The following is a 72,089-nucleotide window of genomic DNA, read 5'->3' on the forward strand; positions in this document are numbered from 1 at the left end:
TAAGAAAGAAAAGAAAGAAAGAAAATTAAAAAAAAAAAGAAGGAAAATTTTTTTAAAAAAAAATTATGAGCCAACTCAACCCGTGTTTTTTTTTTTTTTGGGACTCCGACATGACTAACTGGGCACTAATCAATTTTTTAGAATTTTAGAACATGCAATATGTATATTTTCTCATAGATAAAGACAGATAAAGAAATCATGTGTCAAGTGGATTTAATTAATTTATTATTCAGTTGTAACTAGCAGTCAAAATCATTTTCTCAAGCATATCTTAGCAGTCAAAATCATTAACGCACAACTAAAAAATATATACGCACAGCCCCAGCTTATGCCTTTAGTTCAATTAGTATTAAATCGCCAATTACTTTTATAAATCCCTCAAATTTTAAAAAAAATATATATATCTAAATTAAGTGAGTACTTATTTTGTATTTTAAAAAAATCACAAATATTTTCTTTTTTAAATATATCTAAATTAAGTGAATCTAAAAAATAAACAAATTTGCATTAAATATTTAAAAAAGTTGAAAAAATTAATTATTAAAAAATTAAGAGAGAGAGAGAAGAGTGAGAGACAGACAAACAGACACAGAGAGAGAAAGAAAGAGAGAAGAGTGATAAGTGAGAGAGAGATAAAGAGAGAAAGAGATATAGAGAGAGAGACAGACAGAGAGACAGAGAGAGAATGAGATAGAGAGAAACATATAGAAAAATAGAGAGAAACAAGCGATGAGAGAGATATATAGAAAGAGAACGAAAAGAGATGAACGAGAGAGAGAACAAAAAAATAGAGACATAGAGAGAAGACAAATGAGAGAGATAAAGAGAAGAAAGATGAACGAAAGAAACACAGACAGATAGACAAACAGACAGAGAAAGAAGAGTGATGAGTGAAAGAGAGAAAAATATGAGTGGTGGTAGTTGAATGGCATTTGCAGTAGTGGTAAATATGGTAGAGAAGATGGGTGGTGAGAGAGAGAGATGAGTGAGAGACGAATAGAGAAAAAAGATAGAGAGATAGAGAAAGAGACAGAGTGATGAGCGAGAAAGAGACAAAGTGGTCGCTAAAAGTGCATTTTTTGTAGTGGATCGATAAATCGAAAGGGAGCTCAATAAATAAAGAAGACAGATAATTCAAAACTCTTTTCAAAACTTAATTCAAATCGATTTTTTAAATATTTTAAATATTTAAATATTTTAAAATATTTTAATTTTGTGAGAGACAGATAAAGAAGAGAGATAGAGAGAGACAGAGACAGAGATAGAGTGATGAGCGAGAGAGAGAGATAGACAAAGTGGTTGCTAAAAGTGTATTTTCTTATAGTGGATCGATAAATCGAGAAGGAGCTCGATAAATAGAGAAGATGGGAGTAAGAGAGTGAGCAAGACGAACATAGTAAGAGAGAAATAGACAAGTAGACAGAGAGAGATAGAGAAGAGTGATGAGTGAGAGAGAGATAGACAGAAAAAGAGATAGAGAGAGAAAGACAGAGAGAGAGATGAAAAGATAGAAAAAGAGAGAGAAACAAAAGATGAGCGAGAGATAGACAAAAAGAGAGAGACATAGAGCGAATATTTGCTGCTAATTTTTTTCGAGTCAATGAAAAATAGATCAGGCTTGTTAAATTAATATTTTTTAATTTTATTTATTGTTTATACTTTTTACTTTATTAGAGTTTTATGACTCAGTTTGTGAAAAAAAAAATTACAAAATTTGGAAATATTTAGAAAGTATAAATTTAAAAATAAGTCTTACAAATCAGATTTATTTACTCATAAGTCATGAGTGAATTTTTTTTACGCACTTAGCCCTCGTTTTGATAATGAAATTTTTTTAAAACTTTTTAAATATATGTTTTGTGTCTGTAAAATGATTATTTCATTAGTACTGGTAATAATATTGAAAAATTTATTAAAATGATAAAAAATTGGGATATTTTGTCTTTTATTTGTGAATTTTGATTTATTCTTAATTTATTAGTGTTATTGAAATATGATGATGTAAAAAGTATAAATAGTTTAATTGTACTTTTTAAAAATAATAAATTTATTATTAAAAATTAAATTCATCAGACTGACCTGTAACTATGCCTTTAAATTTTTGCAATGTAAAACTATCGACAAACAGCCAATAACAAGTTGCCCATTATAGCATACCTTTCGCGTGAGGGCCCAATTATTAAAAGATGTGTTCAACCCATCAAATGAAAGCCGACAACTTCTTCCATCTAAAAATAATAGTCTATTTTCAGAATTTAATTTCTTTTTATAATACAATTATTACATTTTAAAAATATTAATTTTTCAAAATTACCTTTTGATAGTATATTTTTGTAGAAATATCAATTGTCATAATTGTACTTTTTGTATTATTAATGGATTTAAAAAAAGGACAAAATAAGAAATTCATATTATTTTAATAATTAATTTTTTTTTAAAATTAATATTTTGAGATAATAAAAAATAAAATAAGATATTAATAATTTTGGATGGTGGGTGTACAACCTAAAAATAAAAATAAAAATAAAAATAAAAATAACTATTTTGTTTAGTCAAATTTTCAAGTGGAGACTAATGGTATTGTTATTAATAAAATAAAATAACTATTTTGTTAATTTTTTTATTTTTATTTGGCTACCAAAAAATGTAGTAGCTAAAGGTAGGTCTTTGGCGACTAAAAAGAATTTTGTCGCCGAAAGTTAACATTTGCCGACCAAACATTTGGTCGGCAAAAAATTAAAAATTAATTTTTTTATTTTCATTCGGCTACCAAAAAATGTAGTAGCTAAAGGTAGGTCTTTGGCGACTAAAAGGAATTTTGTTGCCGAAAGTTAACATTTGCCGACCAAAATTTTGGTCGGCAAAAGATTAAAAATTAATTTTTTTATTTTCATTCGGCTACCAAATAATTTAGTAGCTAAAGGTACCTCTACGGCTACTAAATTTTTATTTAGTTGCCAATTGTCATATGTTTAGCTACTAAAAATTGTTTTAGTCGCCAATTGTAATATCTTTAGCTACTAAATTTTTTTTAGTAGCCAATAATCAACATTCCCCTACTAAAAAAAATTAGTAGCTAAAAAGTTGACTTTTGCCGACTAATATTATTTTTGGTAGCCAATTCCGTGACTTTTGGCGACTAAATTAGTTTTGGTAGCTAAAAGTGGTCGGCAAAAATGCTTTTTCTTGTAGTGTACATACCTTCATATAATCAAATCATTGCATAACCAAGTGTGAAAGATTCAACACAGGTATTTCAAACATAATTAGAAAAGTTTATATAACACATTTTACCCATATATACAATGAGAATTACTATAATATTGTACCTTCATGTCACTAGCAACCTTGGTTGTGGTTGCAGTATTAGTATTAATTTGGTGGTGAAGTGTATATTCTTGCATTCACCAAGGAGTCTTGACCCCACGCGACCTAGCTGTCCCTTTGAAAAAAGCCAGAGACTTCTTGTGACCAACTGTTGTATTATTGTTGCGAATTGGGGTGTCACCTGCGGTAGCCTTCTAGTAGCCATCACCAGTTGTTCTCTTTGGTTGTCTATTGTTAGAAGACTTCTTATCCCTTCGAGTTAAGAAATACCACTCTTCTCTTTTTAAACCATACATCTCTATAATTAATTCAAAAAAAAAAAGAAAAAAAAAGAAAGACATTAATCATTTTGGAAAAGTTAATGGAGAAGACATTATTCACTTTGTTTAAATCATCATTATAAACAAAAATAATGCATCAACTACAAATGGCCCTGTTAGCAGTCAGGATCACAAATTACTTGAAAAGTCTGTTTTAAATTGTCAAGTTGTAAATAGTTAGTTACCAGGATCTGATTATAGGTTATTATTAGTAAAATAAATAAAAATTTGCAATTTTAAAAGCTATTCCTAAAGGGCCTAATGAATTCCTAATAGGCATTAGGGGATTTTTTTAATTGATTCTTTTATCACAGTGGATGATTTTACATCATTGAATGGCCCCATTCGAGAACAATTGGATGATGACAAAATTATCAAAGATTGGCATTCCTTATTTCTATTCAACAACGTATGAATAGTTCCTTGATTTTGGTTTGTAAATGCTCCTAACAAATATGTCATCCCCAAGTTTTGTCCCTGGTAAGTATCTAATATGTGTGAAGAGGGGAAAGCCCTCGATAGCTTTCCTCCATAAGCATCAAGTAAACAACAATACCCATAAACAGGAAATCAATCTTTACTATGAAACATAAGTTTTCAAAGCGAACCAAACAAATCCACAGTAATAGATAAATAAACAAAAACAAGAACTGAGTAAATATATTAACCAATCAAGTTATTGAAATCCTAAATTAACTCATGGCCAGTATTCACGAAAAGAAAAAGGAAAAAAAAAAAGAAAACTCTTGAAATAAAAAAAAGAAAAAAAAAAGAAAGAAAAGGCGCACAAGAAATATGTAACGCCCCACTCCCGGGTCGTTAAACACACTAAAATAGCCTAAAAAAAAAATTACAAGTTTTGCTCCCAAAAATAATAACTACAAAATTGTCTCCAAATGGTATAATATCCTCCAAATATTCTATAGCACAATTATTTCCAAAATAAACAATGTTACATCTATCTCCAAATTTAATAATTACAGTGGTGGGTCCCAAATCTTTATATTAATAAATCTTTTTAATCTCAATTTTGAGCTCCACTAAAATCTGCTCCTCACCTGAAAAATAAATTAATTCGGGAAGTATACAATACGACAGGAATACAGGGCTTGGATACAGAACAAATTAACAGGCATCCAACAATTTATGACATTAAATCAACAATACGATAATAAAGCAATTTACCAAAGTGCAAAACAAATCAACTATAATTTATCTAGGACCAAATACCCGGTCCTACTCAGTACATGATCAGTGAATAAATTCATTTATTCACCCACCTCACCCAAGCTCCACGATTATCCGGGCATATTGGTGTAAACAATTAATAAGATTCGCTCGATCCATGTACGGAGTATTTCCATGTCATTCAATCAGACAAATCACTATTTAACACAGAAATATTTGTAGAGAATTTTACCAAATGATCAGAATATCAACGATTCAACAACGAACGATTTTACGAAATCAAGTGGATTACAAATTGAGGATGATTAAAAATATAGAACTCTTTGCAAAGAGATTTAAATAGAGCATATTGTATATAACCCGAATTTACCTCAAAATGATTAATTCCATCACCATAAATCTGAAATTGCTCCATGGATCTCCAAAAATAATTCTGATCTCTTGTAAAATTATTAACTCTCATATCTAAACTTAATATTTCTACTCTACACAATTTATGAGAGGGGAGAGTTGAATGATGGAAGGATTGTGAAGAGCTCCTCTCACTCTATTGATTTATAGAGGAATAAAGGAGAGAAAGAAAAGATTAAAAAATGAAAAGTAAATGGAATGATGAAGTGATGGAATGGTGGGTTTGGTATGCCATGTCAAAGAACTGTGGGTTGCCCACGATTTTGTCTTTTTTTTTTTTTCACGTGATGGGGAATTGTGGGGAAAATTAATTTATTATTATATCTGAATAAATAACAATATGATAGATATAAAAGGGATGAGATAAATACAAATAAATAATTTAAAATTAGATTCTTATCTAAAAATCTCACCCTTAAATTATCATAATAAACCAGCAATACCACTCACTAAATATTAATACTTCAAAAATACGGGGTGTCACAATCTATCCCCCTTAAATTAATTTCGTCCTCAAAATTTCAATCCGTAATGCTCCAAATTTAATCTCAACTAAAACTCCAAATAACACGGTTCCGCTACACACTCTGATATAAAAATGATTTTTTTTTTCACCTTAAATATCAACCCCTTTTTTTTTTTCATAATACTCACCACCCAACAGATCCCATGTAAGACCTTATCCCTACGCTCTGATACCATTTTGTAACGCCCCACTCCCGGGTCGTTAAACACACTAAAATAGCCTAAAAAAAAATTACAAGTTTTGCTCCCAAAAATAATAACTACAAAATTCTCTCCAAATTGTGTAATATCCTCCAAATATTCTATAGCACAATTATCTCCAAAATAAACAATGTTACATCTATCTCCAAATTTAATAATTACAGTGGTGGGTCCCAAATCTTTATATTAATAAATCTTTTTAATCTCAATTTTGAGCTCCACTAAAATCTGCTCCTCACCTGAAAAATAAATTAATTCGGGAAGTATACAATACGACAGGAATACAGGGCTCGAATACAGAATAAATTAACAGGCATCCAACAATTTATGACATTAAATCAACGATACGATAATAAAGCAATTTACCAAATTGCACAACAAATCAACTATAATTTATCTAGGACCAAATACCCGGTCCTACTCAGTACATGATCAGTGAATAAATTCATTTATTCACCCACCTCACCCAAGCTCCACGCTTATCCGGGCATATTGGTGTAAACAATTAATAAGATTCACTCGATCCATGTACGGAGTATTTCCATGTCATTCAGTCAGACAAATCACTATTTAACACAGAAATATTTGTAGAGAATTTTACCAAATGATCAGAATATCAACGATTCAACAACGAACGATTTTACGAAATCCATTAATAACCACATTAATCAAGTGGATTACAAATTGAGGATGATTAAAAATATAGAACTCTTTGCAAAGAGATTTAAATAAAGCATATTGTATATAACCCGAATTTACCTCAAAATGATTAATTCCATCACCATAAATCTGAAATTGCTCCATGCATCTCCAAAAATAATTCTGATCTCTTGTAAAATTATTAACTCTCATATCTAAACTTAATATTTCTACTCTACACAATTTATGAGAGGGGAGAGTTGAATGAAGGAAGGATTGTGAAGAGCTCCTCTCACTCTGCTGATTTATAGAGGAATAAAGGAGAGAAAGAAAAGATTAAAAAATGAAAAGTAAATGGAATGATGAAGTGATGGAATGGTGGGTTTGGTATGCCATGTCAAAGAACTGTGGGTTGCCTACGGTTTGGTTTTGTCTTTTCTTTTTTTTTTTTTTTTCTTTTTTTCACGTGATGGGGAATTGTGGGGAAAATTAATTTATTATTATATCTGAATAAATAACAATATGATAGATATAAAAGGGATGAGATAAATACAAATAAATAATTTAAAATTAGATTCTTATCTAAAAATCTCACTCTTAAATTATCATAATAAACCAGCAATACCACTCACTAAATATTAATACTTCAAAAATACGGGGTGTCACAATCTATCCCCCGTAAATTAATTTCGTCCTCGAAATTTCAATCCGTAATGCTCCAAATTTAATCTCAACTAAAACTCCAAATAACACGGTTCCGCTACACACTCTGATATAAAAATGATTTTTTTTTTTTCACCTTAAATATCAACCCCCTTTTTTTTTTCATAATACTCACCACCGAACAGATCCCATGTAAGACCTTATCCCTACGCTCTGATACCATTTTGTAACGCCCCACTCCCGGGTCGTTAAACACACTAAAATAGCCTAAAAAAAAATTACAAGTTTTGCTCCCAAAAATAATAACTACAAAATTCTCTCCAAATGGTATAATATCCTCCAAATATTCTATAGCAAAATTATCTCCAAATAAACAATGTTACATCTATCTCCAAATTTAATAATTATAGTGGTGGGTCCCAAATCTTTATATTAATAAATCTTTTTAATCTCAATTTTGAGCTCCACTAAAATCTGCTCCTCACCTGAAAAATAAATTAATTCGGGAAGTATACAATACGACAGGAATACAGGGCTCGGATACAGAATAAATTAACAGGCATCCAACAATTTATGACATTAAATCAACGATACGATAATAAAGCAATTTACCAAATTGCACAACAAATCAACTATAATTTATCTAGGACCAAATACCCGGTCCTACTCAGTACATGATCAGTGAATAAATTCATTTATTCACCCACCTCACCCAAGCTCCACGCTTATCCGGGCATATTGGTGTAAACAATTAATAAGATTCACTCGATCCATGTACGGAGTATTTCCATGTCATCCAGTCAGACAAATCACTATTTAACACAGAAATATTTGTAGAGAATTTTACCGAATGATCAGAATATCAACGATTCAACAACGAACGATTTTACGAAATCTATTAATAACCACATTAATCAAGTGGATTACAAATTGAGGATGATTAAAAATATAGAACTCTTTGCAAAGAGATTTAAATAAAGCATATTGTATATAACCCGAATTTACCTCAAAATGATTAATTCCATCACCATAAATCTGAAATTGCTCCATGCATCTCCAAAAATAATTCTGATCTCTTGTAAAATTATTAACTCTCATATCTAAACTTAATACTTCTACTCTACACAATTTATGAGAGGGGAGAGCTGAATGAAGGAAGGATTGTGAAGAGCTCCTCTCACTCTGCTGATTTATAGAGGAATAAAGGAGAGAAAGAAAAGATTAAAAAATAAAAAGTAAATGGAATGATGAAGTGATGGAATGGTGGGTTTGGTATGCCATGTCAAAGAACTGTGGGTTGCCCACGGTTTGGTTTTGTCTTTTCTTTTCTTTTTTCTTTTTTTTTCACGTGATGGGGAATTGTGGGGAAAATTAATTTATTATTATATCTGAATAAATAACAATATGATAGATATAAAAGGGATGAGATAAATACAAATAAATAATTTAAAATTAGATTCTTATCTAAAAATCTCACCCTTAAATTATCATAATAAACCAGCAATACCACTCACTAAATATTAATACTTCAAAAATACGGGGTGTCACAATCTATCCCCCGTAAATTAATTTCGTCCTCGAAATTTCAATCCGTAATGCTCCAAATTTAATCTCAACTAAAACTCCAAATAACACGGTTCCGCTACACACTCTGATAAAAAAATGATTTTTTTTTTTCACCTTAAATATCAACCCCCCCCTTTTTTTTTTATCATAATACTCACCACCCAACAGATCCCATGTAAGACCTTATCCCTACGCTCTGATACCATTTTGTAACGCCCCACTCTCGGGTCGTTAAACACACTAAAATAGCCTTAAAAAAAATTACAAGTTTTGCTCCCAAAAATAATAACTACAAAATTGTCTCCAAATGGTATAATATCCTCCAAATATTCTATAGCACAATTATCTCCAAAATAAACAATGTTACATCTATCTCCAAATTTAATAATTATAGTGGTGGGTCCCAAATCTTTATATTAATAAATCTTTTTAATCTCAATTTTGAGCTCCACTAAAATCTGCTCCGCACCTAAAAAATAAATTAATTCGGGAAGTATACAATACGACAGGAATACAGGGCACGGATACAGAATAAATTAACAGGCATCCAACAATTTATGACATTAAATCAACGATACGATAATAAAGCAATTTACCAAATTGCACAACAAATCAACTATAATTTATCTAGGACCAAATACCCGGTCCTACTCAGTACATGATCAGTAAATAAATTCATTTATTCACCCACCTCACCCAACCTCCACGCTTATCCGGGCATATTGGTGTAAACAATTAATAAGATTCACTCGATCCATGTACGGAGTATTTCCATGTCATTCAGTCAGACAAATCACTATTTAACACATAAATATTTGTTGAGATTTTTACCAAATGATCAGAATATCAACGATTCAACAACGAACGATTTTACAAAATCTATTAATAACCACATTAATCAAGTGGATTACAAATTGAGGATGATTAAAAATATAGAACTCTTTGCAAAGAGATTTAAATAGAGCATATTGTATACAACCCGAATTTACCTCAAAATGATTAATTCCATCACCATAAATGTGAAATTGCTCCATGGATCTCCAAAAATAATTCTGATCTCTTGTAAAATTATTAACTCTCATATCTAAACTTAATATTTCTACTCTACACAATTTATGAGAGGGGAGAGCTGAATGAAGAAAGGATTGTGAAGAGCTCCTCTCACTTTGCTGATTTATAGAGGAATAAAGGAGAGAAAGAAAAGATTAAAAAATCAAAAGTAAATGGAATGATGAAGTGATGGAATGGTGGGTTTGGTATGCCATGTCAAAGAACTGTGGGTTGCCCACGGTTTTGTCTTTTCTTTTTCTTTTTTTTTTCTTTTTCCACGTGATGGGGAATTGTGGGGAAAATTAATTTATTATTATATCTGAATGAATAACAATATGATAGATATAAAAGGGATGAGATAAATACAAATAAATAATTTAAAATTAGATTCTTATCTAAAAATCTCACTCTTAAATTATCATAATAAACCAGCAATACGACTCACTAAATATTAATACTTCAAAAATACGGGGTGTCACAAAATATGACAACATTTGAATTGAACCCTGCACTAGAATTTTCTATTTTAAACTATGTATACACACACATATAAGCAAGATACAAATATATCAACAAATATACATATAGATACATTCATGCATTCATTTCAAAAGACTAATTATTAAGAGTTCTTGTTCATGAATTGAAAGTCATTATCCCAATTCAGAGAACAACAAGAAGAAGAACACAAGAGAGAGAGAGAGAGAGAGTCATTATCACAATCCCAATTCATGAATTCATAAATTGGACCATTTCCATCACTCAACCTTGCTACTCTATCTTTGTCTCCATCTCCATTATGTGTGTATAGAGACAGAGAGAGAACAACCCACTTCTCCTCCGTCATTTCTTGAACCAGTAAGTGTATAGATATTTAAAAAGAAATGAAAGGTGTAGCCAAAAGATAAAAAGTAAATTTAGAACAGTGAGGTCAAGCCTCTACATTCAAAAAAAAAATACAAAACAAAAAAACCCTAAATCTAGAACAAAAATCACAACCAATTTACTCGTTTCCTAGAAATGAAACTCCTACAGCATCCAAAAAAGAAAAAAAAAAGGCCTTAGAGCTATAGTGAAATGGGAAAATAGAGGAAAGGAGAGAGAGAGAGAGAGAGAGAGAGATACCTAAATCAAAATCAATGGGCTTGAGATGGTGAGCAATGGTGAGTGACAGTGGCGATGAGACAGTGTACCGACGGAGAGCGATGGGCAATCCAACCAGAGTGAGAACAAATAGTGACGAATACAGAGAAGGAGAAGGAGGTGTTCCGGTTGCCGGCGAACGCGAGGACAGGCGGTGAAAGAGGGAGGGGAGAGGAGCATCGGAGACGGAGATGGAGACAGAGAGAGAGAAAGAGTGAGAGGCCCTAAAAATAAAGAGAGAGAGAGAGAGAGAGAGATGTTGGTTTTTGTTTAGGGTTTGGTTTGGAAACAAAATATATATATCATTTTACACAATTCGCGACTAAACATTTTGGTCACCAATTATTTTTTTAAATTCCTCCAATATTTGAAATGTCTCCCTCCAAATATTTTAGTTCTTTGGGGACTAAAAATTTTTTTAGTTGCTGTAAACAAATTTTTGGCAACAAAAAATTGGTTGCCAAAGATAAAAGTAATTTTTTTTTTTTTCATTTGGTGACTAAATAATTTTAGTAGCCAAAAGTAACTATATAGCGACTAAATTTTTTTTAGTCGCTGAAAATAAGTTTTTGGCTACCAAACTTTTGATCACCAAAGATAAAAAGTAAATTTCTTTTTTTTTTTTTTTTCATTTGGCGACTGAATAATTTTAGTAGCCAAAAGTAACTATACAGTGACTAAAATATTTTTTATTCGTTGAAAATAAGTTTTTGGCTACCAAACTTTTGGTCACCAAAGATAAAATGTAAATTTTTGTTTTTCATTCGGCGACTACATAATTGTAATAGCCAAAAGTAACTATGCAGCGATGAAATTTTTTTTAGTCACCAATTGTGGCATATTTAGCGACTAAAAAATCGCCAATTGTGGCATTTTTTGCAACTACATTTTTTTTTAGTCGCCAATAATCAATATACCCCGACTAAAAAAAATTAGTAGCTAACTCTTGTACTTTTGATGACTAATATAATTTTTGGTCTCCAATTCTACAACTTTTGGCGACTAAATTTTTTTTACTCGCCAAATTTGGTCGCCAAAAGTGTAGTTTCCTGTAGTGACATGTTCACGAAAATTCGATTTCTTCACATTATTCACAAACTCAATACATAACCTACGCTCGTCTCCAATACGTTCATCACATTTTCGAGCCTTAAGCCCAAATTAAAGGGATACTTTCAACAATTAATTTGATACGCCCACATGTACACAAACATCTAACAAGAAAATGAAAACAACAAACACCTAACAACTACCTACTCAACATATAAGACAACCCGGCCTTCCTGAACCATAATCATTACAACACATGATATACACAGATACACTAAGACAATAATGATAAACAAAACTCTACTCTACCTGCCTTAAGTATGGTAAGCCAAGGATACACATTTCCATAACGAAATGCCAATTTTCCAGATACGATACCTCTGCCAAGTTCTCCAAACGCTAGTTGGAAGGTATTGTTACACCTCATTCTAAGCGTAGCCAATTGTAACTGTAGACGTCCCCGAACGTCCCGGGAAAATCCCGTTTTGTTCATTGGGCTGACTACAGTTCGGACTCAAATGTCACGGTTCTGAATCTAATCTCGCAAAGTTCAATCCAAGAGCAATAAATCACCAAAGAGTCCAAATCCGAAAAATCATTTTGAAAAACAGATTTTTTTAGAAAGAAGTGCCAAACATGGACTGCTTTGCCAAATACAGAATCGCCACCTAAATATTTTATTTTGGAAAATTTAGGAAACCCTGACTCGTGCCTAAGGCCACGTGTCCGTCATCACCAAAGTTGCCTCAGCTCGGGAACTTGGGTACAATTGGGGAAGGTCATGCAATGAGCACCCCCGCTCGTCCGATCAAAGATCGGCCACTACTAAACATGATATTGAGTTTTTGAAAACACATGCGTTCTTATTCCGGTTTATTAGCCTAAGATTACTATGTGATGCACACAGCATACAAGTATAGACTAGATCGCCTGAGTTGGAACAAAACATTTCATGTTTGTTTATTTAAAAATGGTTTGATGGTGCTACTCGAAAGTAGGCTAAAACACGAATTTCAATGAATCGTTCTAATTCAAGTAATCCAACATTCACCCACAGACATTCAGGCAGTTATATCAGATAAGCAAATAGCCTCATGGCAAGCATGCTATCATGGCAACACTCATACTCATGCAAGATGGTAAAGCATAAACACTCACCGAGTACTCCGAGCCAAAACAGAAACTAGTTAGTAATTAATGCATAATCCTAGTTCATGTTAAGATGGCTAATGCAACACATGCGAAATGCAACTAAGATAGGCTCGGCTATTCTAAGATGGCATATGAGATGCTACAGATAACACGTATTCAACTCGGAATTGAAATACAATGTAGTTAGTATGATGCGCCGACCTCGGTGTATGCAAGACAGATGAATGAATGCAAACATGCGAGGCACAAGGATACTAATTGAAACGTGACCTAAAACTAATCATCGTAAGCTGGTAAATAAAAGGGAGAAAGACGTGGGGTTGGAAGACATGCATCACACACATGCACACTTATGACAACAGTTGGCCCTCTCGACGGAGGGTCCGAATAAATAATACAGCATCAACTAGCTAATCTAAGCTAATCTAATTACGCTAGTTATTACACAACCAAAATGAATAATAAATTACAGCTAATTATTACACAACTCTAATTAATTAACAAACTAACTAAGTAAGCAATTAAACTAGCATGCAAACTACATGAATGTGGACTGCCTCAGCTCTACCTTGAATGATAAAGGATGCATGCATACTCGAGTCACCTTGTCGGGAAATCCATCGCGATGCCCTGGGTTGCCTTTGTTTGCAATTGACCTCAGAACACTGCACAAGGCTCTAGCAGGCTGAAACTCCACCCTGGGAATTTGTGGAAAGGCTGCCAACCAGCTATTGGCCTTGGAGACCACCTGCCGACCACCTTTTGTGGGAGAAACCAAAAGGGGATGTCGGCCTGCCAGAAAAGCTGGTCGGCCGACTAGTTTCTGCCTCTGGTTCCTGGTTTTCTGCAACAAAGAACAAGAGAGAGGCATGGCAAGGTATTTTCAACATATGTGTGCACGACCACTCTCCCCATCATTGTACAGGCTCAAGGGAGTGTAGATCTCGATCCTCATACCACCAATCACGCATCTCGATGCATGATGGTCGAGGAACCGAATTGCACAACTTAATATAGAATGAATGCACATATGAACACATAAATGCCTAAACTCCATCATGTATAATCAAGAGTGTCGGCGACCGGGAATCGAGGTACGTTTCATCACTTCAAGTATGAAACGTCCCTCATTTCTCGTGTTTGGGCTAACTCCTATCCCAAACACAATGCAACAAACAAGGCATGCACCAATGCAACTCTAGCAAGCAATCCTAATGCAATGCCACTTAGCCATGCGAACATGCAAAGGATGAACATGCAAACATGCAACTAGCATACACAATGCTATAGGCTAACAATAGCATACTCAATGCACATAACACTTAGCATACACAATGCACATAGAAACTAACGTACACAATGAGATGAACAAGGCATGCACAATGCAATGATCAATCATGCGACAACATGGCATACTCAATGCTATGAACTACAATGGCATACTCGATGCAAAATGGACTTAAACCAAAATGGATGGGCCTCAACCACACCCAAATCAGTGGCCGAAGATGATGAAAATAAGGCCCCAACACAAAGCATGCATGCACAATGCATTGGCTAATACAAGAGGCCCAAGAGCACAACTCTCAAGAGTGCTCAAAGAGTGACAAATGTGCAAGTGTAAAGACACTAAGTGCACTGAAATTAAGTAAGAAGTGATGCCAAATCATTCGAACAAAGCAAGTAGAGCACGCAAGGGTCCTAAGGCATGAGAGCTATCAAAGAGAACTACACATGAGACATGCAATGCATGGCAAATATGCATGAACTAAGTATGGACAGAGATGAAATAGGTCTTAACAAAGACCAAAATGTGCTAAGATGAGGGCCCAAAGTCCTAGGCATGCGAGCATACACACTAAGGCATGAACTAGGCAACAATGCATAAATAGGTCTTAACAAGCATGCATGCACAATGCATTGGCTAATACAAGAGGCCCAAGAGCACAACTCTCAAGAGTGCTCAAAGAGTGACAAATGTGCAAGTGTAATGACACTAAGTGCACTGAAATTAAGTAAGAAGTGATGCCAAATCATTCGAACAAAGCAAGTAGAGCACGCAAGGGTCCTAAGGCATGAGAGCTATCAAAGAGAACTACACATAAGGCATGCAATGCATGGCAAATATGCATGAACTAAGTATGGACAGAGTTGAAATAGGTCTTAACAAAGACCAAAATGTGCTAAGATGAGGGCCCAAAGTCCTAGGCATGCGAGCATACACACTAAGGCATGAACTAGGCAACAATGCATAACCATCAAAGGCATTCAAGGCATGAATGAAGTGAGAACATGGCAAGTCTATATGTTCTGAAATGTGATGTTAAGTGATGTCAAATCAAGTACACAATACAAATAAAGCATGCAATGGTGCTCAAAGCTTGAGGCAAGCAAGAGCATTTACACTACAAGTACACAAAACATGAAGCATGTGATTAAGGCAACCAAAAACAGTCCTAGTACATGTTAATATGAGACTAAAACATGCATGGATGGAAGCCAAAATGTGCTAGCATGAGGAGGCATGAGGCATAATGCATACAAGGCAAATAAGGTGGATTACATTACACCTATTAGGACCAAGCATGGGATGGCTCAACCAACAAACATCAGAATGGCAAAATAACCCCAAATAAGCACTGAAATGATGGCTCGCAAGCAAAGGCATGAATGCATACACAATGGCTCATGTTAAGGCATAAATGGGGAACCCTCCAATGCATTGATTGAGTGACAAATGCAAGTGCACGACCATGAACATGGACTGAAATAGCATAACTAATGATGCCAAATCATTGAAATGAACCAAGTAATGCATGCTAGTGGACCTGATGCACAAAGCAAACAAGCTAGGTTGAACCAAAGCTATACAAAGCAAGTCATGGATGACCAAGACGACCAAAATCAGACCTTAAACATGGGAAAACATGAACAAAGTCTTCTTGAAGTCAAGCCAAAAGCATGCTAAAAAGACATGTGCCAACATGATGCATGTTAGGCTATCTCATGGGATTGCATGGCAAGTGTATGGAGCATGCAAAGGCCAACTAAACCAAACCAAAACAGAGTCATGACATGGTAAAAAACCACTAAAACATGCTGAAATGGGAAGAAAACAAGCTAGAATGACATGTCAAGGCATGAAGCATATAAAGCTAGTTTAAGGGATTTACACTACAAGCATACATGGCAAGCATCTTTCGACCAAGAGGCCTAAAAAAAAGCTAAGGCAGCCCAAAATATGAACAAAACCAGGTTGGAGCATGGCCAAAATATGCTAGAATAGAGGGCCAAAACAACATGTATTGTGAGTTAGTGAACATGAGTTACGCTACAAGCATATGAAGCATGTGAAGGACTACCAAACCAAGCAAAACAAGAGTCATGGCATGCCAAATGATGGCCAGAAACCCACTGAAACAAGACCAATACATGCAAGAATGACATGCTCCTTTGATAAGTCATGAAAGGGATTACTCTACACATGCAATAAGCAAGCAAGAGGGGACCAAACCAGCCATGGTTAGAGCCTAGGCAGGTCCTAGAAGTCACTAAAAAGTGCTTGAATTAGGCCTCCAAATGGTATAAATATATGCTCCTTTAGTAGGCCAAAAATGCTAGTAAACAAGACAACAAGAGAGAGGGTCACCCCTCTCTGATTTAGACCCTCAAAGCCACATTTTCACCACTGAAAATCCACTGGATTTCAGTGGTAGGAAGGCCAAGCAAAGAATAGCTCGAATGCCTTATGGCATGGCACACAACAAGGCTAAATAGAGTATGCAAGATGGTAGATGACCCCCAACACCAAAAGAGCATTAAACAAACATGAAAATCACTTAAATATGAACCTTTTTCAGTTGACAGCAAAGCTCAAATAAGCATGCAAATGAGGCTAAGAGAAGGACCAAAATAATGCTTAAAAGAGGGAAAAGTGATTACCCTTGAAGCTCAGCAAAACCAGCAAACTTTGGGACCAAAAACCAGCTCTTTAACCTCTGAAAACAACCTCCAAGAACCTCAAATCAATGGTGGAAGTGTAGGGCTATAAGGTGTAGTGTAAAAGGGTCAAGAACAATGCACCTTATGAGCCAAAATGTAGAGATATAGAGAGAGATATGTCTTTTGCCTTAGACAAAAATCTGAACCTCAACAAAGGAGAGGAAGGGCTTCTCTTATAGAACTTGCAAGGGTTCAAGCTTCTTAGAGAAGCTAAACATGGTTGCAATCCCTCCAGACACGTATATGGAGGATACAGTCTGTGCTCTCCAGCTGGCACAGCTGGCATCCATTCAGTCAGACAAACACAGGAGGAAATGGGCCGACTAGAAAAAGTGGTCGGCCGACCAGGTCAGGTGGTCTTCTAGATAAAAACTGGTCGGTGGCTCCATTTGGTGGTCTTCACTTTGAAAGCAAGCTAGTGGTGTGGTGGGAGACCAGCAAATGTGGCCCAAAGACCAAGAAAACCAGCTTCCCGACAAGAAAATCGGCTGGCGGGGAGAAAGTGGTCTCCAAGGAGAAAAGGTGGTCTCCTACCCTTGTACCACCTCCCAAACAAGGAAAACAAGGTTCATGCCAAAAATGAACCAACACGGATGCAAAACGAGAGTTCGGGGGGTAAAGCGCGCGGTCGGGTGACCCGAAAACTGGCTGTTGAGCACAAAAAGTGGTGTATGACCACAAAAGTGGTCTCCCTGACCACAGTGTCCCTCTAGATAGAGGAAACAAGGTGTGTTCCAAAAATTGTGCCAAACAGAGAATGTTAAGCGGTCCCGAATCGAGGCACACGGCCGACGGCTCCGAAAATCGAAAAACTAGTCTCCAAACGAGAACAGTGGCCTACGACCACGAAAAGTAGTCTACGACCACTGAGAGATGGTCTACAAGACCTCTCCCTCCTTTCGGGAAGAGAAAACAAGACTTATTCCGCAGACCGAGTCAAAGTACAAAGAGTCCCAAGGTCCGGAGGTGAGGCTCTTAGCCAAGAACTCCAAAACCTCGAAACGAGCACAACATGCACAATCACCGAGCGCTCAATCGATGACATCTGAGTCTTAAGGTCGGTCAAAAATGGGGTGTCTACAGTAACGCTCCAAATTTCTAGCCCAAATGATACTGCAATAATCATGGCTCTTTCAAGGAAAACCGAATATAAATCTCCAAACTTACATTACATGATACAATAGTTCTTCATGCAACAATACATTAATCGAACAAGTAAATAAACAAATAAATACCCCCAAGGGTTTACAAGTTTCCAAGGCTTGAGCCTGGTTACACAAAACGGTTATTCAAACCCACACACATACAGCCCTTGGCTTACATACAGAGTCACAGCAAAATGAGAGTCTCGTACTCTCAACACACATTTCCTCGCCTTTAGTTAGGCAGCATCACGATATCTTTTCCTGCAAAAGAATCCCATAGAATGAGCATAAAGCCCAGTAGGAAATCCTTAACAAAGTATATACATTTTATACAAGTCACAAGAGATGAAATGCACATGCCATGCTATGCCCTTTTGAAATAAATTCACATCTTCATCTTTGAAAACCATCATGCTCAATGATGTAATGCAATTTCAATTTCTCAAAACTTAACAATTCATTTCAAAAGCGGTAAATACGACTCTGGTAATCCCTAGGTCGGTGTCTGTAAGTAGACTATACAAGTAGTACCAATTTGTCATTTTTACCGGTATTAACCGGAAGGCTTGACACCTATTCGCGTGGGTTTTTGGTCTTTCACCCTAGATTCTCATGCCAACTTATTCAATATCATCTACACCACCTATCAAGACTTACCAACGTATTTACCCCAAAACCATTCCATGAAAACTTGTTTCTCAATATTCTTTTCTCAATTCAAGTTTTCAAATCAACTTTCAAAGTTTAATGTAATCAAATGAATTGATATGCCAATAGCACAAGATAAATATAAATATTGTTATTCCAATTCATCATCTAAGGAATAACACAATTCCCTCTTCTCAAGTATCCTCAACAATTAGTCATTTCAAGACTATTTCAACGTTTTGAACAATAATTTCCAAAATAAATAATAATTCTCATATACCCTAAAATTCATCATTTATATAAACATAAATAAGAAATTTTCCAAACATCCATTTACTTTGACACACAAAATAAATATAACAATATCATTCATGGATTTTCAGTCTCTAAAAAAAATTTCCAAATTCTAGGTTTTCTCACCAAAACTACACAACTCAAATCTTTTGAAAGAAAACTTTCCAAAATCATCTTTTCTTCAATCAACGAAGATCAAAACCCATAAGATCATTTTAAAAGAACAAGAGACAAACCCACTTTCAAAATCGCTTAATTTCTTGAATCAACAATCAATTTTCAAAGCTATCGAAAGATGATTTTGAAAATCATATAGATCCTACAAATATATATATATATATATATATATAAATCCCTACCGCAAAATCCCTACCTCAAGTTTTGAAGAAGAAATGAGATGAAACCTCAAAATTTACGATGTCGAAACTAGATCTCTACCGTACACAACGAAGCCCTCGAGAAGTTACACAACTTTAATGAAGAACTTCGGTCTAACTCCCAAAGGATTTTGAGGAATCAAAGAGAGAAGATGACTTCTAGAGAGAGAAGCTCTAGATTTGAAAATTTTGAACAGCTTTAGAGAGAGAGAGAACTGAAAAAAGTGATCTGAAATTTCCCCTTACGGATATAATATGGTCCGCTCGAGCGTGAAATACACTTTCCGTAAGCAATTTCGAATGCATTTTGCATTTTTGCTTTCGGCGAGCTAATTGGGCAGCTCGACCCCCGTAAGTTGACCGGGTCAAAATCGGGATCGCTATACCAATTCTCCAGGTACTAGCTGGAAGATAATGGTACATCTCATTCTTAACGCAGTATACATTGCCAACTATCACAACATGTTAAGAGCACAAATAGCAAAAGTGTAATACATACACATAATCTATTCAACACAGTAGCGTCATCCTCCACCGATGACCAAGGATAAAACCTCTAAACACATGTACTTAAAACTCGTAATACAACGATCCAATTTTCATGAGACCTTAAGTCCAACAACAATATTAGTAAATAAAATGTTCATAATCCAACTTCAAGTTCATTTCTAAATCTAGAATGTGTTGTGATTTCATTCTCTTTTCAAAATCAATTTTCTCATTTTCCAAATTACCATATTCCAATCTTTATCCAAGATCCATTCTCTTCATTTCATAAACTAAAATCCATGGATATCAAAGCCATAATCCAAAACAATTCTAGTATCATGATTAATTTTCATTTTTAGCTATTAACACATTTACACAATCCATATTAAACAAAACACAACCATTATTCACATTTACTCCTTTTTAATTCATTAAATCAATAATATTAAATTAGGGTATTTTCTCCCTCTCAACATAAACATGTTGAACTACTCCCCAATTAATCAAACAACAATAAACTTAACAATTTCAACCCCAAATATCATACCCTAGATCCCCTTTTATGATTTTCAAAGAAATCCATAATGGATATGATTTTTATGTGATAAAATCTACCATATATCTATTTATAAACGGGGTATTAAAAAGGAACAAAGAAATCCCTATCTCTTGAGGTGATGAGAAGAAAGCCGAAAAAATCCACGGAAACGAAAACGCGACCCGCTCAGATTAAAATGAAGCTCTCGCGACGCTTTACATTTGATATATGGAACTAGGGGTAGGAAATCACTCAAAATAGATTAAAATCAGGGTAAAAGAGCTTGGGAGCTCAATTATGGTGGACAGGAGAGAGAGAGAAAAGATCTTGAAAAGTGACTTTTTAGGGCACTAACAGACTTAAATACACGAACCATCGTGGCCGTGGACTTGCCACCTCAGTAGGTCGTGGACGCGATCGCCCAGTCACTTTGGTAGCTGGTGCAACCACCTTGACCGCAAAAGTGACCCTCTTACTCGTAGCTTGACACTACGACCCAGCACGGCCTACGCACTCACTCCCTCAGACAAAGACCTGAACCCCAATTTTGGTCACTGCCAGTTGTAGCCCATCGCGGGCACGACCTTCAGGCTAGACCATCACGACTGCAAACCCCATGGTTGCAAGTGCGACCTGTCCAAGACAGAAAGTTTGGGCTACTGTTCCACAGCTAGCCAAGACGCCCTAAGGGCGTAACCCACATCAACAAGGCCACAACCACCTGGGAGAACCTTATATCCCAACCCGATAACATAAAATGGGTCAGCCCCGGACCCAAGCCACCACAAATTTATTATTTTCAAATTGTATATTTTAATTTTGATGTTGTGGTGGTGGTGGTCATGATATGATGGTTATGGTGGCGGTGGTGGTAGTGATGACGGTGTAGGTAGCAGTGGCGAAGGTGATAGCGTAATGGGCGTAGTAGTAGTGGCGGTGGTCGTGACATGATGGTAGTGGTGGCGGTGGCCGTGGTGGTGTGGTGGTGGCGGTAGCAGTAGCAGTAGTGGTAGATGATGGTGGTGGTACTAGTAATAGTGGTGGTGGTGGTAGTAAATTTATAATAGTGTATATCAATGCTTATATTTCATTTTTATAAATTTAGTCAGAATTAAGTAAGTTTGATATGATTTAAAATTTATTTAGGTTTTAACATATATTCTAAATACCAATTCACCCACAATTTTTATTTTTTTTAATACGGGGTAAAAAAAAATTATTTTTCATAATTTTTAAGATCAACTTGTAACATTTGAATCTTTTTTCGATGATTGGGCTTGTTGAGGTGACTTAATTGCTGAGGTGTCATCCACCTGTTTTCTGGTAGCTCTCGGGCTAGAGAATTTAGGTGGGTGCGGAATTTCTCTTGTTTTTAATAAGTTACCTAACAAAAGTCTATTATGGTGACCATTCTATACAGGCAGTGGCTTTGGTCCAGTCCAAGATCGGACTGGATCGTGCTGTTGGGCCTGTGAGGGCCCACCACGGGTCCCGTTTTGATAATTCGAACCGTTCAATGTGTAGAACTCGTTAAGTACTATATGCCTGTAAAAAATTACGTTGATCGGATATCGATAACTATGTGAACAAAATAGTTTTTTATCAACCGTTAATTGTTTTACCGTCCATTTTTTTTATACAAAACTGATTTGATCACATAGCTATTGTTATCCGATCAACGTGAATTTTTACAGGCATGTAGTACTCGACGAGTTCTACATATTGAACGGTTCGAATTATCAAAACGTCCCCAAAAAATGAGCCCCATGGACCGAACTAGACGGGTCGAGTCTTGATCTCAACTTAAGACAAGCTGGACCCTTATATATATATATATATATATATATATAGAGAGAGAGAGAGAGAGAGAGAGAGAGAGAGAGAGAGAGAGGGGTTTCAATTTAAGACTTTTAGGTAGCTATGCCAAATTCCAAATATTAAAAAAAAGTAAAAAATAAAATTGCACCACACATTGCAGCAACATAAAGTGGTTTGCTCACCATTATTGACCCTTGATGTTGATTTTATCCATTCCATTTTTTTTCCCCTATTGATGGCAACAATTAATTTTTTGATTTATTCAGTTCTTGGTTTAATTAGTCAAATCAATAGAGGCTAAAAGAGGTTGTTGATTGATGATCTTAAGGTAAAAGGGTAGTAGAAGTAGCGGAGGGAAGTGTTTGGAGGAAAGAAAATTTGGCTATGGAAGAAGAAAATATTCATCATGCAAATCATGGTTATCTGTTGCATGGAGCAAGGATATGCAGTGTGTTTCTATCAAAGATGGTTGAGCTGCCGATGAAGACCGGAGCTCCAGTGAGAGCTTCCATCATCTTCTTCCTCATCCTCTTGATTGGTGCCTTTATATCTCTCCATTGGTTTGATGTTGTCCCTGTAAGTTTCTCTTCCACAACCTCATTTTCCAGGAAAATTCACCAATCCCTTTTCTTTTCTTCTCTTATATATTGCTTTTTCTCCATGCACCCTTGAATTAACATCGTATAACTCACCATGAATCAATAGAAGAGGCTACCAAGTATAGAGATGCCAATAACAGATTGAATCTATGGGTGAGTCAAAAACCTGAGAATTTGATTTTTGTTAGTGTTTTCTAAACTTAACAAACCTTTACTTTATTAGTAATTGTAGTTATTCAGAATTTATTATGAAAGAATCGGTTCAAAAGTTGTGTCTGAAAGAGATTTCAGTTAAACAATTCATATATTTTTTTTAAAATTTTTTCTTTAATATATTGTTTTTTTAACAGATATATGTTAGAATTTTTTAATTTTTAAATTCATGTAAAAATCAAACTTGCTGCCAATCCACTTCCTTCAAGTCACTATCATATACGAATATTCCATGAATCTACCTTGGGAATTGGGATAATGGTCACCTGTCCAGTTCAAAAAAAAAACAGAAGAAAAAGGCCACCTGTCAGATAAGTATATCCAAAACACTGCTATTAGTGAAGGAAAAGCTTCTCTTTCCGCACTATCGGTTTTCAGGGCACTGTTGAACCTTCATTATTCATTATAAAATTTACATTATTAATCGAAATTGTTAGTGGGTAGGGATGGTTAAGTACATTATTTTTATAAAATCTTACATTCACTAGATAGTGATAGACATATAATTAAATTATATTTGTGTTAACAGTAAGTATAATTTTAATAATAAATTATTGATATAAATATGATTTGATCAAGTGACTATCAATATCTGATTAATGTGATTTTTTTTCAAAAATAAAATATTCGAAGAGCACTATACATTAACGGTTCAAATTATCGATGCAGATTCCGTGATAAGCCCATAAAAATCCAACAATATCCTCCAATTGAAAAAATAAACTTAGTCTTAGAAAACTATTTGAACCACCACAACAACAATATTGATAATTAAATGTTGGAATAATCACCTCTTTTAACGTATATTCTGTATGTATCTTATTATGTATTTTGTAGTATACTTTTTAATAAATAATACATAATCTTGTGATAATGTTATCACATTTTATAATTCAAAAATAAAATTGCATATTTTTGTAATTCAAAACTATTTTAATAAAAAAAATGTAATATTTAATCATGTGCTTTAATTTGTGATTTTTCCATTAAATAAGAATGACTTTTGAAAACTTTAAAAGTGATGCTTTTACAAAAGTAACCCCACATATAACCTTCCCTTGAGTTGCATGTATGTTGTTAATTTAATAGCTACATGAGATTCTTAATTTTCATGCTCTCAGTCTCCATCTTTCAAGCACTATCCAAACATAAGGATGCCACAACTCTCAATTAAAAAGTTTAGGATTCTTTTAGCTTGGTCATTTTTTATTTTTTTATTTTTATTTTTAGACAATTCTAAAAATTTAAAATTTTTAAAAAAAGTTCAACAAATTTAGACTTTTTTTTCATAAAAAATTTCAACAAAATTTGGTTCATTTTCATTTTTAGTGAACTTAAAAAAAAAAAATTGAGGATTGTCTAGTCTAGACCAACTTTAAAAGTAAATTTTTTTGACACAATTTTAAAAAAAAAAATCACTAAAAAAAAAAGAAAAGAAGCTAATGAAATGCTAAGTTATAAATTGATGCCAAAGAAAATTCTTTTAACATATCATATTGTGAAGAGAGAATTTAAGATATGGGACTGAGAGAAATGAGGATAGTGACACTCTTAACTAATTATACATAATAAAATCTGTCATAAACTCATGTAAATGACGTGGCTGGCCATTTCTTTTCTTTCCTTTTTTTTTTTTTTGGTCAAATAATACCTGCAGTCCCTATAATTTTTTGCTTGTGTTAATTTGGTTATCTTAATTTTATCAATTTTATAAATTTTGTCCCTTATTTTTTAAAATTCTGTGAATTTTGTCCAAATGATAACAACCATTAAGAAATCGGACAAAAATCAAAAACAAAATAATCCGTTCAAAATGGAATGAACCATTTAAATTGGACGAAAATCTAGGAGCGTGTACACAACAAAATTTTCTCTTTACCCCCTTATTTTTTATTTTATTTTATTACAATTATATCCCTAAACAAAATTACCAAAAAATATTAAAATTTAAAAAAATAAAACCCCAATTTGAGGTGGTTGGGGGACTACAAAATTGTTGGTCGTGGGAGTTGGGGGTTATAGAGATGGTGGTTGCGGTGTGGGGAAAGCTATTGGAGGTGGTTGGAATTGGAGGACGAGTGGTTATTGAGTTCCTGTTTGGAATACTAATGATCTAAAGAGAGGATGAGAAGTTGGGATGGGGATAATTTTGGGATTAAGGAGAGTAATGAAACAAAGTGTAAAATCCCTAATAAGCAATTTTTTTTGTGTGGTGTAAGTAGAAGCTTCTCGGAAATCTTTCAATATACTTTGGGGAGAATGAGTGAATGAATTATTATGCCGTTTGATTAGTCTGAGTGAATGAATTATTATACAATTTGATTAGTTTAATTGCTAAATGATATTATCAATTGAACTAAATTAACACAATGTGAAATTTTTAAAAATAAAATGAATTCAATTAAACAATAAAGATCAAACTAACATAATCACGGCACGGCCTGAAGTGGGGGTACAAGGGAAAAGGTGATGTAAGTCCATTCTTTCTCCTTTATTGAGCAAATAGTGCGGGGCAGAGTTCTCACTTGGGCAAGGAATCCATGACTAGCGGGATTGGATTGGCTCAAAACCCCTTTTTTACTCTAGCTGTTCCAAGAGTCTCCGCTAGTTGAACTGCGTCCTGTAGACATCATGTTCCGCCCATCCCCTTCGTCAACTGTTTTATCAGGATACTATTCCCTAAAATTTACTCTTCTTTCCTCTTTAGTAATGACTTGTGAAAGTATATATATTGATTCCATTACTCCTTTTGTCTATTTCTTTCTTTACTTTTTTACAATCCAATAGTAACTATCACATCTAATAACTTGTAAAATAATTTTTCTCATTCATGAAATCATCTAAAATTATTACAAATAAGTTTTTCTTAATTATCAAACTATTCAAAAATTTAAATACAAAACCGAAAACACATCGCGCTTTTATTAACCACTAGTGTGTATGTATATATATTTCTATCATTCTTATTAGTTTTTTTTCCAGCCTGCTATTTCAGATATTTCACTTCAAAAGACAATTCTACCCTCTAATAGTTCCGACACATATCTGGTTAGAATCAACTGCTCAATCACATGCCCGACTCATTCTTTGGCAACAATCAAATCGGACGAATCCTCATCATCGGGGACTTGCCCGGAGTACTTTCGATGGATCCACCAAGACCTAAATCCATGGAAGGAAAAAGGAATCACTAAAGAAATGGTGGAAAGTGCTAGGAGCAAAGCACACATGAGAATAGTGGTAGTGAATGGAAGAGTATATTGGAAGAAGTTGAGGTGGGTGTATCAAACAAGAGATGTGTTCAATATTTGGGGCATATTGCAACTGTTGAGATTGTACCCTAGAAAGTTACCAGATTTAGATATCATGTTTGAGTGCGGAGACAAACCAGTGATTCAAAAGAGTGACTATAGCGGATCAAACGCCAACAACGTGACTCCAATATTTCACTATTGTGGGAGTGATTCAAGCTTGGATATAGTTTTTCCTGATTGGTCCTTTTGGGGTTGGTAAAGCTTCTCTTTTTATTTACTTACTAATTTTTCAAGTAGGAGTAATAGTGTTATTGAAATCCCTTTGGTATATAGCTCTTTAAAGAGTCAGCACCACAACATAGGTACATTATTACGTATTTTTTTTAAGTATATATTACGTTTTTTTTTTTGACAAATTTATGTAACTGTCTGATAAATTTATGATAGTTTGTGGTTTATAAATAAAATTATACATTGCACATGTTTTCATCAAACATTATTGAATCACAAAATACGTAATATTGTCATAAAAATATATAATTTCATTTTTAAACTATAAATTATCATAACTCTTTACATAATATTTACTACAAAAATAGATAACATGTTCCTAGACATGCAATGTATAAATGTTGGATCTACTATATCTCTCTGTTCTAATGCTTTGTGTATGAGAAACTTTTGGGCCCAGAATGGACCCAAACAAGTGTTGAGATCTACAAGCTTCTCAGAGTTTGTGTGTTAGTGAGGCTGACTCATCTAGAAACTAATGAATTAAGAATTATTTTTTAGATAGGATGAGTAATGTTATATATAAATAAATTTCTCATTATATTTTTTAATCACCAAACATAAAGGTAACAAAGTATGACTTCTATTTTACGTGTGACTTCTATTTTTTGTGTCTAGTGACTAAAAAAATCATGCAAGCAATCAAATTATGTATAATATTTTCCTTTGTTATGTAAAAAATCACATAAGATTTAAAAAATGGTGACATATGGGCAGTGAGATAAAATAATTGTTTTAAAAAAAATTACATACCCAAAAAATAACTTAAAAAGTATACAAAATTTGAACTTATATTATAAATTTTAAATTTTAGAATCACATCCATAATGAATTTGATTCCTACATTTTAAATCTTAACATTTTCTTTTGAATATTTTTTTGAATTTATAATATTATTTATATAGACAGATGCATTTTAGATAGTAAACTATTGCACTAACAATTTTTCAATATTTTTTCAGTAAGCCAGTGAATTTAAAATTGGGACTCATATATTGTACCTAAAATTTGAATGTGTTAGTATTATTAGTGTACAGAAAAGCTGTAAAGTCAAGCATAGCTAGTTGTCATTTATATTATATAATATGTAATGTTTCCTGCTTTCGGTGCCTAACTTAGCATCCTATGCTGTCATCTCCTCTCTATAAAGAGAGTGTTCATCTTCTTGTAATAACACACAGAAATACAGAGTTATTCATTTTGCTCTCTCTCCCTCTCTTTATCAAACTATTCTTACATGGTATCAGAGCTAGGTTAACAACCTAGTCATTCTGCTTCACCGGCGGGCGGCAGCCTCGCCTTGACCGCCCGCCGGACCTCTACACATACCTTGATCACTCTGCATGTGCTTCCTCCCCAGCTGCTGTCCAAGCACAAACACAAACACTAGACATAAAGCCCCAATACTACAATCCCAAGCTCCCACTCAGAACTCTCTATTCTTCCAAGAAATATGAGGGTTCATCGGATCTCATTAACCTTCGCTACCACATGGGATCCGTACTCTCCTCCCCGATCAACATCTACCTCATCTGGTACGACAAATGGGCACCCACCCAGCAACTCCTCATCAAGGACTTCCTACTCTCCATCTCCACCACCCATCACCGCGCCGCCCCACCCACCATAGAGACAAGAGGCCACAACATTGATTCACGTCGGGGGGAGGGATCATTGACAAACCATACACCGAGCTCCATTCTCCACAGCCACAGACACACGGCAACAGCAACCCAACATACACTCCACACACCCGACAAACACACACAGACCCAGCACACACAAGGGGGAGACCATACACACACAGCTTCATACACGCTGCCATAGACAGAGCTTTATACACACTTATCACACCCACGGGTAGGACCTTTACACCCAGCAGAGGCATACACAACACACACAAGAGAGACACCCAGTAGATTCATACACAGACAGCACACACGGCACAGACCAACTCTTCTCTCTCTAAACATTCCTAGACTCTCCTATCACACACAAAACCCAGCTCTCTCTAGCCCGAGACATGTACTGATCTCTCTCTTCTACTCTCTCTCTCTCTGCGTGCTGTGAGTTGTGTTCAATGGTTAGTGAAAGAGATTTTTTTTTAGAGAGACAAAACACAGAGAGAGAGAGGAGATATTCTGCAATTGAATCCTCTCAATTTTTTATTCGTCCGCAATCTGTGTCTATGTCCTCTAGCTGGGTCTCTCAATCTACAACGCACATGGGTTTCTCTCTCTCTCTTTGAGGGGCCACCCAGTCAAACGACTTCCTCCTTTATTTTATTCATCATCATATCCTCCACCACCTCCTTTTCTTTTTTTTTTTCTAAACCATTTTTTGAACAAACAAACCAACAAACCATGTGCTGGTTTTACCCAAATCAATGGGCCACCCTACATCCAAATCAATGATTCTTTTATATTTTATTACTTTAATGGCTGGCACCATCATGGGTGACCAAAACCGTGGGCTCCATTATCATTTTATTTTATTTTATCTTTCTTTTTTCATTAAAAAAAAAAAAAAAAAAATTCCTTTTCTCTGTCGAGATTTCCTTATTTTTAACGCTCCGTTGGTGAGCTTTTCCAGATTCCTGTTCCCACTACCTTCTTTTTATTTTATTTTATTTTTTTTCTATCTTTCTTTTTTCATCAATATTTCATTATTATCCATCTCCGTTAGTGAGCATCATCCCTTTTTCCATTATTTTCTTATTATTATTATTTTTCCACCACAAAAAAAAAAAAAAAAAAACAAAACAAAACAAAACAAAACAAAAAAAAAAAAATCAATCCCTTTGTTTCAACCTCCAATAGGTTTATATCTTCCAACCTATTTGAGTTTGAGGGGGGGTTATACATATATCATGGTGAGCATGGTTACACACCATGCGAACCACCCAAGCCACCCCATGGCGCACTCCCTAAGTCGCCTCCTTGGTACACCACCACAAGCTTCTCCAACGGTCCGGCATGACCCCGTAAACTGTCCCGACATTGATTCCGGTCAGCTTCTACAACGGTCCGACATGACCCCGTAAACTGTCCCGACATTGATTCCGGTCAGCTTCTACATGGTCCGACATGACCCCGTAAACTGTCCCGACATTGATTCCGGTCAACTTCTACATCGGTCCGGCATGACCTCGTAAACTGTCCAGACATTATCTGCTACAACGGTCTGACACAGCCATACAGTGTCTTCACCAACGGTTCGACACGACCATACAGTGTCTCCTATCCTATTTTATTTTCTTGTTTTGTTACTCTTTCCAAACTCAAGTTGGTTTGTGTCTATCCTCCTTGAGTTTGAGGGGGGCTGTTAGTATTATTAGTGTACAGAAAAGCTGTAAAGTCAAGCATAGCTAGTTGTCATTTATATTATATAATATGTAATGTTTCCTGCTTTCGGTGCCTAACTTAGCATCCTATGCTGTCATCTCCTCTCTATAAAGAGAGTGTTCATCTTCTTGTAATAACACACAGAAATACAGAGTTATTCATTTTGCTCTCTCTCCCTCTCTTTATCAAACTATTCTTACAGAATGCATGGTGGAGATTGAATCAGAATATTGTGAAATTCATATGCAGAATGAATTTGAATTATATATTGATATTTTAAAATAAATTTTTTTAATTTCTAATCTAGTAATATTGTTGAATATTTTTGGAAATGGCAGGCCGGAGCTCCAAATAAAGCCATGGGAAGCCCTTAGGAAGGATCTAGAAGCAGGCAACAAGAGAGTGAAATGGATTGATAGGATACCCTATGCTTATTGGAAAGGGAACCCAAGAGTTGGTTTAGTCAGGAATGAGCTTCTCAAATGCAATCTCACTGACAGACATGATTGGGGTGCCCTCATTTACGATTTGGTAACAATTTCTTCCCTTTCTTGTTACTATATATATATATATATATACACTATGCAAACAATTTTTAAGAGCATGACATTCATATTTTAAGTTCATATGGTGGAATGACTTTTTAAGCTTGTTTAGTAAATGGGTTGAATTTAATTAATATATGAGTTTGTTCGATGTGTTTGAGATTGCAATATCATTTCAGGATCAAACTTGGGACAAATTTTTAGGTATAAAGTTGACTTAAGCTTTGCTTGGGTAACGAAATTATGTATTTCATTAGGTCCGGCTCAAACCTAATCCAACTCAATATTTGTCAATTTCTTGCATTTCACTAGATTGTCCATACATACAACTATTACCATTATCTTCAAAATGAATTCATTCACACTTTTTGTGTAAATAATATGTAAATTGTGATTGGTCTAAAACAATGTACCTTATATTTAAAAAGTGTATTGACTCCGGTCAAAGTTGTAGACTCTGCTATTTTGAATTAATAGAAATTTGTGTTTTGTTCAAAGTGTGTAAACAAAATTAGACAATTCTTAAAACGATATTAAATTATACTTCTCACTCTTTCAACTTTTATAAAAATTCATTTTAGCCCTTCAACTTTTATGAAAAATATTTAAGTGCTCAAATTTCACTTCGTGTTTCAATTTGATCGTATTACCTACATTTTAAAATTTAAGAGTTGAAAATATAAGGGATGACTCCAAACTTTTATACTGCTATAATCAATTGGGAGTAGGTCTCACATAATCAATTTGATGTGAATCTCGCTTTTATTGTGAACAGGTAATAAAAAATACAATAAGAAATGATGCATTTATAGTCGGGCTGTCTTATGAGTGAGTAATGTTATATCCAGACTGGGCTCTATTATTATTCTTACCTGATATTGCTACCACTAAACACAAAGGGACAATTTGAAAAGATTAACTTTTTTGTCTTTTTTTAATTTTTTGATTTTTTTGAGTCATATTATTTCTCTATTTTTTTACACAAAAAAAGTTAACAAAACTTAAAAAGTCAAAAAAATTAATTTTTTACCATCTTTTTAAAATACCACAAAGCAGTGGGAATTAAGATTTCAAACTTTAAAGAACGTCTCCCAAAAAAAAAAAAGGGTAAGTAAACTATGCTTTAGCTGACACAAAATAGTTCTAGGATATATTTCTAAGAAAATGTATTGAAATTCCAAATATATCACTGTCCTTCTCCTTTTGAGTAATACTCTGTTTCTTATTTTCCTTTTATTTTTATTTTTTTAGATCTCAATTTAGCAATTTTGCAGAATTGGGGACTTGCACGTCAAGGGAGGTATAAAAGTACGGATTTAGCAAAACAATGCACTCATAGGTAGGTAACTAAATCCTTATTTATTTTAGCATGATTCCTTACTTTGAGTTTACTTGCACGAGGTAACTTGCTTTTCGTGCATAACATGAAAGAGACGAGGCTATAGCTTAGTTAGGCCTAAAGTCTCGTTTTTAGAATAGGTTATTTTAATATTTTTTTAATTTTTTAATAAAATATAAGTTAAGAAATTAATATGTTTGAAATAATTTTTTAATTTTTTACAAGAAAAAGATATAAAAAAATACAGAGAAAATAAAATCTTTGACTTTTTGAATAGATTATAAACTTTTTAAGTTTTTTTAATAATTTTTTGACTTTTAAACTAAAACAAACTCTTGTCGAACAAGACCTAAGTTTGAAGATAAATTGATAATATTGAACAATAATATTGAGGTTAAATTAGTAATGCTATGTTAAACCAATTTATTTATTTATTTATTTTCAATTTGTTATTTTATTTGTTTTTTTGCTGTAGACAAAGACTTCTTTCATATTCTCTCTCTCTCCAACAGAGAAAATTAATGAGCTCAAAATAACTTCCTTATATTCTACTTTTTTTTTTCCTTTTTTTTCTCCCCTCTCTATTCTCTTTCAAGAGGAGGACACAATAGTGTAAGAGATATTCATTTTTTAAATTCTCATATTCTTTTTATTAGAATTTGATCCATGTATTCATAAGTGATAGTTACTTATGTTGGAAAATTTGGTTTTATAAGGCATATTTGGAGCCAATTTTGAGCTCAAAATTGAGTGGGCCCCAAACGTCATTTGGGATAGGTCTGAAAAAGTGATGTATTCCTTGTCACATGATAAGTCACACGGTGAATACGGTTCGTCAAAACCATTTATGAGTGAATGAGAAGTTGACGTCGTTTTCGGGTTTGTAGAATGGATAATTAAAGAAATAAATGTGGGTTTCTTTGAAATGAGTTGTCCCACATTGAAACTTTAAGAGAACTTGTGTATGTATATAAGTTCTAGATTACAACCCTTGAGTTGAGCCCCAAGGGGCACTCCAAGTTTGTAGAAATGAGGAGTTATGGGCAATTAGAGCCTTGGCTCAAAAAATCAAACTCGCGCGCGTGCCGCCCCGGGCCGACCGAGCCGTGCCAGACGCGGTTATGGGTCAGGTCGGTTCTAATATTAATTTTTTGGAGAAAATTTATGTGAAGTTTTTCCAAAAATTGAATTTAAATTTTGTACCAAAATAGAATTTAATTTTCTGTCCAAACTGTATCCGATTTTCAGTCCATTTTCCAGCAGTTCAACAGGTTCAAACAGTCCAACAGATTGGGCAAGATTGCCCAGCAGTTCCGAGTAATTTTAAAACAGCCAAACAGTTTGCATATCTGTTCAAAACAGTTTCAAATCTGTCCAACATCTGTTCAATTCAATTTTACACCTGTTCGGTTCAAAATTGAACTTGTTCGGGCAGATCTTTTTGCCTATAAATACCAGCCCTATTCCAGCAAAATTTGCATCCAAAAATCAGTCTGAAATTTATATTTTTTGCTGTCTTATTTTTTGCACTATTGCATATATTCTTCATATTAGTTTTTAGGAATTTTTATAGAGAGTATAGAACATAAGGTTCTAGTTCGCCGGACAAATTTGTTTGGAGTGCTACTACAAATTTGTGAAGATCATTGTATCCTGGGAGATAGATACCACTTAACCGTAAGTACAGTAATGGAGCGAATCTATCTTAAGGACAGAGTGTCACACACTCGACTTGGTCTTTAAATATTCATTCGGTTTGGTAAAAATAAATTCGGTATGTAATTTATTTTATTTGTTTGATTTGTTTCAATTTATTTATTTTTCACAGAAGATTGTTCCAACAATCTTAAGATAGATTCGAATTATTCTATTTATTTTCGTTTATTTCATTTCTTCTTTTTTCTTCTTACAGAAATTATTTTCTGTGATTTGACAAAACAATATTCTGGTTGGAAAACAAATAGTAGTAATATACTGTCTATTTTATTTGACAACTAGTAGTAATATACTAGTGTCATTCACAATTCAGAATATTTGTTTGTGAAGTTTGTCAGAAATTAATTTTGGTTTTTTTAAATAATTTATGAGTGTTCATTAATTAAAATTAAATTCATTTTTTTTAATTATTGAAGCATTACAGAAATTTAATTTTCTCTGTGGAATTAATTTGGTTAAATAAGATTTTATTTTATTTCCAAATTAATTGAAAAAAAAAGTTACATTTTTACAGAATTTAATTCTGTGAATTTGGATTAATTTTCTATGTAATATAAATTCTAATTATAATTTTGTTTTATAATTTAGAATTCATGGCTACTGAAACAAATGCTCAAACAAGTACTAATGTGGTGGCTGTAATTGCGCCAACCCCCTCTCCTGTTGTGACAGTACCAGTAAATCACAGTGAGAAGCTAGAGAATTTCTCTAGACCTGATTTTAAAAGATGGCAACAGAAAATGTTGTTCTATCTTACAATTCTGAACCTGTCTCGTTTTCTCAGCGAGGATGCTCTTGTTTTGAAAGATGATGAAACTGAGCGGCAAGTGGTTGTTACGGTCGATGCTTGGAAACATGCTGATTTCCTTTGCCGAAACTATATCTTGAACAGACTTGACAACATATTATACAACGTCTATAGTCCTATCAAGACAACAAAGGAACTTTGGAAGTCTTTGGAGAAAAAGTACAAAACGGAAGATACCGGCTCAAAGAAATTTGTGGTTGGCAAATTCCTGGACTTTGTGATGATTGATTCTAAGACTGTGATCAGCCAAGTTTAAGATCTCCAACTCATTCTACATGACATTTACGCAGAAGCCATGTCTCTTAGTGAATCCTTCCAAGTTACAGCCTTAATTGAGAAATTGCCACAAGGCTGGAAGGAATTCAAAAACTACCTCAAACACAAGCGCAAAAAAATGTCTTTAGAAGAATTAATTGTGCGTTTGAGTATTGAGGAGGATAATCGTAATTCTGAAAAGCGGGCTGGTAAGCATCCTATGGTGTCTAAGGCAAATGTGGTGGAACATGCTCCAAAAACAAAGAAACGAAAGGTTTCTGGAGAAAGTTCATCACAAAGATATTATAAGGGTTCTTAGATATCTCCGATTTACTCGTAACATTGAGCTTAATTATACTAGATATCCAGCAGTACTTGAAGGATATTGTGATGCAAATTGGATATCGAGTACTAGAGACTCAAAGTGCCCGAGTGGGTATGTCTTTGCTCTTGGTAGGGCGGTTGTATCTTGGAAATCTTCCAAACAAGTTTGCTTAGCTAGGTCTACTATGGAATTAGAATTCATAGCTTTAGATAAGGCTGGGGAAGAAGCAGAATGACTTCGCCACGTCCTTGAAGATATTCCAATATGACCAAAATCGATGCCTGCTATATGTATACATTGCGATAGTCAATCAGCAATAGGTAGAGCACAGGGTCATATGTATAATGGTAAGTTATGACATATTCGTCGTCGACATAACACTGTAAGACAACTACTCTCTAATGAAATTATTTCCATTGATTATGTGAAGTTTAAAGACAACATAGCGGATCCACTAACTAAAGGGTTAGCAAGAGAGTTAGTTGAGAATTCATCGAGGGGAATGGGACTAAAGCCTATTAAATAAGAGTTACCATAACGGAAACCCAACCTAGTTGACTAGAGATCCCAATATTTAGGTTCAAAGGAACAACCAAGTTGTGAATGACTCAGAAGGATCACTGGAGAGTCCAACTCCTACCTATTTCTAGAATGAAATAGTGGTGTCTGCAACGTTTTAGGTTAAGTAAAATTTTAATGATTCTTATATCTAGGTAAACCTAGTGGAGTATGGTAGGATACTCTTCGTAAGAATCACCTATGTAAGTGTGAACTGGGCTGGTTCTATGAGATTTATGAAGGGTTACAAGTCTTTAGAGCACTCATGAAAGACCAGGTTATTCATGGCCAAAATGAACACAATAATGAGAACTAAACTGTGTCTGGGGATATACTATGTGAGTTCTATTGTCTTGGTTTACACAAATGGCTGAACAGTTCAAGACATCATGTTCACTGGTTAGCTAGTAAATCCAATAGTGTCTCATAAGGGAAGATTCAAAGCCAAAATCTACCTATCTTTTGCAGAATATTTCCAATTTCTGTACTCTCTATAATTAGATCATGTTGTTCATTTTCTCTCCGTTAAATTCCATTCATGTGGGGGATTGTTGGAAAATTTAGTTTTATAAGGATTATTTTGGGCTAACTTTGAGCCCAAAATTGAGTGGGCCCCAAACATCTTTTGGATTGGATCCAAAGAGGTGACGTGTTTCTTGTCACATGATAAGCCATACGGTGAAGACGGTTCGTCAAAACCATTTATGAGTGAATGAGAAGTTGACGTCGTTTTCGAGTTTGTGGAATGGATAATTAAAGAATTAAATGTAGGTTTCCTTGAAATGGGTTATCCCACATTGAAACTTTAAGAGAGCTTGTGTATATATATAAGCTCTAGATTACAACACTTGGGTTGGGCCCCAAGGGGCACCCCAAGTTTGTAGAAGGGAGGAGTTATGGACAATTGGAACCTTGACTCAAACCACCACACACGCGTGCGTGCCGCCACCGCCGTCCGTTCGACCGGCCGGCCGAGCCGAGCCGTGCCGGGCGCGGTTGTGGGTCGGGTCGGCTAATATTAATTTTTTGAAGAAAACTTATTTGAATTTTTTGCAAAAATTGAATTCCAATTTTGTGCCGAAATAGAATTTAATTTTTTGTCCAAACTATATCTGGTTTTCAGTCCATTTTCAAGCAGTTCAACAAGTTCAAACTGTCCAACAGATTGGGCAAAATTGCCTAGTAGTTCCGAGCAGTTTTAAAACTGCCAAACAGTTTGCATATCTGTTCAAAACAGTTTCAGATCTGTCCAACACCTGTTCAATTCAATTTTACACCTGTTCGGTTCAAAATTGAACCTGTTCGGGCATGTCTTTTGCCTATAAATACTAGCCCTATTCCAGCAGATTTTACATTTCAAAAATCAGTCTGAAATTTATATTTTTGTTGTCATATTTTCTGTACTATTGCATATATTCTTCATATTAGTTTTTAAGAATTTTTATAGTGAGTATAGAACACAAGGTTGTAGTTTGCCGGACAAATTTGTTTGGAGTGCTATTACAAATTTGTGAAGATCATTGTATCCTGGGAGATAGACGTCACTTAATCATAAGCACAGTAGCGGGACGAATCTATCTTAAGGACAGAGTGTCACACACTCGACTTGGTCTTTAAATATTCATTCGGTTCGGTAAAAATAAATTCGGTATGTAACTTATTTTATTTGTTTGATTTGTTTCAATTTATTTATTTTTCACAGAAGATTGTTCCAATAACTTATTGAATACCTCATTCTAATAGCCATTTTAACACCGATCTAAAATTAAAAAAATAAATAAATAATTGATTTTAACTCATTTTAAATAGTTTATTTGGACACTTGAATCTCATTTGGCAACTTTTAGTTTTAGTCAAAAAGTTTTAAAAAAAAATACTGTAAATTATCACATTATTTTCTCTACTTTTTTACACATCTTTTCGTAAAAAAATTAAAAAGTTACTAAAATAACATGTACCTAAATGAGGCATTATTATTGTTAGTCACTTATTGTTTTTCATGTTAAGTATGGTACAAAATTAATCATTGATGAATTTCACTATAAAAAAGCATAAAATGACCCCAGTATAAAAAATATATGTCATATTATTCTTCCTTCCATCTTGCATTTCCCCCCTCCCCCCTTATTTTGCACCAATAAAACTTCATCATCTTATTAGAGATGTCTTCTATAGTATTTAATTTTTTTCTGTGTATATATAATTTATATTGTATATACATTTATGGTTGTGTATATGGTGAAGAAAAAAAAATTTATTCGTCTTTTGGCCCATTCAGTAATAAAATTCTAATTCCGTCCTTGGGTACAAAAAGTTTAGCCCCTAACAATAAAATCCTGTATCAAATATTTCATTTCATTCCTGTTCATTATTCCTCTCATTTTTTTAAAACTATTTCGCACAGATACAAGATCTATATTGAAGGATTTGCGTGGTCTGTGAGTGAAAAATATATTCTAGCATGTGATTCTATGAGTCTGCTGGTTACACCGCATTACTACGATTTCTTCACAAGAAGCTTATTGCCCTCAATTCACTACTGGCCAATCAACGAGAATAATATGTGCAAATCTATCAAGTCTGCAGTTAACTGGGGAAATAAACACCCACAACAGGTAATTAAATTTCTCTATAATACAAGATTCGCAATTATCAACTGAAAATATTCATTGCAAATTAGTTCATTGGGCTTAACAATTTAAAGCGTTGGGCCTAATAATATTTTATTTTCTGTTCATTGCATTTTTGCTATATGGGTTATAGTTACAACAAAAATTATCTAGTTTTTTGAAACAGCATATGGTTGTATAGCCAATCAACAATATTTTATGATTTTCTTATATATTTTTTCTTTTTTGAACCATGAAAATACATAATTTCGTACAATTAGATGGGCCAATAGCTAATGTGATATTCGTGAAAAACTAAATAAAACGCACGTTATTTACAGGAGGTACCATATCAAGTTATATGTGTTAAAATCACTAAAAATTTAATATCATTAGTAGATTTTCAATAGTTTAAACATGTAATCGCTTTGTGCCAAATGGCCTTTGGACATGATGGAATCACTCCTACACTCACTCAGTAGAAGTTAGATGTTCAAGTCTCCTCCCTTATTGTTGGGAAAAACTACTCACATTACATAATTTCACATTGCATATTGCAAAATTATGAGATGAACAAAACAAACCTTTAATCACAGGAAAAATAACATGATGAATATAATACAGATAGAATATAAAATGGTTAAATGAAGCAAATCGAAGCCTGTGTGATACCACAGTCTCTTTAAAATAGATTCGCCGCCTTACCATTGGGTGCTGGAGGTACGCCGACGTCTACTTCCCAGGATATGACGGTTTTTACCAGCTACAACAGAAGCACCTTCTGATTAGCTTAGCGAACGGACAACGGCAACACACTCTCTCAGGAAGAAAATTATAAGAGAAGTAGACTGACAGTGTATGGATGTCAAGGAAAAATTCTATCTCTCTTTTCAAGGAATAGGGCCTCCTTTTATATACCATAGGGGAGAGGGGAGGAGCCTCTAGCCATCAAGGCTGGCAACTAATGCTAGCAAAACTGCCCAATCAATTTTGTAAAACTGATGAGCCTTAAATGTGCGAGTTATATACACATTTATGAGGCAATTTCTTATTCAACCACTTTTCTCCAACAATCCTCCACATGAATAAAAATTGACCGAATACAGCAAACGCTCAACGTTTATCAGCAAAGACTCGGAAAGAGAGAGAGCATATAGACTAACCCTACATCAGAAAAGGTAGCTGTTGGCCTTGAACCTTTCGTAGTGAATGCCTATCGGATTTACTGGCTGACCAATGAACGTGATGTCTTGAACTGTTCTGCCGTTTATGTAAACCGAGACAATAGACCTCACACAGGAGTTAGTCCAACCATTGTTCTTGTTCTCACTAGTGTGTCCGGTATGGCCCTGGAATACTAGCCTGGTTCTATGAGTGTTTTTAAAGAATTCGGCCTTGGCAATTCTTAAAGAAGCGGCCCCACTTCGCACTCATATAGGTGACCTAGATACGGTATTTCATTATACCACATCACTAAGGTCATTAAAAGCATTAGCTTAACCTTCCAACCCCACAGGGCATCACTATATAAAGGAATGGACAAAAGAATTTACCTCTTTAGTGACTCACCCGTTACACGAAGTTAGGTTGTCCCTTTGAACCTAGATCTTGGGATCTCCAGTCAATTAGGTTGGGTTTTCCGTTCCGATAACCTTTACTAAAGGCCTTAACCCCATTCCTCTTGACGACTTTTCTACTAACTCTCGAGTTAACTCTTTGGTTAGTGGATCCGCAATGTTGTCCTTAGACTTGACATAGTCTAGAGAGACAACTCCATTTGAGAGTAGTTGTCGTATGGAATTATGTCTACGACGGATATGTCTAGACTTTCCATTATACATATTACTCTGTGCCCGACCAATCGCTGATTGGCTATCGTAATGAATACTGATAGCTGGCACAGGTTTCGGCCAACGTGGAATATCCTCAACAAACTGGCGAAGCCATTCAGCTTCTTCAGTTGCTTTATCTAAAGCAATAAACTCAGATTCCATCGTTGATCTCGAGATACACGTTTGCTTGGCAGATTTCCAAGACACGGCTGCCCCTCCGAGGGTAAACACATAACCACTAGTGGATTTGGAATCTTTTATATCAGATATCCAATTTGCGTCACTATACCCTTCTAGCACCGCTGGGTATCTGGTATAATGCAGCCCATAATCTAGGGTGTAACGGATATACCCTAACACCCGCAAAATGCCCTTCCAATGAGTAGCATTAGGATTACTCGTGTATCTACTCAGCCTACTAACAGCGTAGGCGATATCCGGCCTTGTACAACTCATCAGATACATCAAACTCCCAATAACCCGAGAATATTCTAGTTGAGAGACACTCTCACCATTATTCTTGGTCAAATATAGACTTAAGTCTACCGGTGTCCTAAACATACTTGTATCTGACTTTCTAAATTTCTCAAGTATCTTATTAACATAATGAGCTTGAGAAAGTACAATACCACCAGATGTTCTGGTGATCTTAACACCTAGAATGACATCTACAAGGCCCATATCCTTCATGTCAAACTTAGAGTTTAACAATCTTTTGGTAGCTTTAATCATTTCATCATTGCTACCAACAATGAGTATGTCATCAACGTATAGACACAAAATGACATAACCTTTGTCAGTGTCTTTAACATATACGCACTTATCACACTCATTGATTCGAAACTCATTTGACAACATAGCATTGTCAAACTTCTCATGCCATTGTTTGGGAGCTTGCTTCAAACCATACAATGACTTGACAAGCTTACAGACTTTCTTACTTTTTCCTGGAGCTGAAAACCCCTCGGGTTGCTCCATGTAGATTTCTTAATCTAAATCTCCATTTAAGAAAGCTGTCTTTACATCCATCTGATGTATTTCTAAACCACGCAAAGCTGCTATCGCAATCACCATGCGAATGGATGTAATCCTTGTCACAGGTGAATACGTATCAAAGTAATCCAGGCCTTCTCGTTGTCTGTATCCTTTGATAACTAGCCGAGCTTTATATTTGTCAATTGACCCATCCGCTTTCATCTTTCTTTGAAAGATCCACTTACTCTCCAAGGCCTTACTGCTTAGGGGTAGATCAACCAACTCCCAAGTATGGTTTTGTAAGATGAAGTCAATCTCACTCTTAATTGCTTCTTTCTATAAAGGACTTTCAGGTGAAGTCACAGCTTCATGGAACGTTCGAGGTTCTCCCTCTAACATATAAGTCAAGAAGTCTGGACCAAAAGACTTTGTGGTTCTAACCCTTTTACTCCTTCTTGGCTCATCTACTTCATCAGCTTGATCATCTACTTGATCAGTTATTTGATTAGCTGTTTGATCATCTATGTGATCGTCTTCATGATCATTTATTTCTTTCATAGAACTCGAAACCCTGTCTTGGGGACGACACGGAAATACATCTTCAAAGAAAGATGCACTTCTAGATTCCATGGTAGTATTCTTGTGTATATCTGAAATATCAGACTTGTGCACAAGAAATCTATATGCACTACTATTTTGTGCATAACCAATGAAAATACAGTCCACGGTTTTCGGACCTATCCTAACCCGCTTGGGTGTAGGTACCGCCACTTTTGCATGACACCCCCACATTCGTAGGTATTTATATGAAGGCTTGTGACCTTTCCACAACTCATATGGAGTCTTGTCCACTTTCTTCTGTGGTATTCTATTAAGAATATAATTCGCGGAGAGAACTGCTTCCCTCCATAAGTTCTGTCGCAACCCAGAACTTATCCACATTGCATTCATCATCTCTTTCAGCGTCCTGTTCTTCGGCTCAGCAACACCATTTGACTGAGGCGAATGAGGCGCTGTGGTTTGGTGAATAATCCCAAATTGAGCACAAGTTTCGGCAAACGAGGATTCATACTTACCACCACGATTACTTCTCAATGCCATGATTTTCCGGCTTAATTAATTCTCAACTTCATTCTTAAAAAGAATAAATTTATCGATAGCCTCGTCTTTGCTTTTAAGCAAATACACATAACAGTATTTAGTGCAATCATCAACAAAAGTGATGAAGTACTTGTTGCCACCACGTGATTGTACAACTTTCAAGTCACCCACATCACTATGCACTAAACCCAAAGGATGGGTACTTCTTTCAATAGAATGAAAAGAAGACCTTGTCAATTTTGCTTCTACACAAGTTTCACACTTGTGTTGTGGATTAATCTTGAAAGATGGTATGTGATCTAACTTGATTAATCTACGTAAAGAGTCAAAATTTACATGACCCAATCTACCATGCCATAAATTAGGGGACTCAAGCATATAAGCAGAAGAAGAAGCTTTCTCATTAATCTTAGGGATAAGTGTCATTACATTTAATTTAAACATACCACCTGACATATATCCCTTCCACACATAGACCTCGCCCTTGGTCAACACGACCTTGTCTGATTCAAACACCATGCGGAAGCCATGCTTGCTTAGGAGAGACCCCGAGACAAGGTTCTTACAAATGTCCGGCACAAAAAGGACATCGTTCAAAGTCAGTTCTTTTCCTGAAGTCATCTTCAGGATCACCTTGCCTTTACCCTCAACAGCTGAGGTTGCAGAGTTTCCCATAAACAACTTCTCTCTGTTTGAAACCGGTTCGAAAGTTGTGAACATTCTCTTCTCTGCACAAATATGGCGAGTGGCCCCAGTGTCCACCCACCACTCCCTCGGGTTTGACCCCACCACGTTCATTTCTGACACAACGGCTGACAGATGCATGTCATCCACATCGTGTGACAATTCCTCCATTTCAGCCATATGTGCCCGGTTTTTGTGTTGGGGAGGGTTTTTCCTGTAGGGCTTCTTCTTCAGACAATCAACTGCCCGATGCCCGTCACTTCCACAATTGAAGCATTTGCCATCGAACCTAAAAGTAGGCTCCTTTGGCTTATAGGCTGGCCTTTTGGAGATTCCTCCTCTAGCCCCCAACTTTGAGCTTTTGCCTGTCGGTGGTTTTTTCCTCGCCCTCGAGTACTCGCCATGCTCAACCATGTTGGCTTTGACAGTGGAGGTACTCCATCCTTTCTTGCTGTTGTCCTCTTCAATCTGGAGCCTGACAACGAGCTCTTCGACTATCATCTCCTTTTGTTTGTGCTTCAAGTAGTTTTTGAAGTCTTTCCAGCTGTTAGGCAGCTTCTCAATCAAAGCAGCTACCTGGAATGACTCACTTAGGACCATCCCTTCTGCATGTATCTCGTCTAGAATCACTTGGAACTCTTGGACTTGACTCAGGACAGTTTTAGAGTCCACCATCTTGAAGTCCAGGAACCGATCGACGATAAATTTCTTTACCCCAGCATCCTCGGTCTTGTACTTTTTGTCCAAGGCATCTCACAACTCCTTAGCCGATTTCTTGGCATAGAACACGTTGAAAAGCGGATCCGCCAAGCCGTTCAGAATGTAATTCCGGCATAAGAAGTCTGCTTGTTTCCAAGCGTCTAGAGCCATGAGCTTTTGTTTATCTTGCTCATTCTCCTCTACGGCTGGTACATCTTCACTCAGAAACCTCGCAAGGCTTAGAGTAGTCAAATAAAACAGCATCTTCTGCTGCCATCTCTTAAAATTCACTCCCGTAAACTTCTTCGGGCGCTCGGGATGATTGAGCGGTCCTCCCAGAACAGCCGGAGTAACAATAGAAGGATTGACCACAGAGGTCACAACAGGGGTTGGCAAGCCAGTCGCCCCGGGGTTCGGATCCCCACCAACATTAGCAGGAGCAGTAGCAGCATCAGAGACAGTTGCCATTTCTGAAAAATTACAGCAGAATTTTCACTATTTTGTATTTCCAGAAATCAAACTTAACACTAGAAAATCCCACAATTGGAAATTTAATTCAAAACTAGTCTCACCACGCAACCTAGAATCGAACATGGTCAGGAAAGTTTCCAGGAAGACTGGAGGGGTCACACCGATCCCACTTAAATCCCAGTTAACCTTAGACAAAATTTTCAAGAGCATGTTGACTCCTAGTCCATGGGAAACAACTTTAAGAATTAAATTTTCCAAGGGGTGAACTAGGTTAAACACACCAAGTTCCAAACTGTACAAGCAATTACAACAAAATTGCTACAATAATTACAAGCAAATAAAACGTGCTTTACATATTGGTGAATAACCACAAATGAACACTCAAGCAAACAATTGCTTCAAATATTTAGTCCAAATTAATCATTTTTCCCATTTCCATAGGTATTTCTGCAATAAAGAGTTAGCAGCAAAATACACCAAAACCTCCCTCAGCTTTTCTTTGCTTTTGGCAAAGTAGTGATTGAAGGAGAGGGTACTAGCAAACAAACTAATAAATAACTGTAAGTAAAGATTAAAACCAACCCTTAAGTTACACATCTAGAATTTAAACTTAAAAAAACTGTAAAAAATTAATTACATAATAAACATGTAATTAACTATATAAGTTACAGACCTAAATTAAATATAATTAAACCATATTTTAAATTGGTAAAGGTTATATATGAACTTATGGTACACTAAACATGTAATTAATTGCGGCAAGTTACAAACATTTTATAACTCCTAAATACTTAAATCACATTACTAGGCAAGAATTGCAAATGGCATGATTAACATGCAAATAATTCTAGAGAAATTAACATGAATTTAAATATAGGCAAGTTATAAACTTTACAACTCCACACCTAAATTAAAGATTAATAAGTACAAGTTACATGAAAATTTACTACCTAATAAACATGATAGAAATGTAAATTACACTAAAAATTAAACCCGAATGAACATGCAATTTGTATTGTAAATTAGAAGCATGTGAATTAGAAGCATATAAATCTAGAAATACAAGGCATGAACCGGTACACCATAAATTAATTAGAAAATACAGTGAATTAACGTTGCACCAATGGAACTCTTCTTCCCTATTGATAACAGTGGCCTATTCCATGCCATGGGAAGACCAAACAGTAGCATACACAAAATGGCAAAAGTCAAAAGCTTAACCCTGTGTACATGCATCTAATAAACCAATTAACTCGCTAGTACTACCAGTGGCCAATTACATGCAAAATTATTACACACACCAATGAATCTATTAATCTAATTCTATGATAAACGTCGAATCTATTTTAAGCTTGTTAGGAAAAACTACTCACATTATATAATTTCACATTGCATATCGCAAAATTATGAGATGAACAAAACAAACCTTCAATCTCAGGAAAAATAACATGCTGAATAAAATACAGATAAAATATAAAATGGTTTAAGGAAGCAAACCGAAGCCTTTGTGATACCACAGTCTCCTTAAAATAGATTCGCTGCCTCACCGTTGGGTGCTGGAGGTACGCCGGCGTCTACTTCCTAGGATACGACGATTTTTACCAGCTACAACAGAAGCACCTTCTGATTAGCTTAGCGAACGGACAACGGCAACACTCTCTCTCAGGAAGAAAATTATAGGAGAAGTAGACTGACAGTGTATGGATGTCAAGGAAAAATTCTATATCTCTTTTCAAGAAATAGGGCCTCCTTTTATACACCATGGGGGAGAGGGAAGAAGCCTCTAGCCACCAAGGCTGACAACTAATGCTAGCAAAACTGCCCAATCAATTTTGTAAAACTGATGAGCCTTAAATGTGTGAGTTATATACACATTTATGATGCAATTTCTTATTCAACCATTTTTCTCCAACACTTACTTTGTAATATCATGATCTTATTATAATGTGATGGGATCGATTAATGTCTAAATTATAATGTGTGTGGCTATTTTCCTGTTGATCGAGTACATAAATGCGTAAAATAAATTCACTTGAATGTGGCCTACACTACACTCAAATTTTGAACAAATTTTTGCATATTTTTTCTTAGTTCATAGGATTTCTACTTTCCTATTGTCGAAAAAAAAAGTATTGTAATGTGCGTCTCTATACAAGTATATGAATGTGATGGAATTTTTATATGAAGAAAATTTGTGTACTTAGTTACTTTTTTTTTTAACCAACTCCATTATGATTCACAGGTTCAGGAGATTGGAAAGGCTGGGAGCAAGTTCATTCAAGAGGAGTTAAAAATGAAGAATGTATATGACTACATGTTTCATTTGCTATATGGATATGGAAAACTTTTGAAATACAAACCAACTGTACCAGAAGGATCAGTTGAAGTGTGCTTAGAGACAATGGCATGTTCTGGCCCAGAGTTGGAGAAGACATTTAAGATGAGTTCCAGGGTGAGCGGCCCAGCGGATACGAGCCCATGTACCATGCCTCCACCTTATGATCCTACAACTCTTCAATCTTTTCTTGAGAGGAAATCAAATCTAGCAAAGCAAGTGGAGAGATGGGAGGCCAGTGAAAATAGATAATTGGAAGAGACAAATTTAGAAAACTTGAAGACCATTTTCTTCTGCCATCATTTTCTAAGTGGTTATACAATACGGCGAAACTAAATGGTTTGAATGAAGAGAAAATAAATAAATAAGAATGATAAAAAAAATTTATTCATAAATTACATATGTTTATGTTGATCTATTTAATTCTAGAAGTTTTTTTGTGAATCAATTAATTATTTTTATTTTGGAAAGTTATATTAATTTAATTCGGTGTCATTTGAGTTTAAGTGAATATATTTTTATGATTCATTTTTCTAATTTCTAATTCATTTTTGAGCCGAAATAGAAGGTGAGGTGTGAAAGATTCTTTTTGGAGAAATTGGTAGCTGAAGTGTTGATAGTCGAGCGTGTAAATCTACATTTCTGTTAATATAGTTTTCTGGTGTTATATTGAAGTGTTACATTAAAGTGTTATGTTTAGAGAAAAATACACTAAGGAGTTTTTGTGTATTACACTGATTGGAGTGTTACGTTTGGACAAAAATACACTAAAGAGTTTTTGTGGAATGTTACGTTGTTACGTTTGAGAAAAGTATACTAAAAAATTCTTGAGTGTGTTATATTGGAGTGTTAAGTTTGGGAAAAGTATACTAAGGAATTTTTGTGTGTTACATTGATTAAAATGTTACATTTAGGAAAAGTACACTAAATAATTTTTCATTTGCTCAAATTGGAGTGTTACGTTTGAAAAAAATAGAGTAAAGAGTTTTTTTTTTTTTTTTTGAAATATTACGTTTAATAATTTTAATATTATGAAAAAATTCACATTTTAGCCCTTTATGTAATTCACACTAGAAAGAGACTTTTGAGTCCATAAAATAAAAAAATAAAAAATAAATAAAAATAAAAAATTTATAAGATTACTATTTGAGATTTATTAGTGTTTCACTTGTTAATAATGCCTAATTTAATTTCCTAAGAGAAAGGATGTTAGGTTCCATATTTCATTAATTAACAAATGTAAATATTTTAATTATTAGTTTCATTAGTTTCCTAATTTAGTTTCCCGATTTCCATCTTTCAAATGTAAATGCCATTCATCCCACAATGTTCCAACTCTCAATTAAAAATTAATTATTTTAATGCAGGGTGTTGTGTGGAAATATTTTAGGATAGGAGAAAAGCCTTATAAATGGGGACAACAGACACCCCCAACGAACTATTAAAAAAAAAAATCTACCATAAATTATTGTCAATGGCAGAGTTGATAATTTTTATTGGAGTAATAACAAATCAGTGGTTAGTTAAAAAAATAAATATCAATTCCATGAAAAAATTTAGGAGTTTGGGCTTTTAATGTAGCAAATTTTATTATTAATATGTAATATTTTTTTCCAACTCTCAATGAATGGTATTTTCACTTTTTATTTTTTATTTTACTTATGACTTACGAAATGTACATTATTTCGTTTTTTGAAAGTTTCACACTCGCCTGTGTTCAACTAAATTTTTACATGGTCCTGGCGGACGCAAAAAATTTGTTAAGAGGGGACCAAATGTATAACATATAAGATAAAAAAAAAAAACTATAAATTTCATTTACACTTTATAGAAAATATAAGATAAAAAAATTAATAACATATAACTACATTTCATATTAATTATAATCACACTAATTAAAGTCATAATTGAAGGTCATTTTGGTCTTAACAAAAACCACGACGACGGGTCATATTGAATATTACTTTGAACAAAAATGCTAGAGGCCCCAAAAATGCTAGAATATTTGGGATTTTTAGCATTACTTTACTTTGAAACATAATCAAAATATTAGAATGAGGTGTAATTAATTTTGATTTTATAATTTGTTAGTTCCATCACCATAATGGCCTATAAATAAACACCACAATAATTCATAATTAACATTAACGTAAACAAAAAATTAGATATATATATATATATATATATATATATATATATATATTGTGTATTATATATGGCATGACCGTAACTCAATGTTTCAAACAAATTGACAAAGTTGAGTCTTGGGTGGAGGGGTCTTTACAACTTATAAATCTAATAACAAATCTACATACACAAGTTGAGCTTATACAGATGGATGCAACGGTGATGCCCTCCCCGCGCTCCATCCCCAGTCACTCCCTACGTTTGACATTCTAGAATATTAATAAAAAAAATAATAGTGGACAAATCACAAAAGACCATTCGACAAACAAATAGTCACGTACCTGTGTGATAATTTATACTTTCTTGTTACTTGTTTTTCCAGTCCCCTAATACAAACATTTCATTGCAAAAGACATTTCTACCCTCTATAACTTCCACCACATCTCTGATTGGAATCAACTGTTCCATCACATGCCTGGAATATTCTCTGCCTATAGTCAAAGATGACGAATCATAATCATCCAAGGCGTGCCCAAAGTACTTCGGTGGATCCAACAAGACTTAAATCCATGGAAGGAAAAAGGAATCACCAAACAAATTGTGGAAAGCACTGAAAGCAACGCACATATGAGAATAGTGGTAGTGAATATAAGAGTTTATGTGAAGAAGTTGAGGTGGGTGTACCAAACAAGAGATGTGTACACTGTGTGGGGCATATTGCCGCTGTTAAGATTGTATCCTGGTAAGTTAGCAGACTTGGATTTCATGTTTGAGTGTGGTGACAAACTAGTGATTCTAAAAAGTAAAGTATAGTGATCTGGGCTTAGACCCGATCCATTTATTTCTTTTGAATCCAGGAAACCATATATCTGGCGTTTGTTCTTTTCTTCTTATGTTTGGTTATGGCTTCAGGGGTCGACACCATCATTGTTGGTGTTTACACTGCCTTCGTTTCCTTGTCTTGTTCTGCTCCTAGGGTCAACACCAATTTTGGAGGTATCGACACCATCTTGTTGCTGTGTTATAGATCACTATTGAAATTTAGGGTCGATACCGACCTGGACCTTTGGTGGTGTCAACACTTGCCTTTTCTTGTTACCTCAAAAGTTGACACCAGTCTGGGAAGGGTCGACCCTTATCTACTGCAGAATTTGGGTCTAGTTGCTAAAATTTAGTGTTAACACCTTGGGTCCAAGGGTCGACACCCTCTCTGCTGCAAACATTGTCCTTTTTGTCAATTCTTCCTGAAGGGTTGATACTACCAGCACAAAGGTCGATCCTCATGAGTTTTTTTTTTTTTTTTTTTTTTTTTTGTTTTTTTGTTTTTAGACTTTAGTTTGGTTTTAGGCCCTACTTCTTGGAGATTTTGACTTGTTCTTTTGAGTTGACTTTAGGACTTTATTTCACTTTAACCTAGCACTATAAAGAGGGCCCTCACTTACCCTTTTCTTCACTTTATCTTCTCTTTCCTCTTTCTAACCTGTGAGTTCCTCTTCTCTCTCACTAAACTCACTTTTTCGCTCAAAGATCTTTAGGTCTACTCAATTAAGAGCATCTCCTCACCTTGCTCCTTTGAGATTAAGTGTAGAGCTTGTCAAGAGCTTCATTTTGATCGGAGCAAATTGACGTTTCGCCATCGTCAGCTTTTAGATTTTTCTTCCTTCTTCCTCTTCTAAGTTTGAGGTAGGGATTCTCTACATTCTTTTATGATTTTTAACCTAGCTATTTGCCTTTATAAAACAAATCTCTTGATTTTGGAGGATTTTGGACAAACCTAGGATTTTGGTTTAAAATCAAAAGAGGGGTTTTTAAATGGATGTATTGACAATGGTTGGGGAGTGGAAATAAGGTTAAGTTGTGATAAATTTTTTGATTTAGATACTTAAAATATGTTTTGGAGGAAATGAGGTTCTTTCCCTAGTTGTTTCAAATATTTATTCTGTATAAATAAATGAAATGGATGTTGAAACCATGAAATTGGATTGATATTGATGAGGAGGGTGGAGTTGGATATGTATTATCACTCACCTCTTGAGATTTGGGAAAGTTTATCTTTATGGAATATAAATTATCTGTTTAGAAATATCTGCTTTGGGCTATCGGTGAAAGATAAGTAGGATTGCTGTAGAAATTGCCTTTGATTTAGGAGAATTGAAACTATTTTCTCATTTATTTGCATTTAGCATTGTTTCACACTTATACATTGAAAATGTTTATCGTTATGAGAAAAAGGGTGAATTTGGAAGACATAAACTGTAATGTTGAACTAAATTGACCCGAGTGTCCAGGGTGAAAGTTCCGAAAACCGCACGTATACACAAGTGTCGATCTCGCAGATGAAATTTTCGTGAAATGGCAAATAGTAGTGGTTTTATAGCCTACGTTTACATAGGTCCCGGCTTACGGTTTCCTTCGGATGAAATTTCTAGAAAAGGTTGTATTGTTTTGAAATTCCTAGAGTGTGATTCACTACCCTATTTTCTATTGCAAAGGAAAGGATTTATGAATTATGAAATTAATGTGGCATTGCATGGTTTGGGAAAGAGACATAAAATGTTTTGGCACGGGTATTGCATATGCATTCGTCTTATAGCTTTGTTAAGATTCATATATTGTGTTGGATTATTTCTACTGGGCTTTGGCTCACCCTATGTGGGAAAAACACTTCAGGTGTTGATGATATGCCTTCGCCAAGGCAGTAGCTTGGGAGGATTTGGAGCAAGAGCTTCATTTTTGTTGTATTCATTTTGTATAGCCTAGGGCTTAAAATGTATTGGATTTAAAGTCCACTTTTGTTGTAACCAAGAACTATCTTGAAAAGTTATAAGCCTTTAGGGCATTTATTATTTATTTTATTTTCAGTTCTTATCTTATGTTGTGATATATGCTATAGATTCATAGATAGGCTTATGAATGTATAATTGCATATGTCACACTTTTGTAAACTGAAATTGGATTTAATGGGAGATAATTACTTTATTGTTATTGACATTATGGATGGATTATTGTAATTATTTTGGGGCATTACAAAAAGCCAAGAAAGTGCCTCTAATCCTTAATTACTGTGGAAGTAATTCAACTTTGGACATTGTTTTTCCTGGTTGGTCCTTTTGGGGTTGGTAAAGCTTTTTTCCTTATTTGGTTAAGTAATAATAATATTGTTGCACATAACAAATGCAATGCATAGATGTTGGATACACTATCTCTTCGGTTTAGTCCATTGATTGCGGGAGACCTATGTATCTTATTGATATTATAGGATTGACAAGCCTTAAACACAATGCACAAATATTAGATCGGCTATCTCTTCTGTCTAGTGCATCGATCATGAGAGACCTATGGGCCGCACAATAGACCTCACATATTGTAGGACCCACAAATATTCATCAATTTTTATTTATTTTATTTATTTATTATTTTTTTTATATATATTTTTTTTAATGGCGAGTTGGATAAGTATCCATAACATTTATTATATAGATTCTCAAAAGAGGTTAAAAAAATGTTGAAATCTATATAACAACATTAGGTAGTATTATTGTTCGGAAAATACTATTCATTCTATTTTTTATTTTTTCAAAACACATTTATTATAATAGCATGGTAGTGATCATTTTATAAATAAAACATATCATTATTTATATATATGTATTCAATTATTTTTTTTGGTCAGCAAAAAAATATACTAATATGCATTTAAATGTTTATATAGAGTGATTCAGTAATTGTGTTTGGCAGGTCAGAGTTGAAGATAAAGCCATGGGAAACCTTTGAGAAGGATCTAGAAGAAGGCAACCAGAGACTGAAGTGGATTGATAGGATACCCTATGCTTATTGGAAAGGGAACTCAAGAGTTAGTTTAGTGAGAAAAGGGCTTCACAAATGCAATCTCACTCACAAATAGGATTGGGGTGCACTCATTTATGAGCTGGTGACAATTTCTTCCCTTTCTTGTTAAAATAATGTAGACATCCCATTTAGATCGGCCCTAAGACTTGGGCGCTTTCTTTTGATTACCTAATGATGAAATTAAGAAGGTGTTTCTCACAGAATCCTCAATAAGAAAACTTAGAATTTGAACCCTGTTTTCAACCCTAACTAGCCACAAATTACCTTTCCAACAGAATATTCTGACCTCATGGTTGCGTCCAAAATGGTTCGTTTAGCTAGGATCAACCTTCATTGCACTTCCGGGGGCCTCACTGAAAAATTCTCCCGAAATCTGGGTTAAAGCACAAATATTTGAAACTTTTGGGCCAAATTGTAATTTTCAAAACTCAAGGAATATTCTGTAAAGTCAAGGAATATCCCATCTATATGCAGAATATTCCATCAAATGTTGACAGTGATGCTGACGTAGCGGTATTGCTGACGTGGCATGACTGAATTGGTTCTTGCTGATGATATGGCTCTGACATGTCTTTACCAAAAAAAATGAATTTAAGGAATTCTTGGAAGGGAGTTTGAACAACCAACCTACTACTCAACACCCAGCACCTTAACCACTCTACCAAAGCTTTGCTTTGTGTTATATTTCCCCTTAAATAATATTTAACCATTTCAAATCAGCAAGCAAAGAAGGTATATTTTTGTATTTTTTTTTCTTGTGTATAGGACACTCCCCTACTGTCACGACCCGAACCCGCCCCTATGGGTTAAGGTCATAACCGGCCAGTAATCACGAGATTACCTACAGCCTCAAACCAAATAAAACGAAACTCATCAGAGTAAAAGGGCCAAACGGAAGCAAATTCAGAACTTTGTCCATAGAGCTCTGCTTATATGCACACCATCACATTCTATACATTTATGTGCTAATAACTCACATCAAAATATGAACCAACACAGAAATTGTGCACACAGGATCATACAAGTTTCAGTCAGTCGAACCCAAGACTTATATACAAAAGTAGTCCGATGCTTTCGTTAACATAACAAAAACTATGAAGAAAGGACAAAAGCGAAGACAGTCTCGTGTGTGAGACGTTTGGGTTGACTCCTCAAAACTCTAACTATTTCTCACAATTTCACCGAGGCTGGTTCTGGATGTCCCTTGGCTCACCTACATGTACATGAATGAGTGTGAGCGAAAGCCCAGTGAATAATATCAAATAAGGTAGATACATAAGCAATCTTTGAAATAGTTACAGCAGACGGCCTTTGGCCCAATCACTTGGATCAATCGGCCTTCTGCCCAATCATTTATGTCAATCGACCTTCGGCCCAATCATTTATGTCAATCGGCCTTCGGCCCAATCATTCATGTCCATCGGCCTTTGGCCCAATCATTCATATCAATCGGCCTTTGGCCCAATCATTGATATTAATCGGCCTTTGGCCCAATCATTTATGTCAATCGGCCTTCGGCCCAATCATTCATGTCAATCGGCCTTGGGCCCAATCATTCATATCAATCGGCCTTCGGCTCAATCACTCATATCAATCGGTCTTCGGCCCAATCATTCATGTCAATCGGCCTTGGGCCCAATCATTCATATCAATCGTTGTCCACCATTCAAATTAATGAACTTACAAAACTTATATAGAAGTAAACAATTGGACAACTGTATATTTCAAATATCTTGTTAAGATATTACTCGCTGTGATCGGCTTGTGAATTTGCCCTGGAGCTTGACCCTACATATCACATAACATATATGGGTCACAAATAATTCAATCCATTCTTCAATTCACATATTCCTCTTTAGGCTTCATTCTTATCTCTTTAATTCAAATACAATGCTCAATGTATGCCTAAGAGTGCTTAGAAGTGAAAGGGAACGGAAAATAGAACACAGAATGCATTTCAAAAATTCAGAAAACAGGGTCCCCGCTCGAGCGGACCCTTGAGGCCTGCAAAAGTATTGGATATGACAAATTTACGCTCGATCGCGAACTCTAGCGCTCGAGCGGAAGGCCTCTCTACATGGCTCCCCGCTCGAGCGTGAACTTCCCCACTCGAGTGGGAGTCATGTCTGCAAAATATACTGGGAGCACGAATTTCACACTCGAGCGGCGATTTTCCCGCTCGAGCAGACATCAATTTTCTAGGTTTCCCAGCTGAGTTCTTGAGTTCAAATCCAGCATTTAAACCAATCCAACTTACATTTTATGGCTCAAACTTCAAACATTTTTATGCTATCATGATACAAACACCCATTTACATCAATATGGAGCTCAATTTCATAAATCAAACACATGCATGTCCCAATTGACACCAAACTCATTTCCAACATGCAAATTCATGCATTCATAGCTCCTATTCTTATAATTTGTACATGAATGTGATGTATTACCCTTGTTCTCAACCTAGATGATGCAAATGGTGTTCATTCTCATGAAACTCAACAAAAACATGCTTGCATGTATGATTTAACACTCATAATTCCATATTCAACTTAATACATGCTAGATTATGCAATTTCATAGCAATTATATACATGCATGCATACATTGACCTTCAATTCAATATAAACAACTCAATTCCACTTCAATCTTTACTCTTGATCATTAATCCACTTTGAATACACAAAATTAAACATTAAACTCATGGATTTACTTACCTAGAGGCTCGATTCTTCCAATCTATAGCAAATTCTTGAGTAATCTTCCAAAATCTCCAAGCCTCAAGACCAAAACCTCAATCTCCTACACTCTCTCTCTAAGCTGACCCTTTCTTCTTTTCTTTGAGTTTATGATCAGTCCAAATGAAGCTAAGGAGAGAAATTGAGTGTATTAAGGCCCCCACTCAACACATTATTTTATTATAAAACAATTGGGCACTTAATTCATTAATTTAATCTAATTAATTTGATCCAAAACAATTTCCAATTAAATTTCACCGTCGGCTCTAAAAATTACGCTAATCATAATGGCGTAATTAATTTCGGGTTCTGTGGCCGATAAGGCCTTCAATTTAATTTTCAAAGCAGACAATCAAACAGATATTCCTATGGTGAACAGATAGAAATTCAAAATCACTTATTTTCACGTAATAGCACACAAAATCATATTGAACACATAATCATACTTATATAAAGGACCAATTAACATAATACAGAACAGGGGTATTACAGTCTTCCCCCCTTTAGGAAGTTTGGTCCTCCAAACTCATTTTACCTTCGTCGGGAAACAAATGTGGATAGCGTAGTCACATTTCCTCCTCTTTTTCCCATGTAGCATCCATCCCATAGTGTTCTTTCCATTCCACTTTCACCATTGGGATGGACTTGCTTCTTAATTGTTTCACTTGCCGGTCAACAATTCGTTCCGGCCATTCGACGTATTTCATATTTTCATCAATAGCTACCTGGTGATAGTCAATCACATGAAACGGGACTCGGAGGTAACCTCTCAACATTGACACATGAAACACATTATGGATTTGCTCGAATCCGGGTGGCAAAGCAACTCTATAAGTAACTGGACCAAGCCTTTTCAAAATCTGAAACGGCCCAATGTAACGGGGCGACAACTTGTCATGCTTTCCAAACCTGACTTGGCCTTTCATTGGGGACACACGAATGAACACATGGTCACCGACCTCATACTCAAGAGGTCTTTTTCGAACGTCTGCATAGTTCTTTTGTCGGTCTTGAGCTATTTTGAGCCTTTGCCGAATAGTTTTGATTTTCTCAGTAGTGTCTTGCACAATTTCAGGCCCAAGTAAAGCTCTATCCCCGACTTCTGTCTAACAAATAGGTGATCTACACCTTCTACCATATAAAGCCTTGTATGGTGCCATACCGATGCTAGAGTGGACGCTGTTATTATAAGCAAATTCTGCAAGTGGCAAATAGTCTTCCCAACTCCCTTGAAAATCCAAAGCACACATTCGAAGCATATCTTCCAAAGTCTGTATTGTTCATTCTGATTGCCCATCTGTCTGTGGGTGGAATATAGTACTGAACCTTAGTTCCGTCCCCATAGCTTGCTGCAAACTCTTCCACAATCTAGATACAAATTTTGGATCTCTATCCAACACAGTAGATATCGAAACTCCGTGTAAACGGACGATCTCATCAACATAAATAGTAGCCAATCTATAAGCATTAAATGTAGTTTTGACAGGCAGAAAATGTGCAGATTTAGTCAGTCTATCAACTACAACCCAAATAGAATCCATACCTCGAGAAGTCCGAGGTAAGCCAACAACGAAATCCATAGTCACATGCTCCCACTTCCATTCAGGAATAGGGAGATGTTGAAGTAGACTGCCTGGTTTTTGATGTTCAGCTTTAACTTGCTGACATTGAAGACACTTGGACACATATTCCGCAATTTCTTTCTTCATTTTAGGCCACCAATAGGTTTGTTTCAGATCCCGATACATTTTATTGTTACCCGGATGCATAGCAAATACGGATCTGTGGGCTTCATCTAAAGCCCTCTTCTTTAATTCCGGAATGTTTGGGACACACATTCGGTTTCGAAATTTCAACACTTCATTTTCAATACTGAACTCTGCCTTCGGACTTGTCTTAAATTCATCAATCACTTTCTTGAGGAATTCATCCTCTTTCTGTTTCTGCTTGATTTCATCAATAATTGCTGGCTCGGCTGTAATAGCGGCTATCAGTCCACCCTTGTAGACACCCCATTTTTGACTATCCTCAAGACTCGGACGTCACCGTTTGAACACTCGGTGATCATCCATGTTCGTGTTTATTTTGAGATCCCGAAGGACTCGGCTGCACGCCTTGCCTTAGGATCTCTCGACTTGACTGTTTTGTGCTTGGTTGTGAACCAAGAACTTGTTTGTTTTTGCACCTGAGGGTAGGAGGTGGCTTGTTAGCCATCCCTTAAAACCCACCGGCCGTGGCATGAAGCCATCGGCCTTGCTTTTTCTGCTATTGACCAAATATTTGGTCGGTCGGCACTTCTGTTAGGTGTATCGGCTCTTTGAGTGGTCGGCCGGCCATTTATTTGGCCGATAGTCTCTCTCTCTCCCCAATACCTCCTTTTTGCCTTTTTCAGGCATTGTGCATGCCAGCTGTGCCAGCTGGAGTGCACGGACCTGTCCTCCATACACGTGTATGGAGGAATTTGCACCCTTTGCACCCTTTTGGTCTAGCTTCTTGAGGAAGCTTGGACCTTTGTCTTAGCTTCCTCAAGAAACTTGGACCCCTGTCTCAGCTTTCTCAGGAAGCCTTGGCCCCTTAGCCTTAGCTTCTTTAAGAAGCCTTGACCCCTTTTGTTTAGCTTCTCTTGGGAGCTTAAGCCTTTGCCTTGTCTATATAAGAGGGCCCTCCATCTCATTTGAGGAGGTTCAGCAAAATCAGACTTATACATCTGATATATAATATATATCACTCTCTCTCTCTATATATCTCCCCCTCTCTCTACATTTGTGTGTGTTAGAGGGCCTAAAAGTGTGTTTTGGTCTTAATTTTGCACTAAGACACCTAGTGTTACACCTTGCCTTGGTTATTGAGGTGTTGAGAGGTTGTTCTTGGAGCTTTTGAGTTGGTTTTGATCAGAAAACGGGGCTGGAGTTTTGGTTCTTCAAGTGTTCTTCAAGGGTGAGCACTATTGCTTTATATTCCCATTCTTGCACTGGCTTTTAACCTACTTTGCATGCTGTTTTGAGCTTTGTGTATAACATATAAAAGTTCTTTTTTTTTTGTGTGTTTAAGATGCTTCATTAAGGTCACTTTGGTGTTGGGGGTCGTCCACCTCCTCTTAGGCCTTGTTTGGCCCTTTTTGTACTTTCTTTGTTGAGCTTCGGGAACCTTTGTTTATTGGCCTTCTCACCACTGAAATCTAGAGGATTTTCAATGGTGAAGAAGAGGTTTCGAGGTCTTGCATAGGGAAGGGACACCCCTCTCCCTTTGTCTCTCTTTTGCTTATGTTTTTGGCTCATAAGAGTAGCGTGCATGCTTAGTTGTTTTTAGCATCATTTCAGTAGGTATTTGGTGATATTTGGTCATATTATACCTCTATTTTTAGTTGGTTTGAGGGTCCATTTCATGCATTATATACTTGCCTTGTAATCTCATGTTTTGGCCTAACATGTATCATGTTGTGAGATGATATTTTAGCATGATTTTGATTTGACTCCATGAATCTTTTAATCCTATTTCATCATGTTTAAGGTCTGTCTTGGGTCTTTAGAGTCATGTTTGCCATGTTTTGTACAGCCCCTTTGCATTCTAGCTTGTAGGCCTTGAGTGTGTGAGCCATAAGCATACTGTGGTTGGGTTGTTTTAGTGATTTGGAGTCATTTCCCATGCTATTTCAGTCCATAATCCATGCTTGTTGGCTTGCATTCATCATCCATTTCATGCTTTGCAGAGTCGTCCTTTTGTGCCTTGAAATGGGTCATAGTGCATGCCTTTTGTTTAAGTCATTTGGGATGCCATTCATGTGGATTTTGGGGTGTATTTTGACGCACTAAAACTCTGTTTTTGGTTGCATAATCCATGCCACGTGTGGTCATGATAGTTGTATTGGAATGCTCCCTTTTATGCCTTAGTTTTAGGCCCATTGCTGTGTGTGTTTGCATGAGCATTTGTCCATCATTTTTAGTATGTTTGGCCACTATTTTGGGGCATGGCTGAGGCCTCCCATTTCAGTTTAAGTCCATCCTTGTATATAAATTGCATGATTGAGATGTTGCATTACATTGGTTGCATGCTTACATTGTATCATGTTTGCATGTTTGCATGTCTAGTTGCATTACATAGTCTCGTGTTATGCTTGACATGTTCATATTGCATTAGTTTGGCTTGCATGGTTAGGTAGTGTCATGGTGTATTAGCTTAGCATGCTCATATTGCATTGCATTAGTTGCATTACTTCGCATTGCATATAGCATACATACATAACATTGTGTTTGGTTTGGGGTGTCAAACCAAACACGAGGAGTGAGGTGTGTTCGTACTCAAAGTGACGAAACACGTCTCAGTCCTTGGTCGCCGATGCCCTTGATCTCAACATGATAGGGCGTGAAACATTCATTCATTTACATTGATTGGCAAACTTGGTGCCTTTGGCCATCATGCATCGAGATGCGTAATTAGTGGCCTGAGGACTAAGGGCCACACTCCCTTGAGTCCATAACATGACAGGGAGTGTGGCCATGCATACATTGCTTTGAAAATGCATTGCCATGCTCTGTTTGCCCTCTACTGTAGCACAGGAGCTTTCTGCAGGAAGAAATGGCTGGTCGGCTACTTTTAGTGCCAGTCGGCTAACAACATCTGGCCGAGAGCCTCATTTATGGTCGATGACCAGTTTCTAGTGGCTGGTGGCATTACCTCTTGGCCGGTGACCTTCCATAGTGTTCAGGGAGTGCTCCAGAACCGACCTTGGGTCTCATGCAATTTTCAGAGGCATAAAGCAGTACAAACAGAGGCAACTGTGGCATGGCGATGGATTTTCGAGTGGAGCCGAGCATGCATATATTCATCCCTCTTCCCGAGGCTATTTTACTACTTTCAGTAGCTTAATTAATTTGTCAATTAGTTAGGTGGTTTTGTAATTAATTAATTAGCTTGTTAGTTGATTAATTTGTATTATTCATTCGGTCCCTCTGAGAGAGGGCAAATTGTGTAATAAGCGTGCGTGTGTGTGATGCATGTCTTCCAACCCCCACTTCTTTCTCCCTTTTATTTACTAGCTTATGATGGTTAGTTTAGGGCATGTTTCAATTAGCATACTTATGCTCGCATGTTTGCATTCATTCATCTGTCTTACATGCACCAGGCTCGGCGCATCATGTTAACTGCATTGTATTTCAATTCCAAATTGAATACATGTTATCTGTTGCATCTCATATGCCATCTTAGAGTAGCCGAGCCTATCTTAAGTTGCATTTTTTCATGTGTTGCATTAGGCATCTCAGCATAGTTAGGATTCATGCATGATTTCTAATTAGCTTCTCTTTTGGCTTGGAGTACTCGATAAGCTTTTATGCTTTAGCATCCTTGCATGTGTGTGAGTGACTGCCATGATAGCATGCTTACCATGAGGCTATGTGCTTATGTGATATAACTGCCTGAATGCATGTGGGTGAAGGTTGGGTTGCTTGAGTTGGAATAATTCAATAGCAAACTTCAATCCATTTTTTCAAAACAAACGGATATACGATGCTTTGTTCAAACTTAGGCAATCTATTCTATACTTGTATGCTGTGCGCATCACGTAGTAATTCTAGGCTAATAACCGGAATAAGAATACATAATATTTTCAAAACTTGATATCATGGTTAGTAGAGGCCGATCTTTGATCGGGCGAGCGGGGGTGCTCATAGCTGACCTTCCCCAATCGAACCCAAGTTCCCGAGCCGAGGCAACTTTGGTGATGACGGACATGTGGCCTTAGGCAACGAGTCAGGGTTTCCTAAATTTTCCAAAAATAAAACATTTAGGTGGCGACACTGTATCTGGAAAAGCAGTCCATGTTTGGCACTTCTTTCTAAAAATCTATTTTTCAAAACGATTTGCCGGATTTGGACTCTTTGGTGATTTATCAATCTCACATCGCACATTGTGAGATCAGATTAAGAACCGTGACTATTTGAGTCCGAACTGTAGTGAGCCCCAAATGAACAGAATGGGATTTCCCTCCCGGGACGTTCAAGGATGTCTACAGCCCTGTTCACACATTACCACTTCAATTTCGGATTTTCCAAAATCTTGCAAGATCTCTTTCTGTTCAGTAAGCAAACAAGCCATACCCCCTATTGATTTTTTACTCAAGGCGTCAGCAACTGTATTAGCTTTCCCGGGGTGGTACTGAATCTCTAGATCAAAATCCTTTATCAATTCTAGCCATCTCCTCTGCCGCATATTCAACTCCTTCTGTGTGAAAAAATATTTCAAACTTTTGTGATCTGTGTAGGCTTCACACTTTGCTCCATACAGATAATGCCGCCAGATTTTCAAAGCAAAAACAACTGTGGCCAATTCTAGATCACGTGTTGGGTAGTTTTTCTCAAGTGGCCTCAACTGCAGAGAGGCGTAAGCGATAACCCTTCCGTTCTGCATTAACACACAACCCAAACCTTTATGAGATGCATCATTGAAAATTACAAAATTTTCCGTACCTGAAGGTAGTGTCAAAATTGGTGCAGTGGTCAATCTAGTTTTCAATTCATGAAAGGCTGATTCTCTTTCATTGTTCCACTCAAAAGGTTGCCCCTTGCGTGTTAGTTGGGTAAGAGGCACAGCTATTTTCAAAAAATCTTTCACAAACCTCCTGTAGTACCCAGCTAAACCCATAAAACTGCGGACTTCTGTTACATTGGTCGGTGTAGGTCAATTCACAATTGCCTCTATTTTCTGTGGGTCCACTGAAATCCCTTCCTTGTTGATCACATGCCCTAAGAAAACAATTTCATCCAACCAAAACTCACATTTCTTTAGTTTAGCAAACAATTTCCTTTCCCTAAGTATTTGCAGGACAGTTCTCAAATGCTGTTCATGTTCAAGTCTAACTTTAGAGTATATCAAAATGTCATCAATAAAAACCACAACAAATTCGTCAAGGTAGGTTTTAAAAATTCGGTTCATTAGGTCTATAAATGCTGCCGGAGCATTAGTCACTCCAAATGGCATAACAAGAAACTAAAAATGTCCATACTTCGTTCTGAATGCGGTTTTCTCAACATGTTCTGCCTTTACTTTTAACTGATGATACCCGGATCTCAAATCAATCTTAGAAAACACCTGTGATCCCTGTAACTGGTCAAATAAATCATCAATACGGGGTAAAGGGTATTTGTTCTTTATCGTTACCTTGTTCAATTCCCGGTAATCGATGCACAGATGCAAAGTCCCATCCTTCTTTTTCGCAAACAAAACTGGTGCACCCCAAGGCGAGGTGCTAGGTTGGATAAACCCCTTGTCAAGCAGGTCTTGCAACTGTTCTTTCAATTCTTTCATTTCAGCTGTAGCCATTCTATAGGGAGTTTTAGAAATAGGCTGGGTGCCTGATACAGTTTCAATAGTGAATTCTATCTCCCTGTCCACCAATTCCCCTGGTAGTTCATTTGGAAACACATCTGGAAATTCTCTAACAATAGGGATACCATTCAATTCAGCATTTACAGATTGTTCAGACAACACATAGCACAAATAACCCTAACACCCTTTCCTGATCAATTTACATGCTTTCATTGCAGATATCAAATAAGGTGGAGGCACTACCCCATTACCCACAAACACAATTTCTTCTTGTTCTGGTGGTCTAAACACAACCCGTTTGGTCACACAGTCAATGGTGGCACAATATTTAGTTAACCACCCAAAATTATGTCAAAGTGCCTAAAGCTCAAGGGTAACAAGTCCACATATAGAATGACATTTCCAATTCACATGTCACAAAAATGATAGATAGTTTCACACAATACAGATTCCCCAGATGGAGCAGACACACATAGTAGATATGGCAATAATTCTAGAGGTCTACTCAGTCTAGATGCAAATGCACATGTTACAAATGAGTGTGTTGATCCAGAGTCAATTAACACAAAGGCATCCTGATTACATATATAAATGGTACCTGAGACAACTGCGTTGGCATTCCGAGTATCGCCTGGAACAAGCACAAAAACTCTCCCTTGTCTCACGGTATCTTCGACGGGAGTAGATCTCGTAGCATTTCCTCGTTTTGGGACTGATGTTGTCGAACTAGCAGCAAATTTTCCACTGTTCTGTTTGCAATCTTTGGCCATATGCCCCTGTTTACCACAATTAAAACAAGCTCCTGACACACGGTAACAAACCCCACGATGCCTGTTACTAGAAATAGTACGCAACGGGGTTGTATCTCGGTAAGAATTAGAAGTATTCAAGGAGCCCGAATTTTGCTTCTTTGAAAACTTCTTCTTTGAAAAGAAACCCTGCCTTTTGTTGCCTTTCCATTCTATCGTTGGCTTAGCCTGTCTAGCTATGTTAGCCTCAGATATGATGGCCCTGTCTAGCACCCCAATGTAGGTTTCTAGCTTCAAAACATTCACTTTTTCTAAAATGTGGCTTCGAAGCCCACCTTCAAAATGCCTCGCCTTCTTATAACTCAAAGAGACCTCAAACCAACACTTTTAAGTCACAAAAACAGACTTTCTGACAGTTCAAAATTAGCCCAAAAATAGTTGGAAAAGATGGCACAACAAGGATACAAAACAAGTATAAATAAGGTAAGTGCTATACCTTTGAAGCAGTGCTATACCTTTGAAGCAAAGCACAAAATAGCCAATAATCCAAGCTCAAATCACTTTCTAGAGCTCAAACAAGACTCCAAGTAATCTCAACCCAAAGGTGAGAGTATTTGGTTAAGGGTTGATATGCAAAAGCTAAGGACTTGTGAGCAAATGTATACAAAATATCAAGAGAGAGAGAGAAATCCAGAGAGAGAGATATTTTTGCTCTAATTTTTCTAACCCCCCAAAAATGGGGGAGGAACCCCCCCTATATATAGAAAAACACCCCTTGAGCTTAGAAACATCTCACCATACACGTGTATGGAGATGAAGCTCAGTATGCAACAATTGGCACAACTATCAATAAATATATGGAAAAAGGCACTGGTGGCCGTCGGCTACCACTGATAGCCGACCGGCCACCACTGGTGGTCGACTAGCCATACCCATGGCCGACAAAAACATCCCATGGCCGATAGCCATGGGAGGTGGTTGACAGGTCACCAAGAGATCCAGACACCAAGTTTTGGTCCAAAACAAGGTACAGAAAGAACAAGGTTTAAAGGCTCAAAGACAGGGCATTCCGCTGAGGACGGTCAAAAATGGGGTGTCTACAGTTGCCCCTCTTTAACAGAACTCGGGAGTCATGAAATGACGGGAGTGAATGTCAAAGCTTAGAGACGACCCATTTTTGACAAGGCCAAAGACTTGGACAAGCAAACAAACAAGACAAAATAGATGGTTGTGCCTACAGACTACCTACGTATCCCTTTGCAACGAATCAAACCGGCATAGTTCTGGGGCAAGATACAAGTGATATGCACGATGCAACTTTGAAAATTGGACATACACGCCTCGCGCAGCCGGCTATTTTGAAAACTTATGATCATGCAAGATTATGCGATGAGCAAATAATAAGCAACAATATGGTAAAACAACACAAGAATGAGTAGCCAAGAAGTGATGCCTTTAGAGAGTACCTTACAGGGGCAATCGGCGATGACTCACCTTATGCTGCTGAGGACCTTCCTCTTCTTCTTTTTGGTTTTTCTTCAAACCACAGGTACTACTTTTATTCCTAGCTATGTTCGCATTCTCCAACAAGGTGACAGAGTAGGTTGATTCAATATCCAAAATTGAGGTGCATACAAGCTACCTCAACCTATGGGGCTGCCATACAGATTTCAAGTCAAGGATACAACCCTGGATATTTAAACCATACTTTAGTCTTAGAAATTTCGAACCTTTACGTTCTAGGCATCGGGCATTCTAACTCTAGTTTCCACCGTCTCAGTTGATCTCCTAGAAGCTCACCGCAAACACAGGTAGATGGCTATACCAGGCCATCGGAAGTCGTTTGGGCACAACAAACACCAAAGGAATTGCGCCTTTAGAGGATTTAAGGTCTCCTAGACCAAGAGTGCACATGAGAGTGCGAATCAAGATGCAGGATTTAAGGTCTCCTAGACTAGAGGAGTGCACAAGAGAGTGTGATGCACAAGGGAGTGCGAATCAAGATGCAGGATTTAAGGTCTCCTAGACTGAGAGCGCACAAGAGAGTGCGAATGATACAAAAATACAAGGTGCACAAGACAATGCGAGTGATACAAAAATGCAAGGTGCACAAGACAGTGCGAGTGATATAAAAATGAAAGGTGCACAAGACAGTGTGAGCGAGGGTGAATGAATGCACAAAATAGTGCTATACAAAATGCAATGCACAAAATAGTGCGATGAAATGTACAAGACAGTGCTAGTGAAATGCACAAGAGAGTGCAATGTAGGTGCACAAGACAGTGCGAGTGCAAGTGCACAAAATAGTGCGAGTGCAAGTGAAAGTGCACAAAATAGTGCGATGAAATGCACCAAATAATGCAAGTAAGATGCACAAAATAGTGCAAGTGAGATGCACAACATAATACGATGAAATGCACAAACTAGTGCAAGTAAGATGCACAAAAAAGTGCGATGAAATGCACAAAATAGTGCGATGAAATGCACAAACATAGTGCAAGTAAGATGCACAAACATAGTGCAAGTAAGATGCACAAAATAGTGCGATGTGAGATGAAATTGTGCAATAGATGCACTGAGTGAGATTATTGTGCGATAGATGCATAGAATGAGATTATTGTGCAGTAGATGCACAGAATGAACAAATGAGCAAGGTTACAAATCAATACAATGACAACGCATGTTCTATGCAAGATAAACAACCGATGCATGATGTTAATTGAAAGCATGTTCTATGCAAGAGACGAGCATATTCTATGCAATATTGAAAGGATATTCTATGCAAGAGACAAGCATATTCTATGCAATATTGAAAGCATGTTCTATGCAAGAGACAAGCATATTCTATGCAATATTGAAAGCATGTTCTTTGCAAGAGACGAGCATATTCTATGCAATATTGAAAGCATATTATATGCAAGAGTCATGAATGACGCAGGACATCAGGGCAACACTAGTGTATATGAAATTGCACATTCTATGCAATAGAAGAGAATCAAATATGTACTTTGGTGCCTCCGATTTACCTCTCGGAGGGCTTTACAGCATGCTTAACTCAAAAAAGAATACATCATGTTCATATTGGTAGGGGGTAATCTGCATGCCACTTTGATCACCATTCTGACTTAAAGTAGGCGTGAACTCAAGGTTGAGGTACACTCATACTCCAGAGAAATGGTGAGGCCTGAGAGGGTGCACCTGGAATGCAGTCTTTGAATTTGATGAAGTTGAAACACACTAAGATGCTCCAAATTTTTCCTCTTTTCTTTTGCTTTGCAGTCTGGAACCTATATACCTTTAGATAGGTCCTTGTTCTCTTGCTCTCACATGACCTAGGTTGAACCCTGCAGTTTATGAAAGAAAGAATCATGTTTTGTACAAATGGGGAGAATGGCACAGGACTCTGAGCACAAATTGATTTATTTTTAATTGAAATTGAGAAATGAGTTCTTAACCAGGTATTGAGCCTACAACTGACCATAGTCAAAATGACTCAACAAAGAGAAAACGAAGTAAAACAACCTAAACACATCTATTGACACTCGAAATGACTCAAAACAAAAATCGAGACAAAAAAAAAAAAAACAACAAACACAACACTCAAATGTGTTCCAATGGCGAGAGACCTCTCGGTTCACAGGGAGCCTATTTCTTCTGGTATTGTTTCCCACCATTTCTCATCTGTGATTCTCAGATCACTCTGGCACTCAATCTCTTTTTCTTTGAAAAGCCCTTTCCTCACTTTTTCTCTCAGCGCACATCTCTCTATTCTTTACTCTCTCTTATTTTTTATCCTTTTCCTGGGTGGTTGATGGATAAGCAGGAAGTTGTGGGCTCTTGCCCCTAGTATTCTACTAGATTCTCTTTCTTTCGCTCACAACTAGTGAACTTTCCCACAGAGGGGTTGTAATGCGACTGGATGTACAACAAATCTACAACTGACATCAGTTGATGATTCCCTTGGCTTAGCTTGACCAAGATGAATTGTAGCTTGTTCCACCAGCCAGGCATACAATTGATTGGTCTGACACATTGCATTGTCTATGTCCCTATTATGGGTTAGACACCAATTTGGGTGTGATTATCCAGATGAGGGAATCGAATATCCAGCTCCATTTTCAATCTGTGATTCACACTTGGCTTGGTACCTCGCTGTTCGGAGAATGAGAGAGCTTTTGGCCCCTGCAACTAACTTCAGTTGTGCCCTATCTAGCGAATACGTTGATAAGGGGGAAAATACAAAAAACTTGACTCGACTGTGCCCCCAGTTCATCATTTTGACCATTTTTTTTTGTTTTTGGCTTTCTACTAAAACAATTTTGATCAATATGAGAGTCAGATTAACATGATTATTTGATTTTCTGATTTGAAATCATGCAAGTCAGGTTGTGAGCAGTGAAATTGTTCCTTTTTTGGGTCCAAGAAATGGTTCAGTTTTTGAAAAATAGAAAATTTTTTGAACAAATTAGTCAATCTTATTAAAAAAAAAACTTCAAAATTGTTTTTGTAAATGGCCATTGCGCAACCAACACGGAATCTACTCTCGCGATGCACAATCTCAGATCTGAACTTGAATTGTCTTACAGCTGAATCTTGTAATGGAATAGGACAACTGAATTTGAACGAAGAAGAGCCAATTTGCACATGGATAAGATAGCTGAGTTTGAACAAGGATAAGCCAATCAATATGGATGAGACCAGCAAGCCGAAAATGGTTGGGGCCGAATTTCAAGATGAAGTTGTCTACGTATCCCAAAGATGGGAATCAGGCTGTACGTAGTTCCGGGTTGATGCGCACTCAGGTATTAACACTCTCCTTTTAAGCTCTAACTTTTGCCAAAGCCGCCCTTTTGTGTTTTCAACCTTGCGAGCTCTGTTTTTCTTTTCTCTTTATTTCTCTTCCTTTTCTTTTTCTTTTCTTCTTTCTTTTTCTTCTTTCTTTCCATTTTTTCATTTTTGTTCTTTTTCTTTTTCTTCGTGCTCTAACTTTTGCCTGGGTCGCCCTTCCGATTTTTTGGCCCAGCAAGCCTCTCAAGGATAGAAAAGTTTAACTTGTTCATGTTGATTGATCGTAGGATCTCTAAGCCATTCGAATCCAGGAGAATGGTTGTTGTTTCTGATTAAATAGTCTTAATGATGTGAGAGCCCATCAAATTGGGGTTTGAATTTGCCCCTAGTGTTGTGGATAGGAAATCAATTGTCCTTTAGCAAAAACTTTCTTCTTTCAGATTTTGGGATTCGGCTTTCTTGTTGTCACGACCCAAACCCACCCCTATGGGTTTAGCACCGTAACCAGCCAGTAATCCGTGATTACTGAAGGCCTGCTTAACTGTCAAGACAATAATACAGAGTACAGGGGCTGGCAAAAGCCAAAATAGTAAATAAAAGGTGTTTAATGAGCGGTGACATTCTGAGTGCAAAAAGACTTTCTTGAACATATTCACATTCAAAACCAAAACAATATATACATGCGTCATATATATATACAAACATTCAGGTTAGGGACCAAATCCCTACCATAACAGTACAGTGCAAGTCTTAACATTTATTACAAAACAGAGGCAAAAAGGGGAAATCTAAAACACCCCAAAACAGCCTTGACTTGGCAGCACTTGGAACCTCGAAGTGAGACACGATGGTTGGCTTGACATAAACGGAGCTAACCCAACGCTCTGAACTCCGATCCGGTGCCTCGACACCTACATATAAATATAAACAGTAAGCTAAAGCCCAGTGAATAACAGTTGTGTAAAGAGGTTAAGAATGAATGTCCTTTCAGTCATTAAACAGTCATATCAGTCATTTAGTAACCATAGTAGTTATATATGGTACATCTAATAGCAAAACAGTACAGTAGGTCTTAACAGACCGAACAGTCAGTTGATGGCCATCATAACAGTAAACAGTAGTGGTTCCAACATGGGAACCGACAGAGATCTCTATAATAGTAGCAGTAACAGTATAGTAACAGTAAGTTGCTAAGGATGCCACAAACACAGTTTACAAATAGGACAAACATTCGTTCATTAAACAATAATGTTTCAGTAAACAGAACAGTTGATCATTCAAAAAATATTCATAATGGAACATATCTTTACAACATTGTTACTCACAGAGCACTGGGCTATAAGTAGCTAATGAGCTTCCTCGGATGCCAACCATACAGTTACAGAACGAACACACACTAAGTTATACACTTGGGTTTAATAACTTAACCCCTAACTTGACTCGGTCTGGTTCTACATCAATATCCTCCTTAAGATGCCTTAAACATGGCCTAGGATGGAAAGAGGATGCAAAGATGCACTTTAAAACACTTTTCAAAATTTGCTGAAACAGAGGTCCACGTTCGAGTGTGGCTTTCTACGCTCGAGCGGACATGCAGACAAAGGAGCTCCGCTCGAGCATGACTTTCCTCGCTCGAGCAGACTGAAAACTCAAGAAAAAGTACTGGATGCACAAAAATCACGCTCGATGGGTGCTCGATCCACGCTCGAGCGTGAGACTCAGGTCCTCGCTCGAGCGTGAACTCTCTCACTTGAGCAGACTGCAAAACAAATGAACTTCTGGGTACACGCATTTCACGCTCGAGCGTGACTTTCCATGCTTGAGTGGAAGTGCAAGACTCAGAGTGTACGCTCGAGCATGAAGTCCTACGCTCGAGCGTGGGTCCAAAATCTGGAATTTCCAGATTGAACGTCCAAGCACAAACTCAACTTTTCACACATCGAATCCAATCCTTTTGGGCTAATTTTCTGGAAAACACTTCAAAACCCATAATATGACATGTTTCAAAGATCAATTTATAAAATCAAAGCCCAAGGGTGAGTCAATTGAACACAATTTCAAAGAAACTCTCATGAACTATGTAAAACAATAACATGGAAGAACTCTTATGAATCAAGTGCTCTAAAACTTGGCCAAATGCAAGATTAAGCTTAAGAACATGGTGAATTCATGGACTACATTCAAAATATACACATGCATGCAAGGAATTCATGCAAAACTACCTCAAAATGCAAGAATATGAACATACATGAATGAATTAGCTCATAATTCAACTCTTTAAATTAATCCTTGACTTTAAACTCTAAATTACCATGAACCTTGCAAGATACAACTCAAATTCACAATGGAGAAGGTGAAATCTCTACCTTAGGTCTTGAATTCAAGGTATACAAGCTCAAATATGCAATCTCTCTTCAATTTCTTCTAGTTCCCAAGCTAAATTTGATGAACTCAAGTTCTTTCTCTCACTCTCCTCTCTTATACGGTTTGTCTAAGGAAATGGCTGAAGGAATGATGCCTCATATACATAACATGGAGGGTAAACAATGGCCTAGGATTGTCCACTAAGTGGCAATTTCGTAAATAACTTGAACTAATGCGATTTAGCTCCATTTAATCTAATTTAATCATACCAAATCAAATTTCAATTAAATCTACCATAAAATCACATAAATTCTAATTAACATATGGCACTAATCAATTTCAGATTCGGCCGCCGATAAGGGCTTCAATTTGCAGTTCAAAACTTAAAACATGAATAGATCAATTAAGTAATCAAACAGATAGAAATGCGATCAAACAACATACTCATGCAATCAATTCAGAATTTCAGTCAGATCAGTCACTTATCATGCTTAATCACAGATTAGCACTAATCAGAGGTGAGGGTTGTCACACTTTCCGATTTTCATTGGCTTGAGAAATGACCCAATTTTGAATCGTCGAGTGTATCTGACCTTTTTGCCTCTAGTTCAAGAGATGCTTGTCATCTAGCTTTGCAAGCTTCCTTTGATGACATCTGATCTTACTGCCCCTACTTCAAGGGTTGTTTCCAATCCGACCACACAAACCTCATATTTTGGTTGATCATTGAACATTCTGAGTCAAGGTTTAAGGTCTGAAAACAAAGGGGTCAAGTCTTAAGGTCGAGAGTGATCCTATGCAGCACAATCCCAAGATCAATTCCAGGCATGTCTTTGTAGGACCACGCAAAACATTTTTTGAAATCTTTTAATAAAGCGACTAGTCGCTTAGGCTCCTTAGAAGACAATGCATAACCAATCTGGATCAAGCTAGGATCCTTCTCAGTACTCACATTAACAAACATGATCTCATTCATTAAGGGCTTAGCATGCCTCTCTTCCTCTCAGTTTGATCAAATTTTGAAAATCCTGAGGAATTCTTTCCTCTTTGTTTTCAACACAATGTTCAAAAAGTTTTGAAAAACTTAGATCAATGTAATGATTTCAAGGCACATAAAAGTAGGTGAAAATCTCTGCCGTTTGTAGCTCGACGATTTCGCGCCCTTTTTCGGAGAGCTCGAATTAGTCCTACAGTTTGGACTCCTGTCACAGTTCTGAATTTAATTTCACAAAGTGCAATGTGAAACTGATAAACACCAAAGAGTCCAATCTGGCAAATCATTTTGGAAAATCAGATTTTGAATCAAATAGTACAAAAACTAGACTGCTTTGCCAGATTAAAGAGTCGCCACCTAAATATTTTATTTTTGGGAAATTTACGAAACCCTGACTCGTGCCAAAGGCCACGTGTTAGCCATCACCAAAGTTGCCTCGGCTCGAGAACTTGGGTACGAGAGGGGAAGGTCTTGAAATGAGCACCCCCGCTCGCCCGATCAAAGGATCAGTCTCTACTAATCATGATCTGTTGTTTTATAAATCTCAAGTGTTCTTATTTTGGTTATTTAACTAACTTTACAATGTGACGCACACAAGCAAGTATAGACTGAAATTGCAAGAATTGGAACAAATTCAACTCATGTTTGCTTTTCAAAAATG

At 36.2% G+C, this 72,089-nt stretch overlaps 1 protein-coding gene across 1 annotated transcript; it reads left to right on the forward strand.

Moving 5' to 3' along the window:
* Positions 1–22,577: 22,577 nt before the first annotated feature.
* Positions 22,578–46,894, forward strand: LOC114313962 (uncharacterized). Its single transcript, XM_028260392.2, has 6 exons — positions 22,578–23,122; positions 26,341–26,867; positions 30,586–30,778; positions 32,067–32,131; positions 38,198–38,408; positions 46,407–46,894. The coding sequence occupies exons 1-6, from the start codon at positions 22,931–22,933 to the stop codon at positions 46,749–46,751; spliced, it is 1,533 nt and encodes a 510-aa protein (XP_028116193.1). The 5' UTR covers positions 22,578–22,930; the 3' UTR covers positions 46,752–46,894.
* The last annotated feature ends 25,195 nt before the right edge of the window (positions 46,895–72,089 follow it).

This window comes from Camellia sinensis, chromosome 5, assembly GCF_055761805.1.
Source record: "Camellia sinensis isolate YWXY chromosome 5, ASM5576180v1, whole genome shotgun sequence".
Lineage (NCBI taxonomy): Eukaryota > Viridiplantae > Streptophyta > Magnoliopsida > Ericales > Theaceae > Camellia > Camellia sinensis.

Excerpts from the sequence above, each read along its gene's own strand:
- LOC114313962 (XM_028260392.2), top strand. The coding sequence starts at position 22,931 with ATGGAAGAAGAAAATATTCATCATGCAAATCATGGTTATCTGTTGCAT. Across the intron at positions 23,123-26,340 it reads ATTGGTTTGATGTTGTCCCT|CCTGCTATTTCAGATATTTC; the intron begins GTAAGTTTCTCT and ends TTTTTTTTCCAG. Across the intron at positions 32,132-38,197 it reads GCAAAACAATGCACTCATAG|ATACAAGATCTATATTGAAG; the intron begins GTAGGTAACTAA and ends TATTTCGCACAG.